Source organism: Oncorhynchus tshawytscha, linkage group LG22, assembly GCF_018296145.1.
Source record: "Oncorhynchus tshawytscha isolate Ot180627B linkage group LG22, Otsh_v2.0, whole genome shotgun sequence".
Lineage (NCBI taxonomy): Eukaryota > Metazoa > Chordata > Actinopteri > Salmoniformes > Salmonidae > Oncorhynchus > Oncorhynchus tshawytscha.
The window spans coordinates 16,355,291-16,427,379 of NC_056450.1; the positions used below are offsets into that span (position 1 = coordinate 16,355,291).

The 72,089-nt window shown below is 41.9% G+C and overlaps 1 protein-coding gene and 1 pseudogene across 3 annotated transcripts in view; both read left to right on the forward strand.

The window, feature by feature from the left end:
• Positions 1-4,553: 4,553 nt before the first annotated feature.
• LOC112221531 lies at positions 4,554-44,027 on the forward strand (annotated as a pseudogene).
• A 2,900-nt stretch (positions 44,028-46,927) lies between these two features.
• The window catches only part of LOC112221432 (chemokine-like protein TAFA-1), a 27,889-nt gene continuing 2,727 nt past the window's right edge, over positions 46,928-72,089 (forward strand). Inside the window, exons 1-4 of one of the 3 annotated variants that reach the window (XM_024383581.1) lie at positions 46,928-47,411; positions 48,208-48,264; positions 49,084-49,234; positions 71,034-71,174. In XM_024383581.1, coding sequence (XP_024239349.1) covers positions 49,087-49,234; positions 71,034-71,174 — 289 coding nt within the window. In that variant the 5' untranslated portion in view covers positions 46,928-47,411; positions 48,208-48,264; positions 49,084-49,086. The remainder of the gene's footprint in view (positions 47,412-48,207; positions 48,265-49,083; positions 49,235-71,033; positions 71,175-72,089) is intronic. The other 2 variants (XM_024383580.1, XM_024383583.1) reach the window with 2 other exon arrangements.

Sequence of the window (72,089 nt, forward strand, 5' to 3'; positions counted from 1 at the left end):
TTTGGTTCCTGAGCACTGTACTCAGATTATTGCATGGTGTGCTTTTTCCGTAAAGCTTTTTTGAAATCTGACACAGCGGTTGCATTAAGGAGAAGTTTATCTATAATTCCATGCATAACAGTTGTATCTTTTATCAATGTTTATTATGAATATTTCTGTAAGTTGATGTGGCTCTCTGCAAAATCACTGGATGTTTTGGAAGCAAAACATTACTGAACATAACGCGCCAATGTAAACTGAGATTTTTGGATATAAATATGAACTTTATCAAACAAAACATACATGTATTGTGTAACATGAAGTCTATGAGTGTCATCTGATGAAGATCATCAAAGGTTAGTGATTCATTTTATCTCTATTTCTGCTTTTTTTGACTCCTCTCTTTGGCTGGAAAAATGGCTGTGTTTTTCTGTGACTAGGTGCTGACCTAACATAATCGCATGGTATGCTTTTGTCGTAAAGCCTTTTTGAAATCGGACATTGTGGTGGGATTAACACCAAGTTTATCTTTAAAATGGTGTTTTATACTTGTATGTTTGAGGAATTTTAATTATGAGATTTCTGTCGTTTGAATTTGGCGCCCTGCACTTTCACTGGCTATTGTCATATCGATCCCGTTAACATGATTTCAGCCTATTAAGAAGATTTATAACAGCGTGTTCCAGTTTTCACCTGCAACTAGGTAAAATCTTTGAATTTGTGGCATGTTAACATTTTATATTTTTTGTTCAGTGTTAATGCAGACTTGCCAGGAGAACTGGGCTACTGTAGCTAAGACTCGCAAGTGTGTGTAGTTTGATTGTTTACTTTTTGGACCATCAGTGCCAGGCAAGTGCAATCGAGCAACGCACTGTGACATTGATCAAGCAATGGTGTGTTACTATCCACATACGTTTGATTGACACCCCTCATTATTCTATTTGAGGAATAAATACAGAAATGAAAAATATACAAATGAATGAAAGTGTGAATAATTAGATTATAGATAAATAATTTAATACATACATACAGTGGGGAGAACAAGTATTTGATACACTGCCAATTTTGATGGTTTTCCTACTTACAAAGCATGTAGAGGTCTGTAATTTGCTATGCTATGAGACTCGAAATTGAGCTCAGGTGCATCCTGTTTCCATTGATCATCCTTGAGATGAGAGAGTCCACCTGTGGTCAATTCAATTGATTAGACATGATTTGGAAATGTACACACCTGTATATGTAAGGTCCCACAGTTGACAGTGCATGTCATAGCAAAAACCACGCCATGAGGTCGAAGGAATTGCCCAAAGAGCTCAAAGACAGGATTGTGTTGAGGCACAGATCTGGGGAAGGGTACCAAAAAATGTCTGCAGCATTGGTGGTCCCCAAAAACACAGTTGCCTCCATCATTCTTAAATGGAAGAAGTTTGGACGAACCAAGAGCTGGAAGTTTGGAAGTTTGGAGCTGAGCAATCGGGAAAGAAGGGCCTTGGTCAGGGAGGTGATAAGAAACCGATGGTCACTCTGACAGAGCGCTCAAGTTCCTCTGTGGAGATCGGAGAACCTTCCAGAAGGACAACCATTTCTGTAGCACTCCACCAATTAGGCCTTTATGATAGAGTGAGCAGACGGAAGCCACTCCTCAGTAAAAGGCACATGACAGTCCGCTTAGAGTTTGCCAAAGGCACCTAAAGACTCTTAGATCATAAAAATCAAGATTCTCTTGTCTGATGAAACCAGGATTGAACTCTTTGGCCTGAATGCCAAGCTCCATACGAACAGTTATTTTGCTGACGTTGCTTCCAGAGGCAGTATATTGTTGCAATCGAGGGCAAACAGTTGCAACACTCATTGTTACTCCTAGACATTGCATGGCTGTGTGCCTGATTTTATATACGGTGTCACGACTTCCGCCGAAGTCGGTCCCTCTCCTTGTTCGGGCGGCGTTCGGCGGTCGACGTCACCGGCCTTCTATCCACCGCCGATCCACTTTTCATTTTCCATTTGTTTTGTCTTTGTATTACTGTTGGATTTATTATGGATAAATGAATAAACAATATCCCCATTTTAAATAGAATTGTAACTAAGTAAACTTATACTCTGTTTTATAAGTGATTAACAATAGGAGTTCATAAGAAGGGATTGTGTGACACGGACAAGGAGTAATAAAAAGTTAATGAACACCATTCCAACTAGGAATAAAACAAATGGGTTGTGGACTGTGAAAACAGATAAGGTCATTAGCCTATGGTTGACCCTACAGAAACTTAGCTCTGGGGTTTTTAGATAAGGCAGTGAGTGCATTCCTAGGTTTTCTGTTAATTAAAACTGTCAGTTCAGTGGTGATCGATAATGTTGAGGGGTCAAAAGTTATCTGGGAGTGTGTTAGTAAGTTAGAATGAACTTTTCACCTTACTTTGTCCCGGTCGAGAGGAGGGGATTCTGTTAAAGCAATGAAATGACGTCATGATCTGTATATAAACTGCTGCACGTGATTAAGTGGGAGCGCGCTCCGAGAATAAATTCTATGACCTATTATTGAAAGACTGGTCTGCGTCTATTTTATGCAATCAAGAAATCTTAGAAATTCTCATAAAATAGATTAAGGGCATTCAATTGATGAAAGCACATTGGCATAATTAAATTACAGTAACATTTACGCACATGGTTTCAATTCCCCAATTACATGTTCATTATTTAACCCTCTGTTTAACCCATGGTTTTTGTGCGTGATTGTTTATGTATGTTCGGTCCGTTATTGTTGGCTCGGTATTACTACATGTTATTGGACTATTTGAGTAAAGTTACTAGTGTTACTCACTCTCTGCTGTCCTGCGCCTGACTCCTCTGCACCAGCTACACCCAGACCACTACATACAGTCAGTCAGAAACAGATGTGGCTGAAACAGCAGAATCCACTCATTTGAAGGATTGTCCACATACGTTTGTATTTATAGTGTATATATGAATTAGATTGTTGCATGACGATAGTGACGAATGAATAATAATATAAAAGAAGGAAGGAGTGTATCTTTTCTCTGTTTTTGTTGAATGTATAAATCCCTGTGACAGCAATCTATTATCCCAGTCATGTTCTTTTGAGCCAAGTCACAACAGGTGATTTTAGACAACAATATCCTGTTTCCACAGCTCAGTCACTAATTAACCATGCGGCCAGCACTAACCTGGGGTTCAGGCCACCAGATTGAGGCTGGGCTGTGGTTCCTTATGCGCCATCAGGTTCTCATATGCCTTCCCCAAATCGCTCACCATCTAATTCAAGGAAATTTAGAAAAAAACTTCTACAGTGAGATTGCATGGGTGTCCTCAATCATGCTGGCTGCCATGTACACAGGAGGTAAGTGTATACTGTGTATTTCATTACTGTGTATTTCATAGTTATGGCTATTCAATCAAATACATGCCTAACTGAATGACAGACAGAATACGATATGGAATTTGATTGAATAGCTTGGGGGTAGGCCTTTTTTCTGAGGAATGCTTTTCAGAGCCATATGCTTATGACAGGTTGCTGGCATTGAAACCCCCCACCACAAAAAAAAAATCAGTTACTCACCAGGGAGAAGGGACATGGTGGAGCAATGGTTGCATCTAAAGATAAATACATGTAAAGAGATGCATGTGAAGAACAGAATAAAAATTCAATTGTGCTGTAATGGAAAGTATCATATGGAATCATATTATTAATGCAAGCTCGCTTAGCGCAAGATGAAAATTGTGTAATGTGTTTGGTAGGAACGAGACGTTTGCATGCACGTCTACCCAGCCATGCATGCCGTAAGAGATATGCATGATTAACATGAAACACTAACCGAGCGTCAGGCCCAACAGTGCACACAGGAATGCAGAAAGAAATGGGCACCTTCCCAAGTCTAAACCCAATGCTGTCCTGCTGAGTGCCTCGCATTGTCATGCTGATTTATTTAGAAGAAATGCTATGTATGACAGTACGTAGAACCCTACCACAAATGCTGTAATACGATTTATAAAATATGAGGCGTTTGCTGCATCTAACCCAATTGTGCATGCGGTAAACGAGCGATAGGTGGTGTCTGACCCAAAAGCCATTGGAAATTCCCCAACTAAAGTAGCTATTGATAGCCATGGTAAGGAGCCATTGCTCAGAAAATGTCAAATAGATTGGACCTAACATGCAGAGCATAACTATCCACCTAGGTGCTGGAGAGGGATGGTGGAATTATACCTAATGTAGCTGCGGTGGTGTCGGCTCCAGTTTTGAACAAAATACCAGTGTAGCATAGAGGGGAAGATAGCACCTTTTAATATTACTTGAGAAAGGAGAGAAGTGAAACAGAGGAATAGGAGGGATTAAAAGAGAATGATGTGCAGAGCAGGTTTGACAGTGAATAAATAAACACAAAGCAAGAGAAAGGAATAAGTGTAAGTGCGAGCTATCATGATAATACCGCAGGAACCCGATTTAGAATGCTTAGGTGTGAGACTAATGATTAAGATGAAAAGACCAGATCAGAAACCCAAAATCACGTGAAGGAAATAGTGATAGGAGTTGTGAACTCGCCATTGACGGAATCATGAAGAAAGAAGACGATGTCGCGGAGGCGTCAATGCAGAGGGAACCAGCTTTGAGGCTGAGAGTATATGTTGGAAAATAGGAAGTAGCAAGTTGCTTAGGGCAGAGATTAAAACTGTGATGAACAGTCGCGCTGATGGGATATAAATGGGAAAAGATGGCACGAGACTAAGCAACTAGACGTAGATGCCTGACTAATTTGATTTGCCTAGTGTGCGACATGCTGATGCTAGGCCTATGAGTTGAGGCCCACTAAAGATGAACCAATTATCCTTAACGTAAAACTGATGCTGTGGACTACTAGCCTGAAAGTCCCCCCAAAATTACACAGATGTGAAGAGCAGTGGTGGAAAAATACCCAATTGGCATACTTGAGTAAAAGTAAAGACACCTTCATAGAAACTGACTCAAGTAAAAGTCATCCAGTAAAATTTTACTTGAGTAAAAGTCTAAAAGTATTTGGTTTTAAATATACAGTCGTGGCCAAAGGTTTTGAGAATGACACAAATGTTAATTTTCACAGTCTGATGCCTCAGTTTGTATGATGGCAATTTGCATATACTCCAGAATGTTATGAAGAGTGATCAGATGAATTGCAATTAATTGCAAAGTCCCTCTTTGCCATGCAAATGAACTGAATCCCAAAACTACATTTCAACTGCATTTCAGCCCTGCCACAAAAGGACCAGCTTACATCATGTCAGTGATTCTGTCGTTAACATAGGTGTGAGTGTTGACGAGGACAAGGCTGGAGATCACTCTGTCATGCTGATTGAGTTCGAATAACAGACTGGAAGCTTCAAAAGGAGGGTGGTGCTTGGAATCATTGTACTTCCTCTGTCAATCATGGTTACCTGCAAGGAAACACGTGCCGTCATCATTGCTTTGCACAAAAAGGGCTTCACAGGCAAGGATATTGCTGCCAGTAAGATTGCCCCTAAATCAACCATTTATTGGATCATCAAGAACTTCAAGGAGAGCGGTTCAATTGTTGTGAAGAAGGCTTCAGGGCACCCAAGAAAGTCCAGCAAGCGCCAGGACCATCTGGCAGGTGTGAGTGCATCTGCACGCACAGTGAGGTGAAGACTTTTGGAGGATGGCCTGGTATCAAGAAGGGCAGCAAAGAAGTCACTTCTCTCCAAGAAAAACATCAGGGACAGACTGATATTCTGCAAAAGGTACAGGGATTGGACTGCTGAGGACTGGAGTAAAGCCATTTTCTCTGATGAATCCCCTTTCCAATTGTTTGGAGCATCTGGAAAAAAGCTTGTCCGGAGAAGACAAGGTGAGCGCCACCATCAGTCCTGTGTCATGCCAACAGTAAAGCATCCTGAGACCATTCATGTGTGGGGTTGCTTCTCAGCCAAGGGAGTGGGCTCACTCACAATTCTGCCTAAGAACACAGCCATGAATAAAGAATGGTACCAACACATCCTCCCAACTATCCAGGAACAGTTTGGTGACGAACAATGCCTTTTCCAGCATGATGGAGCGCCTTGCCATAAGGCAAAAGTGATAACTAAGTGGCTCGGGGAACAAAACATCAATGTTTTGGGTCCATGGCCAGGAAACTCCCCAGACCTTAATCCCATTGAGAACTTGTGGTCAATCCTCATGAGGCAGGTGGACAAACAAAACCCCACAAATTCCAAGCATTAATTATGCAAGAATGGGCTGCCATCAGTCAGGATGTGGACCAGAAGTTAATTGACAGCATGCCAGGGCGGATTGCAGAGGTCTTGAAAAAGAAGGGTCAACACTGCAAATATTGACTCTTTGCATCAACTTCATGTAATTGTCAATAAAAGCCTTTGACACTTATGGAATGCTTGTAATTATACTTCAGTATTCCATAGTAACATCTGACAAAAATATCTAAAGACACTGAAGCAGCAAACTTTGTGGAAATTAATATATGTGTCATTCTCAAAACCTTTGGCCACGACTTAAGTATCAAAAGTAGAAGTATAAATAATTAAAAATTCCTTATATTAAGCAAACCAGGTGGCACCATTTTCTTGTTTTTATTTACAGATAGCCACGGGCACACTCCAACATAAACATGATCTCCAGATCAGAGGCAGTAGGGATGACAACGGATGTTCTGTTGATAAGTGTGTGAATTGGACAATTTTCCTGTCCTGTTAAGCTTTCAAAATGTAACAAGTACTTTTGGGTGTCAAGGAAAATGAACGGAGCAAAAAGTACATTATTTTCTTAAGCAATATAATGAAGTAAAAGTACTTAAAAATATACATATTAAAGTAAAGATACCCCCCCAAAAAACTACTTAAGTAGTATTTTTCCACCACTGGTGAAGAGTCTGTAGTAAACCCATTCTCAGAGGCAACAGTCTAACCCATAATGAGATCTGAAATCAGGCGGTATTTCAACATGACCATAGAAACTGTAAGACCAGCTGTAAAAAGGTGCTTGAGTAAAAGTGTTATGAAAAACTGAGTGCAACCCAAACCCTGTGCAGGTGCCAGATTAACCTTGCACACTAGCAGTAAAGGAAACAGCGTGGTAAACCCATTGCTGGGTAGCCTTCATTTTCATCCAGAAGGTGGTGGCAATGGGACCAAACCATTGTAAGTAGAGTAGGATGTTCAAATTTTACATAAAGAAGCATTTCCCTGGATCAGTTCAGCAAGATGTCACCTGGTTTTTAAAAGACTAAAGCTTCACCTGTAACAATATATATATATTTAGAATGACAAAACCTGGAAATTGGAATTAATAAGCTACGGGCAACATAACTGAAGCTGAAAGCCACAGTTCTTGATTGATATATTACTGTCGATGGCCACCCTGCCGCAGTTTGCAGCTGGGAGGATGGAGAATATTTCCATTATTCGAGATAAAACTGATTGCAGGGACTGACACGACATGTCAATTAAATGGAAGACATTTTGTTAATGACGAGATGAAACAAAAATGCCAAGAGTTATGAGAGTTAAAGGCAGTAGTAGGTCGACTGAGCGCAAAGCATGGATAAATATTCCATTTCAGTCACTGACGAATGAATTGATGAAATTACTAATGTTGCAAAGCACCACTTGTGAAAGGCTACGATTATGTAAGCAAACTAATGTCAGATATGAATGACTAGCTTACAGACTTATAAAACGTGGTCTCTGATTTCTATAAGATTGTCGGCGAGGCGTTTGACAAACTTTCTGGAGTTCACCCTAGTTCGACTCCACTCATATGCAACCAAGTAGCTCTGAACAGCATTCAGCCTGTGTAGATCAGGCCCGGGAGGGCACAACCATGAATGACACGACAGTGTTATATGACATTCCATACGTTGAGCCACCACAAACAGCACAGATGAACCATTGTCCCTGTAAAGGAAAGATAAAGAAAGTTTAACAAAACATGTTGTTTAGCAAACAGCCATATTCAAATTTTAGCTGTAATGGTGTTAATATTGCCCGCCTTGACAGCAGAGGGCACACTTGTTAATTGTAATGCCCTGTACTGCTTATGAACATGAAGTAGTTCTATTGGTGAAAGTGGGGAAGCACTTAAATATGAATCATTGTTAATGTTTAGACAATTATTTTAATTTATCATGAATAAGCACAGGTTATTGACACTTCCTATTATGACATTTATTTAGAAGATTCTTGAAATACAGTGACCCCATTCTTGTGGGAAGCTGCTCTAGACCACCAAGTGCTAACAGTCAGTATCTGGATAATGTGTGAAATGCTTGATAATATGTGCTATCAACAGAGAGGTATATTTTCTGGGTAATTTTCAATATTCACTGGCTTTCATCAAGTGCCCACTCAAGAAAATGCTTCAAACTGTAACCAGTGCCTGTAACCTGTTTCAGGTTATCAGTCAACCTACCAGGGTAGTTACAAACAGCACAGGAATGGAATCAACATGTATTGATCACAACTTTACTAACGCTGCAGAAATGTGAAAGAGTTTTCAAATTCATAGGATGTAGTGATTACAAAATAGAAGCAATATCTAGGAAAACCAAAGTTCCAAAGAATGGGCTTAATATAGTGTTTAAAAACGTCTTAGGGCTAGGCGTCCCGCTAGCGGTGAAACTGAAGGGCGCGCAATTCAAATAAATAATCATAAAAATTATGGATATTAAACATTTAGGTACATAAGTGTCTTATATCGGTTGAAAGTTGAAATTCTTGTTAATCTAACTGTACTGTCCGTTTTACAGCGAAACCATGCCATGCGATTGTTTGAGGACGGAGCCGCACATCAAAATATTTTTCCACTGGCACAGGTTTCATAAATTCACAAATAGCGATTAAATATTCACTTACTTTTTGAAAATCTTCCTCTAATTTGTCATCCAAAGGGTCCCAGCTATAACATGTAGTGTCGTTTTGTCGCTTTATATCCCAAAAAGTCTTAGTTGGCGCCATCGATTTGAGTAATCCGCTCGTTCAACATGCAAAGAAAATAATCTGAAAATCTACCCCTAAACTTCAACAAGTCAAAATACGTTTCTATTTACTCCTCAGATACCCTAAAATGTAATCAAACTATAATATTTCTTACGGAAAGAAGTTGTTCAATAGGATTTTAGCAGGTACATCCTGCCTTCATTGCGAGCGCAAACACGAATTTCCAAGACTGTGTCCTTCTACTAAAACTGTTATTTCTTATTCATTTTTGATGTTACAAGCCTGGAACCTTGAACATAGACTGCTGACCCTGTGGAAGCCATAGGAATTACATCCAGGGAGCAAATTTTCCTTATGACCTTGTACTTGCCATTGTAAGAGGATGGTCTCTCTCAAAAAAAAGGGGTTTCCCTCCTACCACCTCCTATCTATTGTGTTATACATTATTTTATATTTTATTATATTTTATTATTTTATATTATTTAACATTTCTACAAACTTCAACGTGTTTTCTTTCCAATAGTACCAATTATATTCATATCATGGCTTCAGGGCCTGAGCAACAGGCAGTTTATTCTGGGCACGTCATTCAGACGGAAATTGAGAAAAAAGGGGCCTAGGTCATACAAGTTTTGCAGTGATTCTTATGTTGATGTAAATAATATTTGCTGCTCTGTGGTATGTAATGAGGAGCAACCAGATGCTGTACTTGACACATTTATGAAATTGCTTATTCCAGTTACTAATAAGCACGCACCAATTAAGAAAATGACTACAAAAACTGTTAAATCCCCTTGGATTGATGAGGAATTGAAACATTTTATGGTTGAAAGGGATGAGGTAAAAGGTATGGCAAATAAGTTTGGCAGCACAACAGATTGGTTAAAATGCAAATTGAGAAATCATGTGACTAAACTAAATAAAGAAGAAACTGTACTATGAAACAGATACATTATATAAAGAATGATAGTAAAAAGCTTTGAAGCACCTTAAATGAAATGTTGGGGAAAAAAAGGTAAACTCAGCTCCATCCAATCCGATGGCTCATTCATCACAAAACCCACTGATATTGCCAATCACTTTATTGATTTTTTTCATTGGCAAAATAAGCCAATTTAGGCATGACATGCCAGTAACAAACACTGACACTACACATCCAAGTATATCTGACCAAATTATGAAAGGCAAGCATTGTTCTTTTGAATTCCGTAAAGTGAGTGTAGAAGAGGTGAAAAAAAGTATTGTTGTCTATCAACATGACAAGCCACCAGGGTCTGACAACTTGGATGGAAAATTACTGAGGATAATAGTGGATGATATTGCCACTCGTATTTGCCATATCTTCAGTTTAAGCCTACTAGAAAGTGTGTGCCTGGAGGGGAGTGAAAGTCATTCCGCTACCCAAGAATAGTAAAGCCCCCTTTACTGACTCAAATAGCCGACCAATCAGCCTGTTACCAACCCTTAGTAAACTTCTATAAAATGTATGCGGATGACTCAACACTATACACAGCTACTACAGCGACTGAAATGACTGCAACACTTAACAAGGAGCTGCAGTTAGTTTCAGAATGGGTGGCAAGGAATAAGTTAGTCCTAAACATTTCAAAAACTAAAAGCATTGTATTTGGGACAAATCATTCACTAAACCCTAAGCCTCCACTAAATATTGTAATGAATTATGTAGAAATTGAGAAAGTTGATGTGACTAAACTGCTTGGAGTAACCCTAGATTGTAAACTGTCATGGTCAAAACCTATTGATACAACAGTAGCTAAGATGGGGAGAAGTCTGTCCATAATAAAGCGCTACTCTGCCTTCTTAAATGTCGCAGGTGCCACAAAAAGGGAGCTGTACACGGGGAGCTAACATTAATTATATCCATGTCAATCTCTCATGGCTCACTACTTGTTTTTATATAAAGTGTTGGCAAGCTGAATTCACAGAGCTATCTGTTTAAACTATAGCACACAGTTCAAACACCCATGCATACTCCACAAGATATGCCACCAGAGGTCTCTTCACAATCCCCAAGTCCAGATCAGACTATGGGAGGCACACAGTACTACATAGAGCCATGACTACATGGAACTCTATTCCACATTAAGTAACTGATGCAAGCAGTAAAATTAGATTTAAAAAAATACTCCTTATTGGACAGTGGGGACTGTGAAGCAACACAAACATAGGCACAGACACATGCATACACATACACGATAACATGCACACTATACACACATACACATGGATTTAGTACTGTAGATATGTGGTAGTGGTGGAGTAGGGGTCTGAGAGCACACAGTGTGTTGGGAAATCTGTGACTGTATTGTTACAGTATGTTTTTAATGGTATGAACTGCCTTGATTTTGCAAGAGTAGCTGCTGCCTTGGCATCGGATAATGGTGATCCATAATAAATACAAAGAAGTTTGTTACAACCTAGCCTAAGAGAGAGAAAACAGAGTAATCAAGGTGACAGACAGTGAGACATTCAATACCGCCTTGCACACTTGTCTGCATCTAGCTGATCTAGGCTGTAGTCATTAGTCCAACAGTTGCAAATGAGAAATCAGGTATGTTTCTCTCCATGCTTCCGTTTAAGAAAGGTTTTTCAACAGAATCAGCGGAATGAAGAGTTCACTTTCATTGCAGCCACATACAAACAGCATGACCATTTGCTCGTTGTATAATTCCTTGTTGCATTTACATGCTCTCCTCCTCTCACCTTTTCCCTTCACTTGTGGACTTCAGTGCACAATACAACAGCTGTCTGTGACCAGGCGAAAAAACCTTTCCAAGCCAAACTATCACTACTAACCGCTACACACAGCCTACATCTTCACCATATTAGCTAATGCATCTTAATCAACATAGCTAGCTACTAGAACTAACCCGCTAATGAACCCGCTACAATCATACAGTACAGTGTACAGCAAGCAGTTTAGCAGTTATAACGTCTGGCCCTGGTGGAAATAAAGTAATAAAACCAAAAGCTTACCTTGACTTGTAGTTCCAGTGTTGGATAGCCATAGACATAGCCAGCTAGCTAACATAGCACCCCTCTCCGTTTGTGCAGGGTGTTTGAGTAGGTAAGTGAAAGTGAGAAAAAAAAACTCCATTTTTGAAGAACTTAATTTGTTCAAACTGTAAAACTATTGTCTTTCTCTCTCTCTATGAGTCAGCTACTCACCACATTTTATGCACTGCAGTGCTAGGTAGCTGTATTTATGCTTTCAGTACTAGATTCATTCTCTGATCTTTTGATTGGGTCAGCCCTGATAGGTTGGAGGACGTCCTCCGGAAGTTGTCATAATTACCGTGTAAGTCTATGGAAGAGGGTGGTTTTAGAGTAGTTCTGTCGTGTACGTCAGAAGGCTGTGTCACTTACAGAGAAGAACAGTCTTTGATCACTTAGGGCCAATGCTCTAGGCAGCCTCTAAGCTCTCACCCTCTTTCAATGTGTGGTTAAGGATAGTTCAAGGACAGGCCTTCACTATGTGGGCCTGCCTGTGTCAGTTAGACCATTAGATCACAAAGGTTGCTTTGGGATATTCTTCCCCCTCTCTGATTAGATAAGAATTTTACATGCACAGTATTTGGAAAACTAGCATACCAGAAAACAAACTGCTCATGCTTTAGGCAACCCCCACTAAAAACCTAAAAGTATTTTCAGATAGGGCAGAGATTGGTGAAATTTCAATAAACTCATATGCCAGACAAACAGGAAGGAAGAGAGCTCAGTAAGCACACAACAGCACGCTGAATCTAAGCTTGGCTTGAGAACTCTTTGTACTCAGTCTGACAGTTTTTGTGATGTTTGAGTGACATGTTATCAGACAGATTGGCAGGCAATATAGTTTCAGTGACACCACCAATGTCATCCAATCAGTGTGATTTAAATTTGGTGGAACATCATTGATGATAGATTGATTTATTGATTGATGAAGTAACTTTTACAGGTTTCAGCCTCTCTTTCAACTTACAGCCTTATCTCACAGTCATAGGAAAGTACTTCTAGCTCAAATGACCAACGGAAAATGGCCTAGCCATCACAGGAAGTTCGGTATTCTTCTCCACTCTGGATCCACTCAATAAGTTCCTGTTTGATAATGTCACGTTGGTTATAAGGATCGGACAAAGGCGCAGCGTGGTATGCGTACATTCTTATTTATTTAAAGAATGAACACTGAACAAACTAACAAAACGAAATGTGACGCTATACAAACGAGTGCTGACAGGCAACTACACATTGCTACCTAAATATGATCCCCAATCAGAGACAACGATAAACAGCTGCCTCTGATTGGGAACCATATCAGGCCACCATAGACATACAAATCACCTAGACCTACAACACCCTAGACATACAAAAACCCTAGACAATACAAAACTAGCATACCCACCCTAGTCATGCCCTGACCTAACCAAAATATAAAGAAAACAGAGATATCTAAGGTCAGGGCGTGACAGATAACTTTGGATGGAGGGGAGCTTTCATGATCCTGGGAGCCATAGTGATGAACTGCTGTGTTGCTGGAGCCCTGATTAGACGCGTTAAAATAAACAGTTAAAAATAGATCCTGTCACAGCCTCTAATGGAACAACCACGAGAAGACAGGGTCCAATGAGGACAATGCCAACCTTGAGGCAGGGGGCCTTCTAAGTGAATCAGAGCAGAAGCAGAGTAAGGGTGGCTGTGCACAGATTCCTAGATATCTCAAACAGAGGTTTCATCATCTACCTCATAAGCGATGTGGTCATGTCTTTTTCATATGCCAAAGGAATTGGGATTGATAACTACAAGGCCGCTTTCCTGCTCTCCATCTTTTCCTTAAGTGAACATGTTTGCCAGGCCAGGGACAGGCCTCATCGCTAACACCAAGTGGATCCAGCCCAGGATCCAGTACTTCTTCAGTTTCTCTGTGGCATACGATGGTGTGTGTCACTTACTCTGCCTGTTCTTTGCAGACTACCTGGGGTATGCAGTCCTCGTGGTGTATGCTGTCTTTGGTGTGGTTTTTGCCATGGTGTGTGCCCTGCTCTTTGAGGTCCTGATGGATCTGGTGGGAGCACAGCGGTTCTCAAGCGCAGTAGGACTGGTCACCATCATCAATTGTTAACCCGTGCTTCTGGGTCCCCCAATCTCAGGTGAGTGAATTTACCATTTTCTGAAATATATTCATACATTGGTAGATACCTTTGTAAATATACACAGTGTACAAAGCATTAGGAACACCTTCAATTGCAACCCCTTTTGCCCTCAGAACAGACTCAATTCGTCAGAGAATAGACTCTACAAGGTGTTCAAAGCATTTCGCAGGGATGCTGACCCATGTTGACTCTAGTGCTTCCCACAGGTGTGTCAAGTTGGTTGGATGTCCTTTGGGTGGTGGACCATTATTGATACACACGGGAAACTGTTGAGCGTGAAAAACCCAGCAGCGTTGCAGTTCTTGACACACTCAGACCTGTGCGCCTGTCACCTACTACCATACCTTGTTCAAAGGCACTTAAATCTACACATTCCATGTCTCAATTGTCTCAAGGCTTAAAAATGATTCTTTAACCTGTCTCTTCCCCTTCATCTACACTGATTGAAGTGGATTTAACTGGTGACCTCAATAAGGGATCATAGCTTTCACCTGGATTCACCTGGTCAGTCCATGTCATTGAAAGAGGTGTTCCTAATGTTTTGTACACTCTGTGTTTTGTACTTGATGTACATTTTGTGTTCTTGAAAATTCTAAGCATTGTAGTAGTCTAATCGGTGTAAGCGTAATTGATAGCCAAAGAGCTGCCCATGGAGGTCATACTGTGAGTGCTGCTTACTTGCTCTACAAGGGTTTTGGTGGATATCTTTGACATGAGAAATACATGTACTCATGAACTACTTCAATTACAAACAGCTGGACTAGGAGGAAAAGGAGAGACAGAGTGGAGCCATAGGGGTACTCTCTGGTAAGTTGTGAGTAGTGGAGGAGGGAGGAGTAAAGGAAAATATTAGGTTAAAGGTTAGAGGTTAAAATCAACAAGGATGAGGAAATGATACAGGGGACGAAACCTTTTAATGGCAGAGATGGGCTTATTTATAGGTTAATGTTGATGTGTACATCTTGACATTTTGTATTTTTTGTTAGATTAATTTTTTTTAAAGAAAGTGTTGTGCTTCTTGAAATATTTGGCCCATGCTGTCTTGTTTGCCAAATTAGCAAAGATGTTTTTACCCAAAGGCAAAGCATTGTAAATACAACATCATATTATGATTCTTGCAAATAAAATAGTTTACCAGATGTCACAGTACTATTTGGAGGGAGCTGTAACCCATATCTTTATGACCACTAGATGGCAATGACGGCCTCCTACAGAAAACAAGGTTCTCAGAGCAAACCAGGAGTTCAGTACTCCTGTCCTCATGCTGCTGATTTTCATATCTCCCTGGCACTTCATTGACCAATGAATGAATATCACTTATTGGCTAAGGAATTGATAATTCCTAGGATTCTCTTTCTTGGAGGAATCTTGTATTACTTTAAAGCATGTTTTACATGAATTAGGTGTGCATAATATTCCTAAATATTCTCAACTATTGTATTCAATGTTCAATGTCTAGTTTTGATTTATATTTGGTTGAGTTGTCAACTAATGTGAATTAAATGTGGAATCAAAAAACATTCTGATTTCCTTATTTTGATGACTTTAAAAAAATCAAATCAGTTTTCCATGTTGATTCAATGTCATCGCAATTAATTTTGGGGTTGAAAGGACGTGTAACGGGATTCTTCCTGGGAAGGAGAGGCGGACCAAAACGCAGCGTGGTTACTTTGATACATCTTTAATAAAGATGACAATAGAACAATATACAAAACCGTGGGGGGAAAAAAAACAAAAAAAAACAAAACAGCCCTATCTGGTGCAACAGAGACAGGAACAATCACCCACAAAACCCAACACCAAACAGGCTACCTAAATATGGTTCCCAATCAGAGGACAATGACTAACACCTGCCTCTGATTGAGAACCATATCAGGCCAAACACAGAAACAGACAAACTAGACACACAACATAGAATGCCCACTCAGATCACACCCTGACCAAGCAAAACATAGAAACATACAAAGCAAACTATGGTCAGGGTGTGACAGGACGTGAAAACAACGTTTATTCAACCAATTTTTGTCAAGTGTCTTCCTTCTAGTGTGGTCCTTATCTAAGATCAATACTCATCATAACAGATAGATATCCTCATCATTAAATTCCCTTTAAGGCAGAAATTACCTCTGTCTAAGGAAAATCACTTATCAGAGAAAATCAATGGGTTTATAATAACCTGTAATATCATAACCTGGAAATCTGATAAGCAACACATGTAACTGCCAGAGAAAGATCTATCTAGGCACTTGGTCTTGGTCTTGTCTAATCGTCAAACACAGTGTTGCAGGGTTCAGCTTGAGCTTCAGTTCTTTAGATGCCTGGTGGACACCATGCCACCATGCCTCAGTATGTCGTTATTACAGTATTAAGTATGCAGAAAATAGGGTAGATCATAGTTCACATGGGTAAATGATTGATTGCCAGTGTACAGAGTTAACCACAACACCCTAAGGACACTGACAGACATCCACAGTTCAAGTCATGGGCACAAACCAAGAAAGTGAAGGCCTCCAATTAGTAGCCTTTCCTATAAAACCCTGCATTATCTCCTTACGGAACAGCTTGTATGTAATTACACACACTGAACTGGTACTGATGTCAGTAAATCTGCCTTTAATTGAGACCCAGAAGATTGGATCCTGGCAGCTTCTCAGGATGGGTCAATTCTTCTTTCCTTGTGATGGAGACTGCAGAGTCCAGCCACGGTTTATCTTAACCTTGGGTGGAGGAGATAGATGGAGCGGAGATTAGAAGAAATGCACACACAAAACGATATCGCTGTAATTTGAATAGACTGTATGTAACAGTTCCTGTGATGCTTATTGATGTGCATATAATACCAAGAAAACTACAGTATGAGTCATTGCATGAGGACTTCGTTAATTGCATGGATGTAGAAAGAAATAAGATACAAAATATGCACCAGCATGACACACCAAAGCCATACTCAATGAATATAGTTCTTAAAGGTAGCAGCTGTCAAATCTAAAAAAGAAAAGACCAACTGGTAGTTACTCTAATGTGGTTCCACGCTTCAGTACACATCTAAAATCTTGAGAAATGAACAGATCAAGTTCACCCCAGCACTGTTCCCCAACCACTGCTTTAATTGCTTGAGCTGGATATGTGAAAATGATGAAATGATACTGTCTGCCTAATCCAACATGCTTGTTAATAATCTCTGATAATCTGCTTTAACTGCTGCAGCAGAACTAATCTGTCTTCCCAGTGTTTACACCCCAAGAGGAGAGAGCTGGGGATATTATGGGATTGCCACCCCGAGGCTTTATATTCTGAGTTCTAGAACCCTGTACAACTGTGAGACAGACTGAAGAGCGAACATTTACCATGGATTTAGTGAGTTCTTATGTTATGCGAACAGGAGAAGTGGTCACTGTCTGGCGTCTCACTGTCTGTCTATTCAAGCAACTTTCAAGGGTTCAATCAGCACACTGTGACTCCGTTAGATTGCCTGTACAGTATTTTGATTGATCACTGACTGTGCCTTTACTAGAGCATTGTCTGATACGTAGAATTGTTACCCGCAACTGCTGCATTCTATACATAAATACATATTTATCAGACTTACATATCAAAATACTTGTACTGTAGGCTCTAATGATTTACTGTGTTCAGTGTGAACAGGGTAAGTGACAATTGTGTGTTACCTGAGGTAGTCCCTAGAGGGCAGACTAAATCAATGAACCTGTAAACCAAAATACTCAATGCACATTTTTCTGTCAATAGATTTTCTGGCATTTGTGCTCCATCTGGGGTTCCATCCATTTGTGCTCCATCTTTTACAAAAACAAAAATATACTACCCAAATGCATGCCCAGATGGAAATAGTTTAATGAATTCAAATTTGACGTTACGCAACATGATTGACTCACAATATCCAGGTTGAAGAAACGTGGAATATTAAGCCTACAAATAAACTACTGAGTGCCTCGCCTTTGTGGAAGTGTAACATGTTTGAACTCAGAATTTGGCAAGATCCTACACAGTAGTGGTTGAGTGACTCTTCTCTCCTGAAAGGACCATCCCTGTTTCCTGCATCAGTACCCTGAGTGTGGTATTGTAGAGTATCTGGGTGAATTGTTATGCAGAAGCTGGTGTGTCCTGCTATCTGAGGGAATACAAGCGAAACCCATTGCATGACTATGTAGAGAGCAAAGTCTTTTGTTTTAACCCAGACAAAAGAGGGACTAGCAACACCAAACATGCATACACTACACTACTTCAATGATCAAAGGAATTGAGAGGCCATGCAAAAAAATACATAATGAGATTACGATGTCTCCTATAATCAACAAACTGTGAAACACACAAATCTCCAAACTAAGCCTATGCAATGTGGCTTGTTTTATGTTTTTTTGTCAGCCATTTAGTCTGAGACAGTGTAAATTATCATCCAAACCCACATTTACCATGCCTTTCATAGCTCACAATGCTGGGCCCCTGACCGACATTGCTAATCTGCCACTCAAAATACATTTAGCCTTTGTGAGAACAAATGCGTGTCTCTGAGACAGTGATTATGGAGTCTCTCTGTGGCCTATTAGTGCCATTGTTCTGTCTTTATCTGTTGAACACAGGCTACCATGAAAGCTCTTGTGCTTCGAGATGTTGGAGCCATTATGTGAATGTGATGGGAAATGGGCTGCATAGGGAGTGCCATGGGGTAAGATCTATCCCTTCCCTGAGGAATTGCAGAATATGTTGCAAACTGCTATCAAAAGGAATATGCATTCCTTCATATTGCAGAGCACCCCTGTAAACTATTTGCATTGATATTATATACCTTCTATCATAACTAAATACTCTCTCATTCCCCCCCCTCTCTCATTCTCTCTCCTTTCCCCCTCTCTTTTTTTCCCTATCCTCCCTCTCCCTCTGTCCCTTTCCCTCCCCCTCTCTCTCTCTGTCTCCCTCTCTCTTTCACTCTCTCACACACAAATATAGAGGGAGAGAGACAGACATACACACAGATTGAGGGAGGGAGGGGGGGGGAGAGAGATGTAATCTACAACAAGGCATGGTCGATCCAAACTATGAGACGCACCATCAAGGTTTATCAGGGGAACACAACCGTGAGGGGCAATTCGACGTGAGAGATAACATTGTACGATTTCACGGAATTCCTTATTCTTAATTTGGAGAAATCTAATCAAATCTAAGATTGTTCCCAATCCCCATTTGCACAGTCTTAAGATTGCTATATAGCTATTCCAGTGTCATGTCCTCTGGGAGATGAGAAGCAGGCCCGGGCTACAATTGGTCATGTCCCAAATGGCGCCCTATTCCCGTTATAGTGCACTACTTTTGACCAGGGCCCATAGGACTCAAAAGTAGAAAAGTAGTGCACTATTTAGGGAGTTGGGTGTTATTTGGGATGCTGCCAGTGCATGGTTGGGATTGGGCATGGAAAAGGAAGAGGAGCAGAAATAATTACCAGACCAACTGAGGCATTACGGTTTGTCCTTGCCCCAAAGTGAAATGCAGGATGAGGCATGATGAGACAAATTTGCTGCGAGCTCCTTCATACACCCATCTCAGTCCTAACGTCTGTGTCATTACATATCAGAACCATGTAATATCTGGACTGCAGCTGATACATTCTGACATATAAATGCTTCTGAAATAGTGGACTTCTAATGCGTGTATCATCCGTTGTGATGAGCCAATGTGCCAGTGGATACAACACTATATGGAAATGTACGATGGATACAAACATTGTAGATGAGTCTCCATTATCGGTAGCAATTTTGCTTGCTGCTGACGCCTCAGGTACATTCTACTTGGACATTGTGGTTTAGAGCCTTGTTTTTTGAACACTCCATGTAAACAAAAAGTGTTTCTAGGTTGGCTAACAATGGTCTGGCGAAGTTCTTCAAAGCGGATCAATACAGTTTCAAGGGCACTGTGTCTCTCTGACAGATATGATGAGGTTGTTAACGCTGACAACTGCCTTTCGAGGTGTGTGATCAAGACTCCGATTCTCCTCCCAAGCAGAAGCAACACATTTTATAGAATACACGAGCACGAGCCCTATGGCCAAGACAATAATATGTCTTCATTACCTCTTGGAGAAGTTGGCTGGTCTGTCCCTACAGACTATTCCCCTGGGCCTAGAAGATGATATTTGAAGCTACATTCCCTCACAGGAATGTGTGTTTTTGCAGTGCTGCATTTCTGCTAGCTTGACATCTTTTGGAATTTTTTGGTTCAAACAGTAGCAAAACAATCTTGAGAAGGTAAAGGAAAAACAGGACATTAACAGCTCTGGTATTCCACCTCCCACATATACAGTAAATCATTGAAGGCTTTGTTTCCTAATCTAAAAAACAATCTCCCATCATAAAGGATTCATCAAAGCTGGAGTAGTGTCGGTCGGTGCCGTTTATGATGAGGGAGGACAATCGTTTTTTTGATGAGCATGGCCTTCTATTACAGCATATGGGATGACTGTCATTCATATTACATTCACCCAGTTCAATGACAGTGATAGGTTTAGGCTACTACATCATACTCTAATTTTCCCTATACTCATCATGAGTTGGCTACAACCTAGCCTATTAATGAAAGTTTACAATGTAGGTGCACACAGGTTGAGAGAAAGATATTAGGTGACAGACAGTGACACATGGACAGACTGACACGTTCAATATCGCCTTGCACAATCTTGCCTGCATCTACCTGATCTTGGGTATAATCATTAGTCCAACAGTTGCAAATGAGTTTGCATCAGACAAGTTCAGGTATGTTTAGCCCCGTTTCGTTCCTTTTGCTTCTATTTAAGAAATGTTTTTCAACAGAATCGGCGGAATGATCGTATGCAAACAGTTCACTTTCATAGCCACATATAAACAGCTCATTGTATTCCTTCTCACATCTTTTCCATTTGTTTTGCAATGCAATGCAACAAGGAAAACATATCATAACCAGTAAGCAGTTTAGCAGCCTGCAATAAATTGACCAGGCGAAAGTTCCCGTTTTTGTCATTTAGCATCCCTCTGTTTGAGCTAAGGCTAAACTAGCTAGCTAAGGAAGTGAAAAAAAAATGACAACTCTCTATCTCTCTCTCTCTCTCTTGCTCCCCCTTCTTTTTTAAAGAAATAACTTTTTTTTAAACTGTTCAACTATTGTCTTTCTCTCTCTTTGAATCAACTACTCACCACATTTTATGCATTGCAGTGCTAGCTCATACCGCAAGAGCTCTGATAGGTTGGAGGATGTCCTCTGGAAGTTGTCATAATGACTGTGTAAGTCTATAGAAGGGGTGAGAACCATGAGCCTCCTAGGTTTTGTATTGAAGTCAATGTACCCAGAGGAGGACGGAAGCTAGCTGTCCTCAGGCTACACCATGGTGCTAAACTACAGAGTGCTGTTGAGGTTACTGTAGACCTTCATTGCAAAACAATGTGTTGTAATCAATTATTTGGTGACATATGAATATATTTAGTAAAGTTTTATCTAAAAAGGATAACTTTTTCACTTAAGAAAAAATATATGAAATTCACTGAGGAGGGTGGTCCACCCCTTCCCCTTCTCTCCACTGGGCTGGAGGCAGGGATTAGGCATACAGTAAATAGTATGTGGAGGTCATTAGCAGGGATGTCTTGGCATGAGGCTCGGCCCTGGAGAAAGCCTCCGGCTGAGTCTCAATAGCGCCCTACAGTCGCTAGTGAAAGTCTACACACCCCTTGCACAGTCTTCACATTGCCTTAAAATTAAATCTACAAGGGAGTACATTTATTTTTTCCTATAGATCTACACAACCTACTCCACATTTTCAAAGTGAAAGAAAAAATATAGAAAGGTTTTCAAAAAAGAAAGAAAATAGAGGGTGTATTGAATGCATAATGTCTTCACACCACAGAGGTATTACTTGCTATACAATGGTTGGATCCTGGATGCTGATTGGTTAAAACCGCATTCTAGCCGTTGTCTATTCCACAAGTTACCACTGGCTATATCAATGATGTTGAAATGCCTATTTACTCTGTTCCATCTCACTGCTCAAATCATTGTATCATCAGCCCAGCCAGGCAATATATAAACTTGATCTCCATTGTATAAAGCATCTAGACATTATGTCCCATTTCTTTTAGGCTAGCAATTGATTTTCAACCACGGAGATTTGTATAAACCTTGTTGTCTGTCACTCCGACATTTGCAGCATTATTTCAATATTGAAATTTGATCTCCAGCTGTCCCATAGTATTGAAGGCGTTGGAGTCGGGAGTTGGGAGGAGACAGATAGGCAACCTTTCTCAGTCAGTTGAAACCATGAATCAGCATAATTTTTATGGATATATACAAAGAAATGCCAATAGAAAAACACAAAATGCAGCTAGTTTGCTGTCTTTCCATCTTCAGTTTGAAGTGATTGTGTTAGCTGTGTAGTTGACTAGCTCCAATGAACAGTGTCCTGGCGAGAGAGCACATTTTCTATGCCAGGTGAAATCATGCATCATTAGCTCAAAAATCACTAGAAAACAGCTTACACAAATGAAATGCAGCTACATTGCAGCTACTTTGCTGTTATTCTGGCTACACTGTTTGGCTAGTTAGTAAGCAAGGGATAAGAACTGGCAACGGAACATTTAGAATGAACGACTGAGTTGAGTCCATTGATTTAGAACAAAAGACTTAGCGACTGGGTCGCGTCTCTGGCAACCTGTCATATTTATTTTGATCCTAACAAACTCCCCAGTGGAGTGACAGGCATACCCATAACATGTACAGTGGGATCAACAATGTTGCATTCACTCCACATTACTGGTGTACCAGTCAGCCTCAGAGAACAACATCGACCTATATGCTGACTCGGTCAGTGCGTTCATAAAGAAGTGCATTGGAGATGTTGTACCCATTGTGACTATTAAAACCTACCCCGGCCTCCCGGGTGGCACAGTGGTTAAGGGCGCTGTACTGCAGCGCCAGCTGTGTCACCAGGCTCTGTCGTAACCGGCCGCGACCGGGAGGTCCGTGGGGCGATGCACAATTGGCCTAGCGTCGTCCGGGTTAGGGAGGGCTTGGCCGGTAGGGATATCCTTGTCTCATTGCTCACCAGCGACTCCTGTGGCGGGCCGGGCGCAGTGCGCGCCAACCAAGGTTGCCAGGTGCATGGTGTTTCCTCCGACACATTGGTGCGGCTGGCTTCCAGCAGTGCGGCTTGGTTGGGTTGTGTATCAGAGGATGCATGACCTTCAACCTTCGTCTCTCCCAAGCCCGTACGGGAGTTGTAGCGATGAGACAAGATAGTAGCTACTTAACAATTGGATACCATGAAATTGGGGAGAAAAGGGGGTTAAAAAAAACCTACCCCAACCAGAAACCGTGGATGGATGGCGGCATTTGCGCAAAACTGAAAGCACGATCTATTGCATTTAACCATGGAAAGAGGTCTGGGAATATGTCTGAATATAAACAGTGTAGTTATTCCCTCCATAAGACAATCAAACAAGCGAAATGCCAGTACAGGGACAATGGCTCAGATGTATGTGGCAGGGTCTACAGGAAATAAATCCAGCCATGCGACGGACACTGATATCACGCTTCCAGACAAACTAAACATAATTTTTTGCCCACTTTGAGGATAATACAGTCGTCGTGGTCCGCTAACAAGGACTGCGCAACCCCCCCTCTCCTTCTCCGTGGCTGATGTAAGTAAAACATTTAAATGTGTTAACCCTCACACAAGGCTGCTGGCCCAGACGGCATCCCTAGTCGCGTCCTCAAAGCATGCCAAGACCAGCTGGCTGGTGTGTTTACGAACATATTAAAATGAAGGACTACCTGACATGATGACTCCTTGCTGTCCCCAGTCCACCTGGCCATGCTGCTGCTCCAGTTTCAACTTCCACCTGACTGTGCTGCTGCTCCAGTTTCAACTGTTCTGCCTTATTATTATTCGACCATGCTGGTCATTTATGAACATTTGAACATCTTGGCCATGTTCTGTTATAATCTCCACCCGGCACAGCCAGAAGAGGACTGGCCACCCCACATAGCCTGGTTCCTCTCTAGGTTTCTTCCTAGGTTTTGGCCTTTCTAGGGAGTTTTTCCTAGCCACCGTGCTTCTACACCTGCATTGCTTGCTGTTTTAGGCTGGGTTTCTGTACAGCACTTTGAGATATCAGCTGATGTACGAAGGGCTATATAAATACATTTGATTTGATTTGATTTGATATTCAATCACTCCCTATAGCAGTCTGTTGTCCCCACATGCTTCAAGATGGCTACCATTGTTCCTGTACTCAAGAAGGCAAAGATAACTGAACTAAATGACTGGCGCCCCATAGCACTCACTTATGTCATCATGAAGTGCTTTGAGAGACTAGTCAAGGATCATATCACCTCCAACTTACCGGCCACCCTAGACCCACTCAGTTTGCATACAGCCCCAACAGGTCCACAGCCGACGCAATTGCCATCACACTGCACACTGCCCTATCCCATCTGGACAAGAGGAATACCTATGTAAGAATGCTGTTCATTGACTACAGCTCAGCATTCAACACCATAGTACCCTCCAAGCTCATCATCAAGTTGGAGGCCCTGGGTCTCAACCCCGCCCTGTGCAATTGGGTCCTGGACTTTCTGATGGGTAGGAAACAACATCTCAAATTCGCTGACCCTCAACACTGGGGCCCCACAAGGGTGCGAGCTCAGCCCCCTCCTGTGCTCCCTGTTCACCCACGACTGCATGGCCATGCACGCCTCCAACTCAATCATCAAGTTTGCAGATGACACAACAGTAGTGGGCTTGATTACCAACAACGACGAGACAGCCTACAGGGAGGAGGTGAGAGCACTCGGAGTGTTGTGTCAAGAAAACAACCTCTCACTCAACGTCAACAAAACAAAGGAGATGATCGTGGACTTCAAGAAACAGCAGAGGGAGCACCCCCCTATCCACATCGAAGGGCAGTGGAGTGGCGGCAGTGGAGAAGGTGGAAAGTTTTAAGTTCCTCGGCGTGCACATCACAGACAAACTGAAATGGTCCACCCACACAGTTTGGTGAAGAAGGCGCAACAGCGCCTCTTCAACCTCAGGAGGCTGAATAAATTTGGCTTGTCACCCAAAACCCTGACAAACTTTTACAGGTGTACAATCAAGAGCATCCTGTCGGGCTGTATCACAGCCTGGTACTGCAACTGCACTGCCCTCAACCACAAGGCTCCCCAGAGGGTGGCCTGTACAACACATCACCGGGGGCAAACTACCTGCCCTCCATGACACCTACAGCACCCAATGTGACCGGAAGGCCAAAAAGATCATCAAGGACATCGACCACCCGAGCCACTGCATCTTCACATTGTTACCATCCAGAAGGCGAGGTCAGTACAGGTGCATCAAAGCTGGGACCGAGAGACTGAAAAACAGCTTCTATCTCAAGGTCATCAGACTGCTAAACAGCAATCACTAACTCAGAGTGTAATTAATGAAAGTTTACAATGTAGGTGCACACAGGTTGAGAGAAAGATATTAGGTGACAGACAGTGACACATGGACAGACTGACACGTTCAATATCGCCTTGCACAATCTTGCCTGCATCTACCTGATCTTGGGTATAATCATTAGTCCAACAGTTGCAAATGAGTTTGCATCAGACAAGTTCAGGTATGTTTAGCCCCGTTTCGTTCCTTTTGCTTCTATTTAAGAAATGTTTTTCAACAGAATCGGCGGAATGATCGTATGCAAACAGTTCACTTTCATAGCCACATATAAACAGCTCATTGTATTCCTTCTCACATCTTTTCCATTTGTTTGTGCAATGCACAACACATCGGCTGCCTGTGACCAGGCGAAAACAACTTTCCAAGGAAAACCTTCATATCATAACCAGTAAGCAGTTTAGCAGTTACACCGGTGGCAATAAATTAGTAAAACCAAAAGCTTACCTTGACTTGGAAGAGTTCCCGTTTTGGATAGTCATAGCCAGCTAGCTAACATAGCATCCCTCTGTTTGAGCCGGGTGTTTGAGTAGGCTAAACTAGCTTGCTGCATTTGCTAGCTAAGGAAGTGAAAGTGAAAAAAATGACAACTCTCTATCTCTCTCTCTCTCTCTCTTGCTCCCCCTTCTTTTTTAAAGAAATAACTTTTTTTAAACTGTTCAACTATTGTCTTTCTCTCTCTTTGAATCAACTACTCACCACATTTTATGCATTGCAGTGCTAGCTCATACCGCAAGAGCTCTGATAGGTTGGAGGATGTCCTCTGGAAGTTATCATAATGACTGTGTAAGTCTATAGAAGGGGTGAGAACCATGAGCCTCCTAGGTTTTGTATTGAAGTCAATGTACCCAGAGGAGGACGGAAGCTAGCTGTCCTCAGGCTACACCATGGTGCTAAACTACAGAGTGCTGTTGAGGTTACTGTAGACCTTCATTGCAAAACAATGTGTTGTAATCAATTATTTGGTGACATATGAATATATTTAGTAAAGTTTTATCTAAAAAGGATAACTTTTTCACTTAAGAAAAAATATATGAAATTCACTGAGGAGGGTGGTCCTCCCCTTCCCCTTCTCTCCACTGGGCTGGAGGCAGGGATTAGGCATACAGTAAATAGTATGTGGAGGTCATTAGCAGGGATGTCTTGGCATGAGGCTCAGCCCTGGAGAAAGCCTCCGGCTGAGTCTCAATAGCGCCCTACAGTCGCTAGTGAAAGTCTACACACCCCTTGCACAGTCTTCACATTGCCTTAAAATTAAATCTACAAGGGAGTACATTTATTTTTTCCTATAGATCTACACAACCTACTCCACATTTTCAAAGTGAAAGAAAAAAATATAGAAAGGTTTTCAAAAAAGAAAGAAAATAGAGGGTGTATTGAATGCATAATGTCTTCACACCACAGAGGTATTACTTGCTATACAATGGTTGGATCCTGGATGCTGATTGGTTAAAACCGCATTCTAGCCGTTGTCTATTCCACAAGTTACCACTGGCTATATCAATGATGTTGAAATGCCTATTTACTCTGTTCCATCTCACTGCTCAAATCATTGTATCATCAGCCCAGCCAGGCAATATATAAACTTGATCTCCATTGTATAAAGCATCTAGACATTATGTCCCATTTCTTTTAGGCTAGCAATTGATTTTCAACCACGGAGATTTGTATAAACCTTGTTGTCTGTCACTCCGACATTTGCAGCATTATTTCAATATTGAAATTTGATCTCCAGCTGTCCCATAGTATTGAAGGCGTTGGAGTCGGGAGTTGGGAGGAGACAGATAGGCAACCTTTCTCAGTCAGTTGAAACCATGAATCAGCATAATTTTTATGGATATATACAAAGAAATGCCAATAGAAAAACACAAAATGCAGCTAGTTTGCTGTCTTTCCATCTTCAGTTTGAAGTGATTGTGTTAGCTGTGTAGTTGACTAGCTCCAATGAACAGTGTCCTGGCGAGAGAGCACATTTTCTATGCCAGGTGAAATCATGCATCATTAGCTCAAAAATCACTAGAAAACAGCTTACACAAATGAAATGCAGCTACATTGCAGCTACTTTGCTGTTATTCTGGCTACACTGTTTGGCTAGTTAGTAAGCAAGGGATAAGAACTGGCAACGGAACATTTAGAATGAACGACTGAGTTGAGTCCATTGATTTAGAACAAAAAGACTTAGCGACTGGGTCGCGTCTCTGGCAACCTGTCATATTTATTTTGATCCTAACAAACTCCCCAGTGGAGTGACAGGCATACCCATAACATGTACAGTGGGATCAACAATGTTGCATTCACTCCACATTACTGGTGTACCAGTCAGCCACAGAGAACAACATCGACCTATACGCTGACTCGGTCAGTGCGTTCATAAAGAAGTGCATTGGAGATGTTGTACCCATTGTGACTATTAAAACCTACCCCGGCCTCCCGGGTGGCACAGTGGTTAAGGGCGCTGTACTGCAGCGCCAGCTGTGTCACCAGGCTCTGTCGTAACCGGCCGCGACCGGGAGGTCCGTGGGGCGATGCACAATTGGCCTAGCGTCGTCCGGGTTAGGGAGGGCTTGGCCGGTAGGGATATCCTTGTCTCATTGCTCACCAGCGACTCCTGTGGCGGGCCGGGCGCAGTGCGCGCCAACCAAGGTTGCCAGGTGCATGGTGTTTCCTCCGACACATTGGTGCGGCTGGCTTCCAGCAGTGCGGCTTGGTTGACCTTCAACCTTCGTCTCTCCCAAGCCCGTACGGGAGTTGTAGCGATGAGACAAGATAGTAGCTACTTAACAATTGGATACCATGAAATTGGGGAGAAAAGGGGGTTAAAAAAAACCTACCCCACCAGAAACCGTGGATGGATGGCGGCATTTGCGCAAAACTGAAAGCACGATCTATTGCATTTAACCATGGAAAGAGGTCTGGGAATATGTCTGAATATAAACAGTGTAGTTATTCCCTCCATAAGACAATCAAACAAGCGAAATGCCAGTACAGGGACAATGGCTCAGATGTATGTGGCAGGGTCTACAGGAAATAAATCCAGCCATGCGACGGACACTGATATCACGCTTCCAGACAAACTAAACATAATTTTTTGCCCACTTTGAGGATAATACAGTCGTCGTGGTCCGCTAACAAGGACTGCGCAACCCCCCTCTCCTTCTCCGTGGCTGATGTAAGTAAAACATTTAAATGTGTTAACCCTCACACAAGGCTGCTGGCCCAGACGGCATCCCTAGTCGCGTCCTCAAAGCATGCGAAGACCAGCTGGCTGGTGTGTTTACGAACATATTAAAATGAAGGACTACCTGACATGATGACTCCTTGCTGTCCCCAGTCCACCTGGCCATGCTGCTGCTCCAGTTTCAACTTCCACCTGACTGTGCTGCTGCTCCAGTTTCAACTGTTCTGCCTTATTATTATTCGACCATGCTGGTCATTTATGAACATTTGAACATCTTGGCCATGTTCTGTTATAATCTCCACCCGGCACAGCCAGAAGAGGACTGGCCACCCCACATAGCCTGGTTCCTCTCTAGGTTTCTTCCTAGGTTTTGGCCTTTCTAGGGAGTTTTTCCTAGCCACCGTGCTTCTACACCTGCATTGCTTGCTGTTTGGGGTTTTAGGCTGGGTTTCTGTACAGCACTTTGAGATATCAGCTGATGTACGAAGGGCTATATAAATAAATGTGATTTGATTTGATTTGATAGACTATGTACAGCTGCAGCGATCGGTTAGCTGCTCAGATAGCAGATGTTTGAAGTTGGTGAGGGAGTTAAAAGTCTCCAACTTCAGCGATTTTTGCAATTCGTTCCAGTCACAGGCAGCAGAGAACTGGAACGAAAGGCGGCCAAATGAGGTGTTGGCTTTAGGGATGATCAGTGAGATACACCTGCTGGAGCGCATGCTACGGGTGGGTGTTGCCATCGTGACCAGTGAACTGAGATAAGGCGGAGCTTTACCTAGCATGGACTTGTAGATGACCTGGAGCCAGTGGTTCTGGCGACGAATATGTAGCGAGGGCCGACTAGAGCATACAGGTCGCAGTGGTGGGTGGTATAAGGTGCTTTAGTGACAAAACGGATGGCACTGTGATAAACTGCATCCAGTTTGCTGAGTAGACTGTTGGAAGCAATTTTGTAGATGACATCGCCGAAGTCGAGGATCGGTAGGATAGTCAGTTTTACTAGGGTAAGTTTGGCGGCGTGAGTGAAGGAGGCTTTGTTGTGGAATAGAAAGCCAACTCTAGATTTGATTTTCGATTGGAGATGTTTGATATGAGTCTGGAAGGAGAGTTTACAGTCTAGCCAGACACCTAGATACTTATAGATGTCCACATATTCAAGGTCGGAACCATCCAGGGTGGTGATGCTAGTCAGGCGTGCGGGTGCAGGCAGCGAACGGTTGAAAAGCATGCATTTGGTTTTACTAGCGTTTAAGAGCAGTTGGAGGCCACGGAAGGAGTGTTGTATGGCATTGAAGCTCGTTTGGAGGTTAGATAGCACAGTGTCCAAGGACGGGCCGGAAGTATATAGAATGGTGTCGTCTGCGTAGAGGTGGATCAGGGAATCGCCCGCTGCAAGAGCAACATCATTGATATATACAGAGAAAAGAGTCGGCCCGAGAATTGAACCCTGTGGCACCCCCATAGAGACTGCCAGAGGACCGGACAGCATGTCCTCCGATTTGACACACTGAACTCTGTCTGCAAAGTAGTTGGTGAAACAGGCAAGGCAGTCATCAGAAAAACCGAGGCTACTGAGTCTGCCGATAAGAATATGGTGATTGACAGAGTCGAAAGCCTTGGCAAGGTCGATGAAGACGGCTGCACAGTACTGTCTTTTATCGATGGCGGTTATGATATCGTTTAGTACCTTGAGCGTGGCTGAGGTGCACCCATGACCGGCTCGGAAACCAGATTGCACAGCGGAGAAGGTACGGTGGGATTCGAGATGGTCAGTGACCTGTTTGTTGACTTGGCTTTAGAAGACCTTAGATAGGCAGGGCAGGATGGATATAGGTCTGTAACAGTTTGGGTCCAGGGTGTCTCCCCCTTTGAAGAGGGGGATGACTGCGGCAGCTTTCCAATCCTTGGGGATCTCAGACGATATGAAAGAGAGGTTGAACAGGCTGGTAATAGGGGTTGCGACAATGGCGGCGGATAGTTTCAGAAATAGAGGGTCCAGATTGTCAAGCCCAGCTGATTTGTACGGGTCCAGTTTTTGCAGCTCTTTCAGAACATCTGCTATCTGGATTTGGGTAAAGGAGAACCTGGAGAGGCTTGGGCGAGTAGCTGCGGGGGGGGGGGGCGGAGCTGTTGGCCGAGGTTGGAGTAGCCAGGCGGAAGGCATGGCCAGCCGTTGAGAAATGCTTGTTGAAGTTTTCGATAATCATGGATTTATCGGTGGTGACCGTGTTACCTAGCCTCAGTGCAGTGGGCAGCTGGGAGGAGCACCTCCTCTTCTTGTTCTCTATGGACTTCACAGTGTCCCAGAACTTTTTGGAGTTGGAGCTACATGATGCAAATTTCTGCCTGAAGAAGCTGGCCTTAGCTTTCCTGACTGACTGCGTGTATTGGTTCCTGACTTCCCTGAACAGTTGCATATCGCGGGGACTATTCGATGCTATTGCAGTCCGCCACAGGATGTTTTTGTGCTGGTCGAGGTGAGTCAGGTCTGGAGTGAACCAAGGGCTATATCTGTTCTTAGTTCTGCATTTTTTGAACGGAGCATGCTTATCTAAAATGGTGAGGAAGTTACTTTTAAAGAATGACCAGGCATCCTCAACTGACGGGATGAGGTCAATGTCCTTCCAGGATACCCGGGCCAGGTCGATTAGAAAGGCCTGCTCACAGAAGTGTTTTAGGGAGCGTTTGGCAGTGATGAGGGGTGGTCCTTTGACTGCGGCTCCGTAGCGGATACAGGCAATGAGGCAGTGATCGCTGAGATCCTGGTTGAAGACAGCAGAGGTGTATTTGGAGGGCCAGTTGGTCAGGATGACGTCTATGAGGGTGCCCTTGTTTGCAGATTTAGGGTTGTACCTGGTGGGTTCCTTGATGATTTGTGTGAGATTGAGGGCATCTAGCTTAGATTGTAGGACTGCCGGGGTGTTAAGCATATCCCAGTTTAGGTCACCTAACAGAACAAACTCTGAAGCTAGATGGGGGCGATCAATTCACAAATGGTGTCCAGGGCACAGCTGGGAGCTGAGGGGGTTGGTAGCAGGCGGCAACAGTGAGAGACTTATTTCTGGAGAGAGTCATTTTTAAAATTAGTAGTTCGAACTGTTTGGGTATGGACCTGGAAAGTATGACATTACTTTGCAGGCTATATCTGCAGTAGACTGCAACTCCTCCCCCTTTGGCAGTTCTATCTTGATGGAAAATGTTATAGTTGGGTATGGAAATCTCAGAATTTTTGGTGGCCTTCCTGAGCCAGGATTCAGACACGGCAAGGACATCAGGGTTAGCAGAGTGTGCTAAAGCAGTGAGTAAAACAAACTTAGGGAGGAGGCTTCTGATGTTGACATGCATGAAACCAAGGCTTTTTCGATCACAGGAGTCAACAAATGAGGGTGCCTGGGGACATGCAGGGCCTGGGTTTACCTCCACATCACCCGCGGAATAGAGGAGGAGTAGTATGAGGGTGCGGCTAAAGGCTATCAAAACTGGTCGCCTAGAGCGTTGGGGACAGAGAATAAAAGGAGCAGATTTCTGGGCATGGTATATATTCAGGGCATAATGCGCAGACAGGGGTATGGTGGGGTGCGGGTACAGCGGAGGTAAGCCCAGGCACTGGGTGATGATGAGAGAGGTTGTATCTCTGGACATGCTGGTTGTAATGGGTGAGGTCACCTCCCCCGCATGTGTGGGAGGTGGGACAAAGGAGGTATCAGGGGTATGAAGAGTGGAACTAGGGGCTCCATTGTAAACTAAAACAATGATAACTAACCTGAACAACAGTATACAAGGCATATTGACATTTGAGAGAGACATACAGCGAGGCATACAGTAATCACAGGTGTTGAATTCGGAGAGCTAGCTAAAGCAGTAGGTGAGACAACAACAGCTAATCAGCTAGCACAACAACAGCAGGTAAAATGGCGTTGACTAGGCAGGGAGGGTCGGATTAACTACACACAGAGCCTGAGTGCGGCTGGGGCCGACAGATAAAACATAAACAAGCAGAATGGAGTACTGTGATTAATGGACAGTCCACATCTGTTGAGCACTTGTTGGCTGTTTTTCCTTCACTCTGCGGTCCAACCCATCCCAAAACATCTCAATTGGGTTGAGGTCAGGTGATTGTGGAGGCCAGGTCATCTGATGCAGCACTCAATCACTCTTCTTCTTGGTCAAATAGCCCTTACACTACCTGAAGGTGTGTTGGGTCATTGTCCTGTTGAAAAACAAATGATAATCCGACTAAGCGCAAACCAGATGGGATGGCGCATCACTACAGAATGCTATGGTAGCCATGCTGATTAAGTGTGCCTTGAATTCTAAATAAAATTTCCTGACAGTGTCACCAGCAAAGCACCCCCACACCATCATACCTCCTCCTCCATGCTTCACGGTGGGAACCACACATGCAGAGAACATCTATTCACCTACTTTGCGTCTCACAAAGACACAGTGATTGGAATCAGAAATGTCAAATTCAGACTCATCAGACGAAAGGACAGATTTCCACCCGTCTAATGTCCATTGCTCGTATTTCTTGGCCCAAGCAAATCTCTTCTTCTTATTGGTGTACTTTAGTAGTAGTTTCTTTACAGCAATTTGACCATGAAGGCCTGATTCACAGTCTCCTCTGAACGGTTGAGATGTTTCTTGAACTCTGTGAATCATTTATTTGGGCTGCAATTTCTGAGGCTGGTAACTCTAATGAGCTTATCCTCTGCAGCAGAGGTAACTCTGGGTCTTCCTTTCCTGTGGCGGTCCACATGAGAGAGAGTTCCATCATGGCGCTTGATGGTTTTTGCGACTGCACTTGAAGAAACTTTTAAAGTTCTTGAAGTGTCCTGTATTGACTGACCTTCATGTCTTAAAGTAATGATGGACTGTCATTTCTCTTTGCTTATTTGATCTGTTTTTGCCATAATGTGGACTTGGGCTTTTACCAAATAGGGCTTCTGTATACCACCCCTGCCTTGTCACAACACAACTGATTGGCTCAAACACTTTAAGAAGGAAATAAATACCTGTTAATTTAAATGCATTCCAGGTGACTGCCTCATGAAGCTGGTTGAGAGAATGCCAAGAGTGTGCAAAGCTGTCATCGAGGGAAAGGGTCAAATATATTTTGATTTGTTTAACACTTATTTTGGTCAGTAATGACTCCATATGTGGTATTTCATAGGTTTAATGCCTTCGCTATTATTCTGCAATATAGAGAATAGTAAAAAATAAAGAAAAACCCTTGAATGAGTAGGTGTGTCCAAACGTTTGACTGATACTGTATGTGAAATGGAAATGGAACCATATTATTTGTTTCTGTTTACAGTCCTTTTTAAATAGGATATATGTGCTACATGTTCTACTACAGTAATGTGATAGTCTGCCTATATGCATTCTCAAGCTGGTTATATCTCCAAACCTTTTCTATTCAGAGTTTAGAGAAATTAATCAAATCGGAAATAAGCTATTATCAGGCTGGTTAATACAATGGATGTCTGTTGAATTTGGAAAAATCTACCCACACTCTGCCCAGCTCCAACTACTCAGCCAATCAGGAGCCGCTACTGCGTTGCGGCTGTGACATACTACATATACTAAACAATACATGCTAAATAGTATGCAACGATGAGTAGCCTAAATAGTATGCAGTTTAAGTGTGTGGGTATTCAGATATGACCAATGTGTAGTAGTCAACTATATTGAATAATAAGAGAAGCCTTATCTCCTGAGAATGAACCATATCCCTCAGATATGTTTTATATACTAGAATTGGAAAGATTTGTGGGTAAAATATACAAAAACAGTAAGTTTATACATTTATGGTGCTATTAATTTATAATGAATACTTCACTAAGAACTAAAAATGAAAAATTGCAAACTAATTCACGTCCTTACTGTAGGCTTCAAGAATACTCTCAAGCTCTCACCACTTACTTTTCCCAAATCCAAGGTGCAAAAATGTATTTTCTAATCACTCAACAATGTGAAACTTTCCTTTCCAGGTCGAGAGCTTAGTTTAGCATAATTTAAATTATTTTTGAGAAGACCCTATCTTTCCACTCCACTTAAAATCAATGAATTTCACACAAGCATTTGCAGTAGACTCAAGATGCCGTTTTGAAATGAGCAAAAGTTCCTATTACCAAAGACAGTATGCATAATCACCTCAGGGACTTCATGCCACAAACTACTTCTGAATACAAACCACACATCTCCCTTCATGACTCTACACTCAAAACAGCCATAATGTATTGTAATGTATTCCTAACGTGGGTCAGTAGTAGGCTACAGAAATGATTTGGACTCTGAAAATGATCTTAACTAAGCCAATGAGCCATGAAAAGGGAATCCATTTCGTTTTTTTGTTTCCTCTTTGTTTTTGTCCATCTCTCTTATAAGGTTGTACAATATTGTGAAGGCATTCTTTCCAGGAAAAACACTCCTTCCTTCCTGAAATATGATGGAAATGCATCACTAACTTATAGGGCTGAGACATTCAGATATACGGCATAATGACATAGGTAAAGTATACACGATAGTAAAGTAAAGTCAGTTGATGCAAACCAAACCAAAGAACAAATCAGGGAACTGAAAACATCAAAATGCACATTGTTTCAGGTAATAATTGCAGGCTTTGGCAAAACAACTCTTGCAAAGAACCCTATTACACAAAGCACTCTGTTCAGCTGTCTCAATAGGATGATTGCATCGGATTTGAAGGGTCCTCAGAGTAGAGGTCTTGCAGAAGTGATTTATTAATCCCACTCCCTTCCGCACCCGCAGTTTTTCATACCGCACCCGCCCACACCCGCTGGCTTTCTGTCACTCCCACCCGCTGCCGCAAGAACTGGTCCGGAACCCAACCGCAGGCCCGCAATGGGATTTTAGGGCTAGACAATGCAGCTCACTTGCCAGCCATGTGTGCAGTAATATTGCGCCCTTTAGGCAATATAAATTAGGCTATCGGTATTACTGGGGTATATCAGCTAATATGCTACAGCTAGTTTTAAGAGAGCTGAGTTGAAGAGACGTGGCATTTGTCTTGAGCTACTGCTACCATTTATGAGTGTGAGGATTTTCAGATGGCTACACATATGGGTGATCAATATTTATTTCTAGGCAATGTAGAAACTATAGCCTAATTTATTTAGGAAGTACATTTCTTTGGGAATATAACTAATTTCCCCTTGGTTCTCCGCCCCATGCATATTCAGCCTACGTTATAGTTGTTCATTGAGACCACACATACACTCTAAAAAAACAAGGTTCCTGGAGTATCCTTTAGGGTTTCATCAAATTGAACCGGTGGGGGAACCCCTATAAATTCTTCAAAGAACCCCTTTTAATGGATCCTCAAAGAACCTTTTGAATAACCTTTTGGGTTAAATTTTTGAACTACCACCTCCCCTATTATTAGAACTTTGAGGGTCTTAGAAGAACCCTTGTTGAACCCCACATTTTTTTGAGTGTATAAACCTACTAGACGCACTTGATCTCGCGCGCCTAATTAGGAGAGAAGGGGTTGGCTACTCGAAGCAGCGAATTCTGAGTGTGTCAACAATGCGACAAAAGATGTGATTTTAATACAATAGTCAGGCTTACGCTAACGCATACAAAGCAGAAAGACGACCATCTCCAAATAATCTGAGGGACAACAAATATGTTTTCTTCCCAAAGTTGTCTGATCTGACCGCACACTCCCAACCGCATGCAACATGAAAAATGCAGAGGCCCAAATGCAGAGGCCCGCATCCCTTCACTTCAGAGCGAGAAGCTTTGGTAAGAACAGAGGGAACAGATTATCACACACACATGTGGGCAGGGCTGAGCCTCGTGTTGAGCAACCCTGAACAATGTGGGAGGAATATTAGCCATTTTATCCCACACCTTGGCCATCTACACTTGACGGTGAGTCAGAACACACATTGCGTGAGCAAGGGTCTGTGTGTTGTATTTACCAACCACTGTCAGATATGGTCTGTCTACTTATTCATTTTACCCAGTACAGTATGTTGATTGAAAACACATTCTCATTTGCAACAATGACCTGGGTAGTGTTGCAGTAGTGCAAAATAATTATGAAGGTGAGAAGCATTTCCATTGCCCACTCATTCTCATTCTGACATAACAGAAAAGAATACACTGCCACAGGTAACAGCAGGAAATGTTGTTCATGGTCTGTCTAGTTGGGGCTATACTTATTCCAGTAAACCTGTGAGAGTGTTCATGCCACAGTGAGGGGAGTCTGAAGGCTATAGGAGAGAACTTAATCCGTGCAATTGCTGTAGGCTCAGTGGTTTTGAATGGGCATCCTGGCTCTTAACAATCTGACAATCTAATTAGCCCCTCATATAATTGGCTAATTAAGAACAAATTGCCACCATGAATCCGTTTATAGCTCTACAATGTAACGGCATCCTTAGACAATCAAACAAATGCTCCGTGGTCTAGTAGGGGCCTCCTCTTCATCTCTGGTTCTAGCTCTGTGGTCAGAATTGGAAAGGGCTCCACCATGTAGCCAAGTGTTGCCTTGTCAAAGCATTTTGCACAGACTGATCACTGATGAAAGCTAGGATTATAATTTATAGTAGTCTTATAGGTGTTTGTTGTTCAAATCCTATAAGGAGGAGGTGGCATATAAGGAATAAGCCTATTACTTGACTAAGCCCAGCTCAGAAGAAAATATTACTCTTGTCCCCAGTGTGCGAGACAGTTATTACAATGGATACATATTCTCATTGGTCATCAGACTTATTCTGACCTTATGTCTCCAATTACAAGTGTTCCTCTTTGTCAGTCATGTTAACCACCGCATGAACCCAACACAGTGAATGTAGGACAGTGGTTTATGACAAAGCTGCAAAGCGTGCTGTTCCCTTTCGTCCGAGCGTAGGAGGCTGTAGTAGTAATTGTCGTGGAAAATTGGGTGTAGTTCTTTTATTAAATATAATGTAACATAATGATCGAGAGCTCTAACAAATAGGTTCATTACAATAATATCATGGCGGTTACAACTGAAAAGTAACCTTTAGTATAGCAGTTGAATGTCTTTTTCAAAAATAATTTTTACTTACAGCAAAAAAAGTTCCATGCAATAAATTCAATTATTAACATTTGGACAAGATAGTCTGGGAATGTCTTAAAGAGAAGAGCAGAGACTCAAACGTGTCTCTCACAAGCCCTCTGCTGTTAGCTGCTATAGCAGTGATCTATAGCAATGAAGCACAATAGATGATAGGACCATAGACCTATAAATAATGCATGGATCAGCGAGAGAAATGACAGTCCCTTCGCCTGTAGCTCCTCTCTGGGAGCCAGCCATAAATTTGCAGGGTAATAATAATGATTCTTCACAGGGAAATAAAGGCCACCCCCTGCTCTCTGAAGTAATAAACCTGACTCACTCCTCCATTGGTGGAAGGAAAAATGGTCCCCCTCTCCTCCAACCTCACAGGAGTGATTCACCGTGGGTACTTCAACCCAGGCCAACTTGGCATGCAATCTTCTCTCTTTTTACAATGGAAAGAATACCATTTCAACTTTTATATTCACAATTTTCCGATAACACCTAGGAGGAGGATGTAAGGAAATTGAGTTCAGTAACCGACTCCCACTGCTTCAGTCTTTTGAACAAAAGCACGGTACAATAATGTTCATGGGGATGTTTTCATATACTCCATGTTCCCCCAGTCCACAGCATGCTGTAGTAGAAAAGGTATTATCCCTTTAAGGTGTTTTGAAAGTCTTTTTTGTCCTATCAGGAAAAATGTATACTGCTCTTTCAAGCAAACAAATACCCTTATCTTTGTTTGCATACCGTATATCGTAAAACAATGAATCAAATGGTCACCCAGACTACATACATTGACCCCGCCCCCTTTTTTACACTGCTGCTACTCACCGTTTACTATCTATGCATAGTCACCTTACACCTACCAACATGTACAAATTACCTCGACTAACCTGTACCGCCGCACATTGACTCGGTACCGGTACCCCCTGTAAATAGCCTCATTATTGTTAATTTATTCTGTTACTTTTTATCCTTTTTTAAAACTTTAGTTTATTTCGTCAATATTTTCTTAACTCCATTTCTTGAACTGTAAGGGCTCATCAATGAGTATTTCACAGTAAGGTCTACACACCTGTTGTATTCGGGTGTAATTAACATTTGATTTGATTTATTGTGAAATCTGTTCATTGTGTGTTTTTATGTTGTATTGGTCCATGTGTATTGTTCAGATAACAAAGCTTTATATTGAACATAACTGCACAGTACTGTACTCTACTGAACAGGCATTCAATCATTCCACAATGAGTTAGGCAATGGCTGCTCAATGCTGTGTTTAGACTTGAGAAACCATCCCTAGGATTGTTAAAGCGCAGTCCCATGAGTGGTTCTCAGTTCTCAGTCTACTGTATCACAGCATCTCAGGAGAATCACCCATCTGCTCCAAGTGCCTGGTCTCCAGTAAAACGATGTCAGCTGAACCCTTCCTTTTCTTCGCCTGTTGACCCCGCCTCCTGTCATCTCTGAACAGTATGATGTAACTACAAGTAAGATACTATCATCATCACTCAGGCAGAGTCTCCAGAGCCATCTGCTTCCTCCAGCCAGTAAACTACATCCAGCTGCTTAAAAAGTCATATTCCCAAATAGACATTTAAGTTTAGTGGGTGAGACTGCCTCTTAAAGAACACATGATCATTTCACGAGCTCAGACCAGACTGGCATAATTATCTCTGAAGAGCTGTGTTGAAAGACAGTGGAGACTATGGTGACAGGTATCAAAACAATGATGGCTGACAGGTGACAAAACAATTTAGATCTCCTTGGCCTGGTGAGCATTATCACTCAGGCAGCATTCCTATAGTGGTGACCAAATCACCAATGATTTCTCAGAATTCACCCATATGACAACTAAATAACATGCCATTTGATTTTACAGGCACATCACACTTTATTGTAGTAACATTCATCAGATTGAGCTGTGTAGAGCTGCAGAACACATTTAGCAAATCATGTGTTGAAAAACAAAAAATAACTGTTGTGTTGTTCACAAAAACAAACTCAACAGATACAGTGGCTTGCAAAAGTACTCACCCCACTTGGCATATTTCCTATTTTGTTGCCTTACAACCTGGAATTCAAATGTGTTTGTTGGAGGTTTATATCATTTGATTTACACAACATGCCTACCACTTTGAAGTTGCAATTTTTTTGTGGGGGGTGAAACAAACAAGTAATAAGACAAAACAACAGAAAACTTGAGCGTGCATTACTATTCACCCCCCCCCCCCAAAAAAAAAGCCAATACTTTGTAGAGCCCCATTTTGCAGCAATTACAGCTGAAAGTCTCTTGGGGCATGTCTCTATAAGTCTGGCACATCTAGCCACTGGGATTTCTGCCCATTCTTCAAGGCAAAACTGCTCCAGCTCCTTCAAGTTGGATGGGTTTCGCTGGTGTACAGCAATCTTTAAGTCAATCCACAGATTCTCAATTGGATTGAGGTCTGGGCTTTGACGAGGCCATTCCAAGACATTTAAACCACCCGATTGTTGCTTTATCAGTATGGTTAGGGTCATTGTCCTGCTGGAAGGTGAACCTCCGTCCCAGTCTCAAATCTCTGGAAGACTGAAACAGGTTTCCCTAAAGAATTTCCCTGTATTTAGCGCCATCCATCATTCCTTCAATTCTGACCAGTTTCCCAGTCCCTGCCGATGAAAAACATCCCCACAGCATGGTGTTCTCGGGGTGATGAGTGATTTTGGATTTGCACCAGACATAGCATTTTCATTGATGGCCATAAAGCTACATTTTAGTCTCATCTGACCAGAGTACCTGCCTTTTGGTGAACACCAAATGTGTTTGCTTATTTTTTTCTTTAAACAATGGCTTTTCCTGGCCACTCTTCCGTAAAGCCCAGCTCTGTGGCGTGTACGGCTTAAAGTGGTCCTATGGACAGATTCTCCAATCTCCGCTGTGGAGCTTTGCAGCTCCTTCAGGGTTATCGTTGGTCTTTTTGTTGCCTCTGATTAATGCCCTCCTTGCCTGGTCCGTGAGTTTTGGTGGGCGGCCCTCTCTTGGCAGGTTTGTTATGGTGCCATGTTCTTTCCAGTTATTTTTTTCATTTCATTTCACCAATTTGGACTATTTGGTGTCTGTCCATTACACGAAATCCAAATAAAAATCCATTTAAATTACAGGTTGTAATGCAACAAAATAGGAAAAACGCCAAGGGGGGTGAATACTTTTGCAAGGCACTGTACTGCCAAGACGTCTGGATTATTTTCAGAATGTGTTGTATGCATGGTGCAAAGACCACTCTGCAGCATCTAATGTAGAAATCACATTTTATTCTCATTTTATTTGTCACCCGCGCCGAATACAACAGGCGTAGGTAGACCCTTAACCAACAATGCAGTTTAAAAAAAATTGGATAAACATCTGAAGGGAAAATAGTAACACAATAAAATAACAATAACGAGGCTATATACAAGGCCCATGAATATTATTCAGCCTCATCTCATGGCTGATGTAGTGACATGCATGTTGATGGTAGATTAATATGACATGATGTTGATGTCGCCCTCCAGATGCTAAACAGAATCTTTGAACACATTATGGCACATTATGGTTTCATTTGTGTCTGGCAGTCTCTAGAGACAAACACATTCATCAGGAAAGAGCTGACAAGTGCAATATTGTATTCAACCACAGTTTTGGGAACGTTTGACATGATGGAGCCATAATTAATTGAATGAGCCACGCAAGGCATTTGCATTGGCTGAGCCTCACACATTTGGCATATCTTAAAAGTGAAAATGATATGTTTTCTCCAAAGTTTCCACAGAAGAAAAATATTAGACATAGTACAATACACAATGTATCCATTAGTAATCCACAGCTTGAGTTGGTTCAATGCTGGATGTCAATATGACACGATTCGATGTAATGAATCATTCAGTGGCAGCAGCGATGAATTTCTCTTTTCAAATGATTGATTTAAATCAAGTGGACAGGTTGACAGTTTTGAGAGATGAGTAAATTCAATGTCCTTGCCTAATAAAACATGTATTTAAGAGTACAAACACATTTAATAGAATAAAGACACATCCGAGTTGACATCTGTTCTTCGTTCTTTTCACCTTGATTTGACAAGTGCTCAGTGACAATGGCAATGATAAAAGCAGCAAGAAAGTAATATACTGTATAATTGAATAGAGAGTTGTTATAGCAGATCTGGGGAGAAGTAGAGGCACTTACTGAGATGGAACGGTGAGGCCCCGAGCCAGAAGAAAAAGCATCTGCTCTCTCAGGAGACTGTCATCAGCAGCCCGGGATAAAATAATGAGTAGTTATGTTAAAATGCATCTGTATGTCTTTTATTTTATGCCTCAGATTGCACTACTGTATTCACCCCTTTTCGAAATTGCATGTGCATTGCATTGATGTTACTACTTAGCAGTAAAACCATAAAAGTGAGAGAAAAGAAATGGGGGTAATTGTCCCACAATGAGCTCAAAAAGACGGCTTATAACAGAGAGGCTTTGCATATTGCTCAGTCTTTTGTAGACTAGGGGCCTACTCGAAACCAAAAACCAGAGAGTACATTATGTAAACATCTTAACCTGCTGTGTCGCTGATTTGTTTCCAACTGATCTCACATCGAGGAAAGTGAAGTTTGTACCTAGTAAGTTAATGAATAGTGAAGTTTGTACCTAGTAAGTTAATGAATAGTGAAGTTTGTACCTAGTAAGTTAATGAATAGTGAAGTTTGTACCTAGTAAGTTAATGAATAATGTTTGCTGGGGGAAAGATTCCAACTGTTTCTCATTCTCATCCATAACAAATATGAAACGGAAAACATCCTTAAAAATAATGTATTAAATGTATTAAATGGATCATCAGGTGTAAAACGTGGAGACACTCAATTTCCATTCAACTTGAGAAGTCAATAAATTGAAAAATACCAAGCTTCCTCAAATCGAGACATCAGTTATTCTAATAATGGTTTGATGGAAACCTACCCAACATATTAATGCACCACTATATAAGATTCAAGGCCTCGGCTTTCAGACTTTCAGACTAGGTCTCCCTTTGAAGATAATCTTATTTCTTACTTGGCTGAAGCCGCAAGGTGGCTCATGCAGATCTACCAGCCCCTAACTGTTTACCATTGACCTTTAAAGAAACAAGCCACAATTGCTGTGCTTAAAACAGAAGCACTCAATGAAAATGCTAATAGTTGGAAGTCGAAGGGAATCCCTCATCATCTCCTGCTGTCTCTCCGGTGTGGTTTATTGACACTGGTGATTGATATGCCTCGTGAGAAAAGGCATTTGGACCATAAGGGGAAGGCATTTCTTCCTCTTTAAATAGTCTTGAGTGTTTCCTCAGCACGTCACTAAAATGGGTTTTAAATTATACTCTTTATTAATGTCAGTTGAAGAAATGATCATTCGATTATGAACAACAGAGCCTGGTGGGGTGGCTGGCACATTCACAGCTGCAAACATGTCGTCAGTCTCTGACTCTGTGTTAGTCTCTGTGTCCGTCTGTCTCTGTCATCTCCACATCAGTCTCTGTATCTGTCTCAGTCTCCATCTCACTCTCCGGAAAGAGAGAGAAATGAATACCGATTCCTGTTACAAAGACAAAACACATACACACAGGTGGCAATGAGTAAATCACACAAACAAGACTATCAAACCAAAAAAGTTCACAGAGCCCTCAGGCGAGTGATGGCTGAAGATGCCAACTGCTTGGCTTCCCTTACTTAGGCAGTGTTTTGGCTTCAATGGAAGGGTTAAAAGAAGATATCCTTCTGAGCAACCTGCAGAGAGAGAGACCTAAAAACACAATGGGGGTCTGCTGGCAAGCTGTGGCTATGTCCCTCCAACTGTGCCACTGGTGTAGAACCTCAGGCCACTCTTTCATGCCACCGTGTTGATTATAGACTGCCTTGCAGGTGTGTTGATAAGTAACGCTATACAGGCGTCTTGTGTGTCAAGTGACAAGGGGCTGGCTGTCCTTGGCCAGCATGGTTCTGTAGTGATTAGGGCTGTAGCTCTCCAGGCTGCTCAAATGTGGGTTCTTCATTGTGATGCCCATGAACAGAGCTGTCCATGGTGCTGAACTAGGTCCTCTTGATGGTGTTGTAGTGAGTAGAGCTGTCTATGTTGCTGAACTAGGGCCTCTTGATGGTGCTGTAGAATGCAGAATTGGCCATGGTGCTGAAACAGGAGCTGTTCAACTACTCCTATGCCTATGCCCCTCACTGTGCTCACATGTAGTAGAAATACATTTAATATGAAGTATGACATCTTTGGAGTAGGTTTGACATGTTGTATTGTTCTGAATAACCAACAATATATAAAATAGAGTAACTAGGATTTTTTTTAAATATTTAAGTCGCACATTTTCCCTGAAGAAGGCACTGCGTTCCGAAACATTTGTTATGTTTACCCATTAACTTCTTGAGAGCATATATAGTTTTCAACTTTCTTTCTTTTTATACAGTTAACTCTCCATTAGTCAGCACCTCCTATAGAAATGTTTTGGTGTGTGACAGCTAATGCTCTTTACTAGATAATTACACATTTTGACATGCTCCATGAAGTCCCTGTCTTAAAACAATGAGCCTTCAGGAGTAAATGTCACTGTCAGCAATATCATTTCCAAATGTCATGTGTGGTTTTTGGGACATCAAAACCTTTCAGAATTTGGTCAATCACGACAGCGGTAAACATTACTGTTGCTGAGGGGAGAAAAATATGAACTAGTTTGGGATACTGCATCTCACAATTGCATCACATGCACTGTTCACTTCAGACATATGTACATTAACACCACCATCTCTCTGTAACAGCATTCATAGGAAGAAGGTGAGGACCAAGGTGCAGCGTCGTACGTGTTCATATTATTTATTTGAAACTGAACACTAAATACAAAATAATAAAAGGAATAACCGAAATAGTTCTGACTGGCGATACAAACACTCAACATAAAACAACGACCCACAAAAACCCAGTGGGGAAAAAGCTACCTAAGTTTGGCTCTCAATCAGAGACAACGATAGACAGCTGCCTCTGATTGAGAACCACACCGGCCAAACAACAAAGAAATCCAAAACATAGAAAATGAACATAGAATGCCCACCCTAGTCACACCCTGGCCTAACCAAAATAGAGAAGAGAGGTTTTGAGATACATCCTACAGTATATTATAAATAGTACAGTATTTATGATGCATTCCGTGCTGCGTATCAGACCAAAATTGCCCTGTATTTGTTAAAACATTTATTCTCCTGTTTGGTCATGAGGATAGCAACAACATGTGTTCCCTTCCCTGGACTTCCTATAACGAGAGAGACTGTGTCAGTGGACTGCTGAGTGCTGCAACACCTGCGATAGCACAGACATGTGAGGGGTCATTTACAGGGCTGAGAGACTCACATCCTCAACAATAACAACCCTCCTGTCTGAAGGAGAGTGTTCCTTTTCTACAACAACCTACCTACTGTAATTGGTTTCTGCTTTCTAAGGATGATAGCTGTCAGAAACACTCATCCAGCGGCTGTACACAAAGCCTGTTAAAGACAGAGAGTAGTGGTCTGTAGGTCAGAGAAACAGATGGTACCACAGCAGGTTTCACAACGAATAAAGAAAGGTTCTCTAGCATATTTATCACACGGAATCAGAACTTTTCTAAAATGTCAACTCAATGTTTATTGTTTCCAAAAATCAACTATTAATTCATAAGAATAAACATGGTCAACATAATAGGGTATAGCAAGATGACTAGATGATGGGTGCGTGCAACGTAATAACAAGCAGGCTGAAACTATCCTGTGATTGTACCCGCTACCTAGCTATATCATAAATATGGTCATAATAAAGAAAACTAACAGAGACCAAAGAATGTTCCACCCTGGCCACTGAGCATTCAGCGCTGCATAAGCTTGACGTGTGCTTTGTTGATGCCAGGACTTATTGGTTTTCAATGAGATCCTTGCATTGTTGCACTGCTTCCAACGGAGCTTTGAAGCATATCGTTCGCTCCTAACGCTGTCAAAGAAACATCTAATCAATGTTAAAGGCTGATACTTCATGCTGCAGATGGCTGACGGTGGGAATGAATGTCGAACTCTGATTCTGTTCGAAGAGATTTAAGTTGTCTCTCAGTCTGTTTCCACTGTTATCCTCTCCTCCACATCCTGTCTCCTCCATCCCCGTCAGAGTGTTGATTATTCCATAGCCTCGCAGCAGAGACAATCATTCAAAGCGGTTGTGCCATAACACCTGAGAGGAGTGTGTCACACTTTCTCTTCTTGCTCCAAGTTTTTATTCACTCATTCCCCTCCATGGGAATTAACCTCACCTTTCCAATCAAGCAACTCCAATAAATATGGAAGTTTTCTTACCGCTGTAAGAGCAGTGTGAGTTCAGGGCCGCAGGCGTGTTCTGTATACCAGCGATAAAGCCTGAGCACAATAGAGTGGAGGAGTGGAGCTGGCTTCAAGTCATGCCATGGGTATGGAGGAGGGAGGACAGCTTCTCTCAGCCTCACCGTCTCCCACACATACTGATCAGGGCTGACTTACTCCCTGTAATGACACTTACCTCTCCCTTACTTCCTAAGGTAGCCATTAAACCTCCATCACATGACTGATGAACTCGACTTCGGTATTTGAATATCCCCCTCAGCAGTCCAGTCTATGAACAACCTTCTAGTAAATTACCCTTCAGCAGAAGGATGGTTTCAACTCTCTTCTTCAAACTTCTTATTTCTAATAGGTGTCTATTTGGTGATGAATATGTATTATCTGCAGTTACCATGTAATCAACAGACTCGAGTACATCAAATGTACAGTAAAAGTAGTTAGACTGCATGCAATTGCATGTCAGATTACCATGAACCACAGGGTGTTATGTATAACTATAGTGAGGGGAGAAATGAAATGTTGACAAAAATCCATTAAAGATTACTGGGGAAATCTGAGTGTCTGTAGGTTCTCAAGTGGGTTTTTCCTATGTGAGACCACCATTGCTGATTTGCAACTGTGAGAGGCTGATTATTATGGTTTGTTCATACAGTACCCTACAGTAGCATGCAGTTCCAGTTTGATAGTGGGGCAGTCTTGCTTTAAGAAATGTGATACAGTCTTTACACTCAGCCGGGCTGTAGAGGAACACTCATTACTTAGTGCTCGCTGAAGGGGACAGAGCTAGAGCGTGTGCTCAGAGGCTGCCTCTCAATGGGAGGAGGATACAGATGGAGAAAGCGAGAGAGAGAGAGAGAGAGAGAAAGCGAGAACGCGAGAGGGGAGATTCTACAGCAGTAAATTAAGGATTGCTCCTTATGTGCCTGTAAACGCGAAAAGCCAAATCTATTCTGTGTCAGTGCCAGGGTCTCCTCAAGGGAAGTCAGTGATATTTCAAAGGTGGAAATGGCAAGGCTCTAAATCTGTTGTTTCTGACTGGCTCAGCTGTCAGCTTTCAGTCACTGTGCTCAACACTGTTGGTTGTCCTCAGACAAAGTGAAGAAAAGGAAGGAAGAGTAGTGTGACGAGTCAAAGGAGTTTGGGAGTCTCAACCTAAATCAAGGACGGAGTTGGATGGGGATTCCACATCAGCCTCAAGATGGATGGATTTAAAACAACGTGTTAGAATACTTAGGTAAGAGACGTACTGTTTAAAGAAGAGAGAGAGAGACATGTTTACTGTATGGAGGGAAGTAGAAATACAAATTCACCTAGAAGTGAATTCAAATGAATAAATGGAGACAGTTTTATAAAATCAGCATCACTTGTTTAACATGTTCACAAAGATTAAAGTGTGTTTGCACATATGTACTGCATTAAGCAAATTCCTTAGAGGTACGGTGTTTCCTTCACACACTTTATTTGTAGTAACATTGCTTTGCATACTCAATATTTACTGTTTATTTTATGTTGTGGATTTAATTTTCCTCTCTTTTTCCAAGGATCATTTATACCAAATGTCAATGGCAAATAAGTGCAGGTTACACAGAGCCTGTTCAAATACATAATGCATGAAGGATCAAATGTACTGACATTTTCTCAACCTTTTATGTTATTTACAGTACTTACATGAACACACATGAGTACATGAACACATTTAATAGAGCATCAAAAATAACTCATAGAAATGTAATATGGTTTGCTGACTTCGCCACCTTTTTTACAAAGGTAAGGTTCTCTAGATCACGGAGACTGTAATATCTAAGATGAGCTGCTGGAAGAAATTTCCTCACGGAAGTACCATTCTTGAAACCCAATCCTTTTAGCTAGAAGAAAAAACTCTGCTAAAATTTCACGCAGACACGGTAGGCTGCATTCAGAGAAAAGGCTGTGCAAAATCGTTTGAAACCTAATCTAAAACAAAATCTTAAAAGCTAATTTGCCTTTGACATGCTCCTTGAAAATGTATTATTTTGTCATTTGTTGAACAGAAACACTGCTTGCAGACAACCCTTCTAGTTTGTTGATGTGAGGATCTTTTGACAGAGGTAATTATTTTGTTTATAACTGAGAAAAAAAAGGCACTGAAATGGAATCTAATAAAAAATCTTATTACCCGACAAAGGCACCGGACCAAAAGCTATTTCGCTTTCACAAGCGTGACTAAAATTGGATAATTCTGTACTCTGTTCAATAGAATCACAATTTAATGCTATCACCTCTACAACGTTTGTTGATGTCAAGATCTCTTGACAGAGGCAATTGTTTCAAATATTGAATCATTCTGAAACCAACCCTAACCTTAACCTGGGATCTGCATGTGCCTTATATAAACAGCTTTTGAGAGACATTACATGTCTTTGGATTCCCATTACAGTTCTGTCACTGTCACAGCCTTGTGATATCCAAAAGCCATCCATAGAAAAGAGTTGGCAGCTAACTGCCTGCGAGCCAGGAGAGAAATGTTGTCTTTTTTTATTTCAATTTTTGGTTTAAAGGCAGGCAAGAAGAGAGCGAGAGAGAGAGTCAGGAATTGAAGAGGGAGTCAGCCTGTCAGAGGAAAACTCAGCTGCATGGAAAACGTCCCCAGGGGCCATTCCACAATTGCTGCTGTGCTGTGGCTCAGGGATGAGATAGGGCAGGAATAAAAAAGATTACAAATGAGCAGTTGATAATCACACTTAATGATACACTGCTTGTTATGGCGATTATGTGGAAGTTCAGCTGGGTCAGTGTACCAGGACATCTTTTTCTGTGTGTGTGTGTGCTTTCATGCGGTCATAAATGCCTTTGTGCTTGCGTGTGTGTGTTCCTGTGTGTGTGACATGATGACCTATGACATTGACTCTGCTCTCCCCCTTCTATAGCAGATGTGTCCTGTCATGTCCTGGCTGCTGTGCCTGGTCCTCTGGGTCAGTGGGAGGTCCATCCAGCTGTGCCAGGCCACCTTTTATGAGACCATACAGCTACAGCAGCACCATGTGACACGGCCTGGAAGGACCTCCATTCACGTGATTGGTGAGTTGGCTTCAACGACAACACCCTATTCGACTTCTGCTTTGTTCCTCCTTTCAGCTGTGTGAATGTAAGTCTGACCTTGTGAGTCAAATTTCATGAGGTTTATTGTCTTTATATAGCCTTTGTATGGATATTTGCGGTACTCCACGTGTGTTTGATAAGATATTACAACAACAAAGACGTTACTTCAAACAACAAACAATTTATTTTACCTCGGACATCATAGGACATCAAAGGTCATCATAGGGCTTCATAGAGCATCATATGGCATCTTATGACATCATAGGGCATCATATGACAACATAGGGCATCATTGGGTATCATAGGACATCATAGGACTTCATAGGGCATCATAGGGCCTCATAGGACATTATAGGGCATCATAAGGCATCATAGGACATCATATGGCATCATATGACATCATAGGGCATCATATGACATCATTGGGCATCATAGGACATCATAGGGCATCATAGGACATCATAGGACATCATAGGGCATCATAGGACATCATAGGGCATCATAGGACATCATAGGGCAGCATAGGACATCATAGGGCATCATAGGACATCATAGGGCATCATAGGACATCATAGGGCATCATAGGACATCATAGGACATCATAGGACAGCATAGGGCATCATAGGACATCATAGGACATCATAGGACACCATAGGACAGCATAGGCATCATAGGGCAGCATAGGGCATCATAGGACATCATAGGACATCATAGGACAGCATAGGGCATCATAGGACATCATAGGACATCATAGGACAGCATAGGGCATCATAGGACATCATAGGACATCATAGGACAGCATAGGGCATCATAGGACATCATAGGGCATCATAGGACATCATAGGACATCATAGGACAGCATAGGGCATCATAGGACATCATAGGACATCATAGGACACCATAGGACAGCATAGGGCATCATAGGGCAGCATAGGACATCATAGGACATCATAGCGCAGCATAGCACACGCAATAGAACAGCAGAGTATGTACTGCAATGTTTTTGACCACACTGCTGGATGCTTATTTCCTCAAAACAAAATCAATAACAAATGTGCATGGGGCTGCCAGTGGCGCTGTTTCACCTATCACAGATCTCAGCTTTAACTGGAAGGGGATAGGGAGGAGGGCTTGGGCAATATAACTATATTCTACACTGAACAAAAATAGAAATGCAACATGTAACAATTTCAAAGATTTGACTGATTTACAGAAATCATTCAATTGAAATTTGTGAACCAAATTTGAGAAAAATATGTTTTTTGTGCATATAGAACATTTCTGTAATATTTTATTTCAGCTCATGAAACATGGGACCAACACTTCACATGTTGCTTTTATATTTTTGTTCAGTATATGTAGAATGGTGTGTGTTTGTATCTTCTTTGTAAATAGTCATGGAGAAAGATTGTAATATTTTTCTTACCGCTTTAGAAAAGGTTATGGTGCGTGTGGTGTCTGTGGGGCCTTAATTTGACAAAGGCATTCATTTCTAATAAGCTCGGACTAAACACCCATTAGCTAGCTAGCATGCACATTGCACTGTGTTGCGTTTGCCTTTTGTGCACAGATGTTTTGCTGCAAAAGTCCAAGCCCACCTGGCTAGATTGAGTGTTTAGTCATTTCGAGCGACAGTTTGCAGGATCTGACAGAACTATGACCCCCAGTAACTTCAATGCTGAGGTGTGAGTTTATTTACCAACAAACTATTCTCCTCCTTCTGGTTTGGGTGATTACAATCTCTATGAAATTGGGCTGAATGGGAAGTGGACTACCGGTCATATGGTTCATATGATATAAAGAGAGAAGCATTCCCACGCTGTATAGTAAATCTTGTCAAGGCTTTTCACAGAGAACTGTGCCTATGCTTTTAACTGGGGTGGCAGGTAGCCTAGTGTTAAAGAGCATTGGGGCAGTAACTGAAAGGTTGCTGGTTTGAATCCCCAAGCTGACTAAGTGAATCATATTTTGATGTGCCTTGAGCAAGGCACTTAACCCTAATTGCTCTGGATAAGACCGTCTGCTAAATGACATAAATGTAATTGAGCGTGCAGCTCCTCAGTGGCTGTTAAATTTGTAATGTCATAGTAGTGCTAAAGCATGTTAGCTGCTGCTGGTATTCAACATGCTGTCAATGTCAGGACAATTATTCATACTACAATTTAAAATTCCATGTTCATGTCCTGATGCCTACTGAAGCAGCAATCAAGACTGGTTCTGAAGAAACGGTGCACCATTTCAATTGTTTTATACACGTTTGTTTTATACTTAAAGTAAATGTTCAGTGTTCAGTTAAAACATGTCTTGGGTCAATGTAATAAAGCACAACATGCTGTAGGCTACATGCTCATTAGGTTCTGTTCTTTTCCATGTCTAATATCCACTTTAGTGAGATTTATTTGGAGAAAGCTGTACGCCTGATTGGAGTTGCTGCTCTCTCGTGAGTCTTTGTTGTTTAGATGTCTCTGCTCATAAGCTTTCCTGAAAAGATTGATTGTGCCGGCACTGAAAGCAGCTAATTAGTCTAGCTGCTTGAATCATAAAGCAATGACGGAGGAATAACACAACATGGATGTCATATTAGTAGCTCTAGTCCTTGAGAGTAAAAACTACACCGAGAGCCATTTAAAACGACCCAAAAAGCCATTTAAGAGATGGCCTTGTACATAGATAAACAGATGCACAGATGAGATGGGACTGGGATAGGACTGTAAATGCTGAGTGTTTCAGTTGCATGTCTGTCCCCCCAAAATGTATAAACAATAATGAAGGAGACTATGTTTGCTGAGCTTGAGAGCCCTAGCTACCAAATAATGACCTTATGAAATCTCCTCTGAGACGTCAGTGTTGCTGTTCTATGAGCTTTGTGATGGTACAGACCATAATTACATTCTCCCACTGAAGAATCAATCACTTGGGATGTTGGCACAATACCCTCTGACAAACACACGTTTCAGACAAGCATTTAAGAGAGATTACAAATTCAACCAAACGTGAATCCTGGTTAGTTGATATTGTACAAAGCATACAATCCTTATTTTTCTGGATCAGGGGAAAGTGTAAACGCCTTGTCAATCCTGAATACCATAGTTTTCTTTATCCTCATTCCAGGATAAACAGGATGCCGGTGTTATGAGAACAGAATGGGATGTCTGGATTGACTGTGACACCAGGGCATTTGCTCTGTGTTATGTGTTGTGTGGCTGTTGGATTGGTAGCAGTATTGGGGTTGACGGGTCATGAATTGGTGGCAGGAAGGCCATTGGCTGTAGACTGTTGGGCCAATCATTGAAGCCAGTGACATGCCATAAGTTCAAAGTGACTGGTGTTACCACAGGTAATTGAGATCACAAGTGGCTGTAGATCAGTTGTTTCCTCACCAAAGGAAAGTGTTGGGCTGTAGGGGTAAACAGGGCCTCTAATCAGAATAAATGGTAGGCATAGTCAAATGGTAGGTTGTGACTCTTTACATGCTGATCACGGATAAATGCAACTCACATGATGTCCTATATAAACATAAACAACACCTAATCCCAAACAATAGACATTCACTTTGAAAGCCTTGAACACAGGTAGGTCTATATGTATAATTGCCTTGAGCCAATTTTGAAATGTGTTGCAAAAACAGCACAAATCATCCCAAGTCTCCCTGTACTTGAGATGATCACACTGGTGATTACTTCTGCTTTTGCAAGGATACTGGTTACCCAACAACAGTTCATTGGGTAGTACTTGACAGTCCTCCCGGTAGCATTAAGGGCTCTATTCAATCCACATCGTGGACGTTCAGCTTTACAGTGTGATTGGATTTTAAAGGTAATGTTCCTGCTTCAGTGGAGGCTGAATTCACGGTAAACGCTGCACATGTCGGCTGAATGGGAAATGACCTGTACATTTCTATTGCGGAATCTGTAACACTTCAGCTTTACATATTGAATAGACCCCGAAGTCTTTCCAGGCCCAGGCCCAGCACATTCTAACTCTAGTTGAAAGTAGGATTCCTGAATAGATGATTATGTATGTCCAGTGAATCAGGAGGAGGTAGTGTCCTCCTCTCCACCCTGCAGCTGTACTTATAGGATGTAGCATCAGCCAGAGCTCCAATCTCAGACGTGCCGTGGGCTGTTTTACCTTTGGTGCAGACGGACAGTGTGGCTTGCTGAGCTAAGGGTCACATGAATCACAAGGTGCCGTATTTATCCGGTGCAAGGAGCGTGAACAACAGCGCACAAAAGAGGAACAGATTGTCAGTAGTGGTGCATGGATAAAATCATTGGGGAAGCCAGGCTGGGTAGAAAAGCCATATTACAGCATGTGTTGTGATAATTGCAATGTTTTTTTTACTTTTACTTCACTCCATTCCTAAAGAAAATTATTTACTTTTTACTCCATACATTTTCTCGTACACCCAAAAGTCCTCGTTACATTTTTTTAATGCTTAGCAGGACAGGAACATTGTCTAATTCACACATTTATCAAGAGAACATTCCTACTGCCTCTGATCTGGCGGACTCACTAAACACAATCTTCAGTAGTAAATTATGTCTGAGTGTTGGAGCATGCCCCAAGCTATCTGTAAATAAGTAAAAAACAAGAAAATGGTGCCATCTGGTTTGCTTTATATAAGGAATTTAAAATAAATGTTTACCTTTGATACTTGAGTATATTTTAAACCAAATACTTTTAGACTTTTAATCAAGTAATATTTTACTGGGTGACTATCACTTTTACTTGAGTAATTTTCTATTACGGTATCTTTACTTTTACTCAAGTTGGGATCTTTTTCCACCACTGAACAAAGAGGTCTAGCCCGAACCATGAAAAACAGCCCCAGACAGATTATTCCTCCTCCATTAAACTTTACAGTTGTCACTATGCATTGGGGCAGGTAGCCCCAATCCAGATTTGTCCGTCGGACTGCCAGATGGTGAAGCGTGATTCATCACTCCAGAGAACTCATTTCCACTCCTCCAGAGTCCAATGGCTGCGAGCTTTACACCACTCCAGCCAACGCTTGGCATTGCGCATGGTGATCTTAGGCTTGTGTGCGACTGCTCAGCCAGGGAAACCCATTTCATGAAGCTCTCAACAAACAGTTATTTTGCTGACGTTTCTTCCAGAGGCGGTTTGGAACTCGGTAGTGAGTATTGCAACCGAGGACAGATGATTTTTACGTGCTACACGCAACGGAACTTCGCGGCTGAGCCGTTGTTGCTCCTAGACGTTTCCACTTCACAATAACAGCACTTACAGTTGACCGGGGCAGCTCTAGCAGGGCAGAAATTTGATGAACTGACTTGATTGGAAAGGTGGCATCCTATGACGGTGCCACGTTGAATGTTACTTAGCTGTTCAGAAAGGCCATTCTACTGACAAATGTATTTGGTCACCTACAAACAAGCAAGATTTCTGGCTCTCACAGACCTGTAACTTCTTCTTTAAGAGGCTCCTCTGTCCTCCACTCGTTACCTGTATTAATGGCACCTGTTTGAACTTGTTATCAGTATAAAAGACACCTGTCCACAACCTCAAACAGTCACACTCCAAACTCCACTATGGCCAAGACCAAAGAGCTGTCAAAGGACACCAGAAACAAAATTGTAGACCTGCACCAGGCTGGGAAGACTGAATCTGCAATAGGTAAACAGCTTGGTTTGAAGAAATCAACTGTGGGAGCAATTATTAGGAAATGGAAGACATACAAGACCACTGATAATCTCCCTCGATCTGGGGCTCCACGCAAGATCTCACCCCGTGGGGTCAAAATGATCACAAGAACGGTGAGCAAAAATCACAGAACCACACAGGGGGACCTAGTGAATGACCTGCAGAGAGCTGGGACCAAAGTAACAAAGCATACCATCAGTAACACACTACGCCGCCAAGGACTCAAATCCTGCAGTGCCAGACGTGTCCCCCTGCTTAAGCCAGTACATGTCCAGGCCCGTCTGAAGTTTGCTAGAGAGCATTTGGATGATCCAGAAGAAGATTGGGAGAATGTCATATGGTCAGATGAAACCAAAATATAACTTTTTTGGTAAAAACTCAACTCGTCGTGTTTGGAGGACAAAGAATGCTGAGTTGCATCCAAAGAACATCATACCTACTGTGAAGCATGGGGGTGGAAACATCATGCTTTGGGGCTGTTTTTCTGCAAAGGGACAAGGACGACTGATCCGTGTAAAGGAAAGAATGAATGGGGCGATGTATTGTGAGATTTTGAGTGAAAACCTCCTTCCATCAGCAAGGGCATTGAAGATGAAACGTGGCTGGGTCTTTCAGCATGACAATGATCCCAAACACACTGCCCGGGCAATGAAGGAGTGGCTTCGTAAGAAGCATTTCAAGGTCCTGGAGTGGCCTAGCCAGTCTCCAGATCTCAACCCCATAGAAAATCTTTGGAGGGAGTTGAAAGTCCATGTTGCCCAGCAACAGCCCCAAAACATCACTGCTCTAGAGGAGATCTGCATGGAGGAATGGGCCAAAATACCAGCAACAGTGTGTGAAAACCTTGTGAAGACTTACAGAAAACGTTTGACCTCTGTCATTGCCAACAAAGTGTATATAACAAAGTATTGAGATAAACCTTTGTTATTGACCAAATACTTATTTTCCACCATCACTACAATGTGATTTTCTGGATTTTTTTTCTCATTTTGTCTGTCATAGTAGAAGTGTACCTATGATGAAAATTACAGGCCTCTCTCATCTTTTTAAGTGGGAGAACTTGCACAATTGGTGGCTGACTAAATACTTTTTTGCCCCACTGTATCAGCTGATGTAAGAAGGGCTACATAAATTAATTTGATTTAATTTGATTAGTACTGAAAGTAAACACTCTTGCCACTGTTGCTAAGTTTTATTTAGTTTTTCAATCACACTTTATCTCTACAAACTCATAGTTAACTCATGCATAAGCTTTGTCCCATGTTTTGAACTTACTTTACAAACTGAACCATATGCTCAAAACAAACATATGCAATTAATCTATAGTGATATGGTTATATATAAATTATATGGTTATACAGTATATAAGTGTATGAAAAGGGTGTGCCCCCAGCTACAAAGTTATATTTATTTTAAATGCTAAATGCTGTCTGTCAGACAGTCCATTTTCCCATGTGGTGTGTGTGCACTTAACAGTGATCTCTATCCAGTAGAGGGAAACACATGCCATCTTAAATTAATCTGGAGTGATTGTATAGTAATTATGTACATTCTTCAAAGAGGAGGAAAGATTGGTGCTTTAGATAGGAAGAATCCTGTTGAGTGGTTGGCCTAAAGCTTAGTTCCATGTGGAGATGTCAAGAGAGACAACAGAGAGGAGGTGGAAGGAGACAGAAGCCTGAGGTGGTCTCATCAACTCGCTCTCACCTACACTACGGCTGGCAGGGCTTGAACTCAGACAGTGTTGAACTCTACTTGGCTGAATGGTTCTTTCCTAAAAGCCCTGGAGATACAACATCAACATCATGTTTGTGTTACCAAGACTCCCAGTATCATTTTAATTCTCCGTGCAAAGAAATACTTTAACTGACGGGCACAAAAACAGTACATACATTTATTTTTTGTTGCGATAAAGAAATCAGAACTGAATCCACACAAGTCAAAGTATAATCTTTAGGTTAGAGGCCGTGGTTATAGATAGGTTACACTATTTTAACGTTGCTTTGCAAGCTACATGTTTTTCATTGTGTATCGTTCTGTAAAACAGAGTGAGAGAGAAAGAGAAGGAGCACAGATATTTCCCCCATGCTGTGTAACAAAGAACAGCCAGTGTACTAGTACAGTACTACTCATTTGCCAAAGACAGGAGAGGAAAGGAGTGGAATGTAATAGCTGAACAGAGACGGCAACCAGGCTACAGTGCTACGTCCTCGCCAGAAACAAACATGGAAAATGGATTTTCAGCTGTCGCAAACATTGTTTGAATCCTTCTCTGCTGAGTTCTAAAGAGTGGCAGTTTAATAGCCTTATATAATGCATCCTCCTGGCGCGTTATTTAACTTACATTCCCCTCATCCTGCCCTCAGACCTCCGCTGAGAAGGCTTGGGTTAAAATACTATTTGAAATCTTTCATATACTTTGAGCATTTGCTTTGGTCTGCCTGGAGTGCCAGGTGGGAGGGGTTTGCACTTTTGAGACATTTGTATTGGTTCCCATTGCAACAGGCAAGCTTAATCAAGCACAGATACAATATTTGAAATTATTTCAAATAGTATTTGAACCCAGGTCTTCCTCAGAGCCAGGAAGCCATGCTCTCACCAGTCTCATCCCAGCCTCCCTGCAGTGTTTATGGGAAGTGGCATGCAGCCTGAGCTCCAGGCCCTGCTACATCTGGAGCCTGCCAAGGCCACTTTGGCACAATATTCTCCATACATGCCACAGTGTGACCCCAGAGGACCAACACTCCATACAGCTCCATTATGCGATGTAGGGAACCTTTCTAGACTAATGCCCAGTCTATAAACTATTCTCATAGCATTTGCCACATGCCACATCAGACTTCGGGGTCTCCTTCAGGGGAGGATAAAAAAAAACTAGTGATGTGCCAATTTTGGATTTTGGATTTGGGCCACATATTCTCAGTTATTTTGTGTATTTGGTTCAACTAGGTGAAAAATAATCATGTATGGATACAGGACACTTTGGACATGCAATACCCTTGTTATGTTCAGTATAGGAGCGATATTGGATTTTACAATTCGATTTCCTCACAATTTTCTCTCTTGGAAACCATGAATAATTCAATACACAAGACACATGTGGGCTTAGTGCTTGTAGATAGTTGTTTATACAACATGTTAATTGAAAATGTACATGCAGCAGCATTGTGCAAAGGGCTATGGTTTGAGGTCAATGTGTGTGTGCAAAATGAATTTCGGTGGCCTACAGCTTAATTAATTACCCAGCACTCTTTCTGCTCTGCCTCTGCCAGCTGTTAGCAGCTTCCGACTCTCTGTATGAGGATCTCCGTGCATTAATAACCATGCTACTTCACTCCCACTAGGCTCAGTGGCCGCTGGCGTAGGGGGATCTCCAAGAACGCACACATGCACGCACACACACACACACACAAACAAAGTGTAGAGTGGAGGGGAATTGTTTTGTTTTGCATGTTGGAGTCACACGAAAACAGCAATCCATCAACACAGTGTCAAACAGCCTCCACATTCAATGCGATCATCCTCTATTCACGTTTCGCCATTCTCCACAACAACAGCATGAGGATGAAGGAGGCTAGAAGAATACTATTTATCCTAATCCTAATGAGATCTGATTTTGAAATAGAGTAAAGTGATAATCCTTTCAGTGAATCTATCATGCCTATGTCAGTGGTTCCCAACCTTTTCAGATCCGGGGACCACCAAATCACTGTCAAAAGATCTTGAGGACCACCAAATCACTGTCAAAAGATCTTGAGGACCACCAAATCACTGTCAAAAGATCTTGAGGACCCCCATTCGCTATGCCACTGCATTTTTTCAAAGAAAATATATTGGTGGTCACATTTAGTTAATTGTAATGATAAAACTAATAATATATTCAACTTTTACAGCGTTTCTCAATACAATCTCAAAGCGCTTTAAGCCAAATACAATTTTAGTTCAAAATAAAAAAAAGACATGCAACAAATAGTTCAATAGATGGATGATCATGCCATAGTGTTTGCATAGTCAAGTTCCACACAGCTCTGACACACACACACACACACACACACACACACACACACACACACACTTACCACACCAGACATGCTACCAGGGATCTTTTCACAGTCCCCACATCAAGAACAAATGCAAGAAAACGTACAATATTATACTGTATAGAGCCATGATTGCATGGAACTCTCTTCCATCTCATATTGCTAAAGTGAACAGCAAACCTGGTTTCAATAAACAGATAAGGCAATAGCTCACAATACAATGGCTCTCTCCTATTTGACCTAGATATTTAGTGTGTATGTACTGAAATGTAGGCTGTGTGACATTTTAAATGTGAGTAGATCTGTCCTGGAGCTGTTGTTGTCTATTAATGTTCTGTATTATGTCATGTTTCATGTTTTATGTGGAACCCAGGAAGAATAGCTGCTGCTAATGGGGATCCTAATTAAAAAAGAAAAGACCATTCATGGCTTGAACAGTCAGCACCAGGTAGAAGGCCAGAGTAGAGCAGTGAAGGTAACAAATTAAAGGCCTATTATTATTTGAAACAATTTGAATTGTGAAAAGTAAAAAATGGTCAAATTGCTTAATACCATTCATACTCCCAACTGTTATTATCCACCTGCGGTACGTCCGCGGACCACCATTAGCCACAACATCCACATCCACCATTTTCTTAGAATATATGATAAGCTACAAAGCAGTATTAATGGTAATACCTTTCACTCCACCCTACCAGTTGATGGGATTTTGATGTGTGACATTTCTTTCTGAGTAACATTAATTTATCATGATGCCGGCGTCAACTCTAATCAGTATCAAACTATTAGTGTTGTGAATCTGCTGTACATCTCAGTGAGACAAGATCAGGAACCTTAGGTATCATCAAGGAAGACTCCCCCCTGGATCTGATGCTGTGTCTGGGCTGAACTGTAACCACCAGAAAATAACTCAATCATTACAGTCATTTCATTTCAGCTGTTTTTTTCTTGTCCTAATCTCTTGCAAAAAAAATGTGTTTGACCATTTAGCCTTAACTCTAACCCTAGCGTCATGTCCACATCTTGGTTCAACCTTAACCTTAGTCTCAACCCTAACCCTAACCCTAACCCTAGCTTCATGTCCACATCTTGGTTCAACCTTAACCTTAGTCTCAACCCTAACCCTAACCCTAATCCTAGCTTCATGTCCACATCTTGGTTCAAACCTAACCCTATTCTCAACTATATCCCTAGCCATAACCCTAACCCTAGCTTCATGTCTACACCCCGGTTCATCATGTCCACACCTCGGTTCATCATGTCCACACCTCAGTTCATCATGTCCACACCCTGGTTCATCATGTCCACACCCCGGTTCAACATGCCCACACCCCAATTCATCATGTCCACACCCCGGTTCATCATATCTACACCCCGGTTCATCATGCCCACACCCCGGTTCATCATGTCTACACCTCGGTTCATCATGCCCACACCCCGGTTCATCATGTCCACACCCCGGTTAATCATGTCTACACCCTGGTTCATCATCCCCACACCCCGGTTCATCATGTCTACACCCCGGTTCATCATGTCCACACCTCAGTTCATCATGTCTACACCCCGGTTCATCATGCCCACACCCCGGTTCATCATGTCCACACCCCGGTTCATCATATCTACACCCCGGTTCATCATGTCCACACCCCGGTTAATCATGTCTACACCCTGGTTCATCATCCCCACACCCCGGTTCATCATGTCTACACCCCGGTTCATCATGTCCACACCTCAGTTCATCATGTCTACACCCCGGTTCATCATGCCCACACCCCGGTTCATCATGTCCACACCCCGGTTCATCATATCTACACCCCGGTTCATCATGCCCACACCCCGGTTCATCATGTCCACACCCCGGTTAATCATGACTACACCCTGGTTCATCATCCCCACACCCCGGTTCATCATGTCTACACCCCGGTTCATCATGTCCACACCTCAGTTCATCATGTCTACACCCCGGTTCATCATGCCCACACCCCGGTTCATCATGTCTACACCCCGGTTCATCATGCCCACACCCCGGTTCATCATGTCCACACCCCGGTTCATCATGTCCACACTGCGGTTCATCATGTCTACACCCCGGTTCATCATGTCCACACCCCGGTTCATCATGTCCACACCCCGGTTCATCATGCCCACACCCCGGTTCATCATGTCCACACCCCGGTTCATCATGCCCACACCCCGGTTCATCATGTCCACACCCCGGTTCATCATGTCCACACTCTGGTTCAACTCTGACCCTTGTCAATAAAGGAAACTCTATGTCCAGTACACTGACAGTATATCTGCAGGATAAGTCTTTACCCTCCATTCTTAGTTATTTCAAATGCTCAACAGGGATATGCAATTCATTATCATGACTTAAACCTCATTAACTAGAAAAATAGCATCTTGAATTCCTAATTAGGTCCAAGGATGAGGCTTGGTATGATAAATAAGGAAGGTAATTAATACTGTGAGTATCAGGCTCTATTGCAGATTTCAGCTTCTTATGCCTCTTATACCTCCTTGGTGTGCCACAAATCACTTTACATATTTCAACCACCCATCCAATTACAGCAGGTTCAGAGCTGATGTTAAGCATGCCGATGCCGTAGTAGAGGGGTGATAGATAGAAATGACTGCTCTGTTGCAATAACGAGAACCCTATCATAGGATGAGGGATGGAGTTAGGCTGGAGAGCATCAATTGGAGCAGCATCCTATTCTCTCACATTGGGACACTTGTGATAAGAAAGTACCTAATGGTACTTCATTGTATAGAAATGATGATTGGTATACTGCCCCTTCATTAATATGAACCAAACAGTCCACCGGTGGCAACAGGACTGGAGAGTAGGCTAGAAGTTAGATAAAACATGAAACAGTAGGCTGTACACGGCGCCAACACCCACGTGGCCTAATTCCTAACGCACGATTAAGATAACTGAAAATGCTTGTTACCTAAGACATCTCTGCACAACACCAGCATATTAAATTAATCATTCACCATTTCCTTCAACTCCTTTTACCAGCACTGTCACCCTGCAAAACTTACGTAATCATTACTACCCAACCCAGGAGAGTACATGTCTTATTGTATGACAGGTTATTTAAGCATTCTATTATACAGTGCATTATCACACAGAGCACATGTTGCAGCAGAGTGCAGTAGCAGGGCAGCCAGACACATTAGTACCCAGCACCAGACCGCAGTGTCCGTCCATCCAGCCCTAAGAGGAAACGACGTCGCTACAGATCCAAGCTAAGCAGCTGTCCACTGAAGACTCTTTGAATAGCGCCAGCCAATCACTTACCTCCTTTCTTTCTTAACTTTCATTCTTTCTTTTTTTTCATTCTTTCTTTCTCCATGCAGACTCAAAGTCTGTCATCAGGGAAGGCTATCTATAGATATTAAATACCTGGAAACGTAGCAGGCAGAGAGAGCCAGGGCCAGATACATAGACAGGCAGACAAAGCTTTGACATTTAACAATGGAGTAAGGAAACTAGGGGCTCATGTTCCATGTTTCTTGTCCTACTTTACCAATGTCACCATTCACCAGATAATGCAAGTCTAAAGTGGCATGTATGTCTTTCATTGAATGTTTGCTACTGTAGTTTGTTGTCACGACCGACAGCACACAAATACAGTATATCCACAGCAAAACATAATCACCATGGGCAGTGTTTCACATAAGGGAAGACTGGGAATATGATTTCATACCCTTGATCAATACCAGTTTTACAACAGCCTCTGCCACCCTGTATGACAGCTGTGGAGACAGGCTTTGAGGCTCAGATGCAAATGGGAGGAAAAAAACATTCCCTTTCTCTCTCTCTGGTCCCTCACTCACTGGTCCCTCTCTTCCATGCTGTTTTCATGCATCTCAAAACAGCAGCAGCAGCTCCCTCCTCTCAGTTTGCATTTCAATAAAGTATTGCCCATTCTAGGTGGCCTGTTGCATAGGACATATCTTTCACCCTCCTGTGTTAAAGTGACAGTGCTGCCAGCCATTTATTTCATACATTTCCTTGCTTATATTTGTCATGGGCCCTACTTTTTCAGAGTAGCAATTTATATTTTTCTTCAGCCATGTGTAAATTGTGCATGCTGTGAAAAAGGACTTTGCTAAATCAAATCCAGAGGGGGAGAGGGGAGGATCATTCTTTCTGCTCTGGGAGGGTAGGTAAACACGGGTACGCACGCATGCACGCATGCACACATGCACATGCACACGCACACACACTTACTGGGACTTCTCAGTGCTTTTCAAAGCCATGTTATTTGCTCTAAGGAAACATTGATCTAACATTGAGCTGTTCATAACATTCAGTTACTCAGGGTTTTTTTTGTGCCATGACTCATCTACGATTCTAGATTTCATTTTGTCTATTGAATTTCAAAAGACAAAGTTATAATTGGCAAACATATCATGTTATCTTACGCTATTCTTTTTTTGCAGAAACAAATTTCTCATGAGCGGCATATTTATCATAGAATTTATCATGCAATATTGTCTCCATGTCTCTCTGTTTTCCCCAAGCATTTGAGACCAGAATAACAACAGCACTGTAGGGACTTTACTGGAGGGAGAAACATAGTCCTTAAATTTGACACCATGCAGGCTTGTGTTTTGTGGCTCTCGCTGTCTTCCATCTGCATTAATTTGACATTCTCTAATCTGGTTGTCTCATTACCTCAGTAACAGGGCTGTGGTAGCCTGCTGGCATGGACCTCTACAGAGAATGAACCATAAGAGCTGCCTATTACGGGTCACCTTGAGCAAATCTTCTATTTAATGGTGACAGGCATGCTGCTTCCTTCCAAGCATGGGCTGTGGTTTTCCAGGACTCTTGGAGATCTGTCCTGCTGTTTCATTGAAGTTAGTTTTTATTTTTATAACATTTGAGCACACAAAAGAAGGACCTAGGTTGCAAATGTAATATTTGCTACAATTTAAGTGTAATATTTACTGAGAGCAGTTACTTTACTTTGTTATGACATCATCAATACCAATCATTCTTATTTCCTCCTCAAATTATGTAATAAAGGCAATAATTACATGATGTAACTTTTAGAAACATCTCTGAAGGCAGCCAAACATGGCATTGTTCTGAAGGAGTTGTCCTAGATTAGCAGATCACACACCAATGTCTATGCCTGAATGTGTGTGTGTGCGTAGATGCGTGAGAGCGTGGGAGAGAGCCATGTCACCTGAGCGCATCCATGCGCGCATGCGTCTGTGTGTTGGTGTGTGTATGCTCATGCATGTGTGTCTCATGCATCTGTGTTTTTTTTTTTTACCGATTTGAAAGTATAAGGGGATATATCGAGGAACAAATGCCGTTGTCACGACTACGACGGTGCCAGTGCAATGAGTGGAGATGACTCAGGTGTTCAAAAGTTTGTATCAGACCGAGAGCCTACTGCTTTTAATGTAGTTCTGTAGGAGTTTTAGTTTAGAGGACGATATCTCTGTAGAAACAGCAGTTGCAGTGATGGTAAAAACAGCTTGATTGCCATAGCAACATCAGGGAAACTGGGCAGTAGGGAGTGGTGCTTCAAATACAGCAGTTCTGCAACATCTTTAATTGAGCCTCTCCTTCTCCTTAGTTGCAGGCCTCAACATGTTTAATATGGAAAGAGATTAACTGTATAGAAAGCTCTGGGTACAGGTCGTCTGGATACCGGACAGCCAATAAATTGCCAGATGCAAACAGATGATGATCTTTAGCGGACAACAGTTCTTGAGGGTTTGAACAAAAAAAAATCAGTTTGCTGGTGAACCGGCATTTGAGTTGTGTGGTTGCAATATAAGCAGTCCCTTATCTCTGGTATATCTTGGCATTCATCATTCAAGACTAAGTTTAAATTGTGTGCAGTGCAATGGACACAATGCACAATGTCTCAGGAAAGACTGTGTTGGCAATACTCAGTATAGAAAACAGTCGGGCCAGGACCCACATACTATAGAGTAGAATAAATTTAAAAAACACACAAGGACTTCAGAAGCCTTGGGGAGTCCCTCAAGTTATATTTGATTTGATTTGATTTACCTTGAATATTGCAGTCCATTTGTTTAGGCCATTAGCCTGACAAAACCCGCTGAGTTCAAAAATAAATAGTTGCTGAATTTATCCTCAGGCCAACGTGTATTTGATGTGTCATTTTCATTTTAAAAGTTAATAAATAGCAGATAAATAAGTTTCTCCAGAAAGTATTCCCAAGCCTGGACTTTCTCCACACTGTTGTGTTACAGTCTGACTTTTAAAAGCATTCATTGAGATTGTGTGTAGACCAGTGACACAAACAATAACCCATAATGTTAAAGTGGAATTATGTTTTATTTTTATTTGACAAATTAATAAAAAAATGTAAGCTGAAATGTCTTGAGTCAGTAAGTAAGTATTCAACCCATTTGTTATGACAAGCCTAAATAAATTCAGAAGTAAATATTTGCTTTACAAGTCACAATAGTTGCTTGGGATCACTCAGCAAATACATAGTGTATGCAAATAAAAGTGTTTAACATGATTTTTGAATGCCTCATCTCTGTACTATACACATGTAAGGTCCCTCAGTTGAGCAGTGAATTTCAAACACAGATTCAACCACTAAGACTAGGGAGGTTTTCCAATGCTTGCCAAAAAGGGCACCTATTAGTAGATGGGTAAAAAAAGGTGACCAAAGTTATTAATTACACTTTGGATGGTGTATCAACACACCCAGTCACTACAAAGATACAGGCATCCTTCCAAACTAAGTTGCCGAAGAGGAAGCAAACCGCTCAGGGATTTCACCCATGAGGCCAATGGTGACTGTAAAACAGTTATAGAGTTTAATGGCTGTGATAGGAGAAAACTGAGGATGGATCAACAGCATTGTAGTTACTCCACAATACTAATTTATTTGACACAGAGAAAAGAAGGAAGCCTGTACAGAATAAAATATTCCAAAGCATGCATCCTGTTTGCAAGACACTAAAGTAATACTACACAAAATGTGACAAAGTAATTCACTTTTTGTCCTGAATACAAAGTGTTATGTTTGGGGCAAATACAACACATTACATACTTTCAAGCATAGTGGGGGCTGCATCATGTTATGGGTATGCTTGTAATCGTTAAGGACTGTGGAGTTTTTCAGGATAAAAAGAAATGGAGCAAAGCACAGGCAAACTTTTTGAGGAAAACTTGGTTCAGTCTGCATTCCACCAGACACTGGGAGATGAATTCACCTTTCAGCAGGACAATAACCTAAAATGCCAAATATACACTGGAGTTGCTTACCAAGAAGACAATGAATGTTCCTGAGTGGACAAGTTAGTTTTGACTTAAATAGGCTTGGAAATCTATGGGAAGACCTGAAAATGTTTGTCTAGCAATGATCAACAACCAATTTGACAGAGCTTGAAAAATTATGAAAATAATAATGGGCAAATGTTGCACAATCCTGGTGTGGAAAGCTCTTAGAGACTTACAAAGACTCACAGCTGTAATTGATGCCAAAGGTGTTTCTTCAAAGTATCGACTCAGGGGTGTGAATACTTGTGTAAATGAGATAATTCTGTACTTAATTTCTAAAAACTGTTTCATCCATTTTGAATTCAGGCTGTAACACAACAAAATGTGGGATAAGTCAAGGGGTGTGAATACTTTCTGAAAGCACTGTAGATAGTAGACTACAATGCATAATGAAACAATCCCTAGTAAGCTACTGTTTTGAGGGTGGACATACTGTTTTATTTGGAAATAACAGACTGGTTTATGCACAACAACTTTCTATCCAAGCTGGGAGAGAGAGTGAGGACAGCTCATGTCATGCAGGTTCAGGTAGCCTATATAGGATAGTAGTATATTCAAAACAATCTATTGGTAACTCATTGCTGTTGCATCAAAAATGTATTTTACTATTTGCAATGTTTTAATTTCCAACTTTAATTACCGAACAAGTAATTACATTATTGCCACCAGCCAGCAATCTTAAAATGACAGCATTGCAACACCGTGTATAGCTTTGTGAAATGTTAGGCTTAACATGACAAAATGAGGACCAAATAGGCTTAACAATAAAAAAATAAAAAATAAAATAGATTTTTTTAAATTTAACTAGGCAAGTCAGTTAAGAACAAATTCTTATTTACAATGACAGCCTACCCCAGACAAAAGCTGGCCCAATTGTGCGCAGCCCTATGGGATTCCCAATCACGGCCGGATGTGACACAGCCTGCATTTGAACCAGGGACTGCATCTTGCATTGAGATGCAGTGCCTTAGAGCGCTGCACCACACAGGAGCCCCTTAGTTAAAGCAAAGCTGGATATGCCCTAGCACCACAGAAAGCCTATCATCGATCCGATAAGAAATCAACCACAGAAACATTTCGCAATTTCAGCACTATGGACAGCTATCGGTATTCTATACTTTGTGAGTGGCTGTCTGGCTGACACATTAGATTATTCATTTTTTATGGAGGGGGGGGGCATCTCCAACCTTGTAGGGGTCCACTGAAACTGCATTACGCCAGTGACACACACACACATACTCTCTGTGTTAATTATAGTAGACAGCAAGTCATGGCATGCTTATGGCATATAGTATTAGTGACATTTCTAGTGAGATGTAGCGACCATTTGCCTTTGAGAAATAGCAGCTTCATTACTGGTGAATAGTCAATTATTGGTCCCATATTGCCCCTGTTCACCTCCATTAGACACAGAGAATCTCAGAGCCACGCAATTGTGGAATATCAATGTTGTGAGTCATTGTCATGCATGTGTTGGCACTACAGTATGAACCTCTATATTAGGGGTAATAAATCATCATTCTTCATTTCCGCTGGGTTTCAGCATGTGTTTGATTGTTTTGTGGACTCCCCAGAAACTGATATACTCCTCTGTTAGTCCTCAGAAAGTGATTTACCATAGACACCAGGTGTTGTGTGACCTGTCCAAATCATGGGTTCTTAAATTATTTAGTGTTCACACAAAGATTTGTCTCTGCAGCCCCCATGACCCGGGGCTCCCAAACCCCTTTTACACTGGTTTGAAATGTTACAACCATCTCCCCTGAGTACCACAGAAAGTACATTGTCAAATGTCAGGACTGTACCTTATCTTTCCTCGAAATGCAGTGAAAAGGGTCAATGCCTCTGAAGAAAATAAAAAAGCGGCCCAGATCTATCGGGTGGCAGGTTGTGTGTTGGCACCTGTGTTGCTGACAAATCCAATGTTCAAAGTCCTGCAGCCAGGAGGAGGGCACTAGCAGAAACATGTCATGGCAACTAAAACAGTGCCATACTAGAAAAGCTCCTCCTGTTCCTGCCTGCCTTTACCACCAACCCCCTGGAACGACTGTCAGTCAACACAACGGCAGTAGAATCAATAAGCTAAGAGATCAGGAACTGGCTCGTGACATGCTTCACATAATGTGCTTCTCCGAGAAAGATGGGAGATATTAAACTGATATTTTTCTGCTTTTTGGAAAATACACAAACTCAACCTTCCATAGAATATCACAGCTTCTATTAGACCTATAGCTACATAAACACATGCATGCACACACTAGTTCTGACACCATTTGTCATATTGACTTTCTTCTCAGCCATTGATAATGGAGGAGGGGAATGGAAATACAGAAAATGATTATATCCTGGCATGGCTCCAGCAGCCGTCACCTGATGAGGCAGTATTCATCTCCAGCCATTATTATTATCCATAGGCAGCTTTTCTCCATCTCCCCTGATATATTCATGATGCAGAGATGTGGTCTTGGGGCATGCAGTGTGTGGCAGTCACAAACTGACTCCACGCCGACTGAGCTTAAAGAACGCTCATCAGTTTTACATTACTTTTGTTTGAAGCCACCGAATACACCTGCCCAGCTGGAAATAACCAAGTCTATTTGATTTTAATATATTCTTCAGCGGTAATGATTTCCAATTATAGAGTATATCCAGACTCAAACGTGTGTTCTCTCTGCTGCTCTCCTCTCAACAAGCAACGAACAAAGTGGATTCTGTTGAGTAGTGTGGTTTTAAATAGATCAAAGGATGAATCTGGGTCTTGTCTTATGCAATTAAGAAGATGCATTAAAGAGAACAAACCCCTGTGGGCTGTTGTTGTTTTAACTGATGCCCTATTGCTTCCACTGCTATATCAGGATCAACATTGTGCAAATATGCCCTGTTGTTATACAATACACCGACCAGGCTCAGAGATGTACTTTATGGTCTCTCCTCAACTTCTGGCAAAGGTTGTTGGCTTTTTCTCAACCACTAGCCTTGAGTCACAAAAACCCCTCTGAGAATTGGGAAGCCAAAGTTTGTCATTTCTTTCCTCTCCCTCAATTAAACATCAATTACCATTGTTTAATTACTGTATTACAATTATTTCCACCAATTAAACCTCTAGGCTGTCTCTAACATCACTTCCCGGCTTTGCTGCTATTATTTGCAGTCACTTCTCAGTCGATCCTAGACATTTCAGATATCTGATCCAATGCACACTCTGAAAAACACAACGCTATGATGCATAAAGACAGTGGGTGGGTGAAGAATATCACAAATCCTAATACCCTTACTTATAATGGTAACATTTGGAAGCCTCTTAAACAGTCTTTGCATGTCTTATTGAAAATGTGAACGGAATTATTTTGCTAATGAGATAAGGTGTTGGAATGACTGAGCAAGTGAATCGGTAGGAGAGTAGTGTGTGGTCTCCTTTCATCCAAGGGTCAGGCGAGGTGGTGTTAGATAATCTTATCAGGCTCTACCATGATGTCTGAATTATAGCATGAAACTGACACCGACTCATCTCCAACCTGAATTTAAGCTCTTTTAAATGTTAATCTGGGTTTTGACTCTGAATATGGGTTTTATTTGAAATCTCATATCTTTGAAGACAAATCAAAATTTCTATCTAGTTGGTGAAAAGTCCGTTGGCTATATTTGACTAATCTTTGGATATTGCACAAGGTAAGATTATAGCACGAGTGTTATTCAACCCAGACTCGTGGGCTATATGTTCCATTGTATTACTTTCATCAGCAGGTGATATCCACTGCTGCTCTGCAATTACATTCTCTAGTCATAAAACATTTTTAAAACTTAATGACATATACATTTCTCAACAAACTTCTCCAAGTGGGAAAATGTTCATACTTGCCTCCTTTTGAAAATACAAAGGAATACACTTTCTCTCTACAAACTCCTCCAAATGGGAAGCTTTACATTTCTCCTACCTGATTCACAATAAACCTTCCTGGTTTCCGGTCAACAGACAGGCCTAATTGTTGGATGGGTCCTACTTGTTGTGTTGACAGTGTTAGGTGTAGGGGTAGACCGCTGAGGACAGCAGGTGGGGCCTCCAGATAGGGAGATGTCTGTCCTGTAGGCAGAGTAAGCCAGCCAGGCTGATAAAGAGGGACGGCGGGCAGGTGTCCTGTAGGCAAAGATAACCAACCTCCTGATAATTACATGAAGGGCCATTATTCAGACTGAGGGGGAGGGATGGCCCCTGAAGACATTCTCATCCTGCTTATAGATATGTCTTTATCTACTGGCTCTCCATTATCATCATCATTCTGCCACACACACACCAGGGGCCTCACTCAGTCAAAGCACAACAGCCATTACTCTTGTTTATGATAAATCTGCTTGACATATTAATAGCTGTCACATGTAATAAACTTGTAATGTCTTGCATAAAGATATTCCATCTACTGTATGTTGATATTGTGATAAAAACCTAAAACATACACAGGTGGTGAAGCTATTTAACAGACCACCAACAATCCTACATATACAGCTACATAAATCATTGTTAATTGTGCTGACTTCGCTATCAAGTAAGCCAGGGGATCTTTCAGCTTCAGACCCAAATGAGAAATTGACCACTCTTCCGTGACCCAAATCCTCCTACAATGACCCCAATTGAAAATAAATAGTATGTGATTATAGATGTATCCTCCTAACTCGCGAGCTATCTCTCACATGCCCAGGGCCCACTTTGGGATACAGGGATAGTTTAAGAAACCCTGGACTAAGCTCAGGAGTTATTCTGAATTGTTTTTTTTCTTAGAGGGAGGAACATGTGAGGTGATTGCTGCTCACAGATGCTGTAATAAGAACAAGATTGAAGAGCGGTCCCAGACAGTCAAGTGTTCCTGTCTACCAGGGAAGGTGGCAGGGACTACCAGGAACAGACCCTCCTGTGTTGACGGTGAGTACCACCACTACCATCACAATCCCCATTGGTATTGCAGGCGCAAGAGATGTGTTGGCACTATCACTGATTGGACTCACACAGGTGCTGCTAATAGAACCCATATTCAACAGTTCTTTAAAATATGTTTCTCCAGGGTTGCATAAAAGTAGGACAATATATCATTTGGAGTGTGTATGATGCTTCCGCCTTTCCCAATAGATCTAGAATAGCAAATATCACAGCAGGTGGCCAGTAGAAATAGAGAGCCCCATGCTCTATCCCTTTCGTCTGATTAGATGATTGTAGAAGTATGAACCTGAGAGAACGTATCGAAGAACATATACAATTCATCAATGGCAATCATTTCCTAGACCTAGAGAAGCAATGGTTCTTTATTTATTATGCGTTTTGTTTTAAATAGTGTCAAGTCTAAGACAGGATGCCCAAGGAGTTGTTGTTATTGATTAATAGATGCACTATAACCTTGGTTCGACCAGCAACAAACCTTGGTAACCCTGTTTACCATAAGGAACAGGTCCAAGTGAGGTCCTCATGGGTGATGAATATGTATGACTGGAAAACCACTTAGACTACGACAGTAAAGAACACTGTTAGACCAGCTGGCTGCAGTGTTCATGGACATATTCAACCTCTCCCTGTCCCAGCCTGTGATCCCCACATGCTTCAAGATGTCCACCATTGTCTCTGTACCAAAGCAAACTAAAGTAACCTGCCTAATGACTATTGGCCTGTAGCGCTCACTTCTGTCATCATTAAATGCTTCGAGAGGCTGATCAAGGACCACACCAGCTCCACCTTACCTGACACCCTGGACCTACTCCAATTAGCATACTTCCCCAACAGATCCAAGGATGATGCAATCACCATTGCTCTACACACTGCCCTGTCCCATCTGGACAAGAGGAACAC